The 70,952-nt window shown below is 49.7% G+C and overlaps 2 protein-coding genes across 5 annotated transcripts; one reads left to right on the plus strand and one right to left on the minus strand.

Annotated features, from left to right (window-relative positions):
- Positions 1–22,946: 22,946 nt before the first annotated feature.
- Positions 22,947–43,210, plus strand: GOSR2 (golgi SNAP receptor complex member 2; the record flags this gene model as incomplete). 4 transcript variants are annotated; one of them, XM_082860717.1, is made up of 6 exons in its annotated part: positions 22,947–23,026; positions 31,359–31,423; positions 33,037–33,145; positions 34,152–34,284; positions 36,778–36,918; positions 40,041–43,210. In XM_082860717.1, the coding sequence occupies 6 exons, from the start codon at positions 22,998–23,000 to the stop codon at positions 40,200–40,202; spliced, it is 639 nt and encodes a 212-aa protein (XP_082716843.1). In that variant the 3' UTR covers positions 40,203–43,210. The 4 variants fall into 4 exon arrangements, with proteins under 4 accessions (XP_082716843.1, XP_082716846.1, XP_082716845.1 ...); XM_082860720.1 differs by having other exon boundaries at positions 22,998–23,026; positions 31,363–31,423; positions 33,012–33,145; XM_082860719.1 differs by having other exon boundaries at positions 22,999–23,026; positions 31,363–31,423.
- Positions 43,211–67,021: 23,811 nt separating this feature from the next.
- On the minus strand, positions 67,022–67,387 carry RPRML (reprimo like; the record flags this gene model as incomplete). The annotated part of the gene is made up of 1 exon (XM_082860805.1): positions 67,022–67,387. One exon carries the CDS (start codon positions 67,385–67,387, stop codon positions 67,022–67,024), a length of 366 nt encoding a protein of 121 aa, XP_082716931.1.
- Between the last annotated feature and the right edge of the window lie 3,565 nt (positions 67,388–70,952).

The following is a 70,952-nucleotide window of genomic DNA, read 5'->3' on the forward strand; positions in this document are numbered from 1 at the left end:
CAGCTCCAGCCTGAAGCTTTAATGGGGTCTTGGCCAGGTGAGGAGTTTGAGAGCAGGGGGGATGCAGGTGTCAGCGGGAAGGTTACGGCATGGGGTGATACAAACAAACTTGCAGGGTCATCAGGAGCATTGGAGGGTGTCTCTAGAAAGCGACTGGCACGCAGGATGTGCTTCATGCGCGGTAGCCACTGCTGTTATTATTCCCCGGTTATAGTTGCTGCCGTTGGCCGGGGCTGGGGAGAGGGGGCCCTCATGCTGCCGCTGACTCTGACATATTCCTGGGCATCTAGGGGTCCCATGGTGGCAGGAACTCCTGGCACTGCTGCAGCATGTTACGGTTTACATGCACCCAGCCCTGGGGCAGGAAGGCAGAGAGAAGGCCTAAACTCAGGGCACATTGTGCAGGGGGAGGCCTTGGGTCTTCTGGAATCCGCCCCGCCTAAGACACAGCACCCAAACAAGCCCAGACTGTCTGACGCAGGGGACAGCTGCCCAGGTTGTTTCATTTCACGTCACAGACCAAGAAACCTCCCCAGGCTGGGAAGAGAAGGGACGAATCCCCTCCCAGCCTCAGGCTCAAGGCGGTACATAGCATAGCAAATGAGAACCAGTGCTATGAGCACGGATAACGCGCTGACAACCACCCTCCCAGGAGCGAGGTACTAAGATTACTACCCCCATTTTCCAGATAAGGACGCTGAGGCGTGCAAGGGTTAAGGAGCCTTCATGAGGTCACATGATCAGGCTTTGACCCCGCCCCCCCAGGCGGCCTCTTAGCCCCTTACAGACCCTGAAGCAGAGCTCCCGTATCTCAAATGTTCTCTGCTTGTCTGCTTAGCGCATCCCTGCAACAGGAGGAAGACCATTTCCTCCAACTCAGTGAGCCTACTAAGCATAACTGAAACCTTCTTTGTGTCCTGGATGTAGAACCCATGATGACACCAATAAAGTTGTGAACATCTGATTCCCAGGGAGGCCGGATGGTCAGGAGCTGACTCCATCTAGATGCAGGACGGCAGGGGTGGGGGGGTGGGGGGTGGTACACTGCTCACTTAGAGGTGTTCCCTTCAGAATCAGGCCCCGTGGGGCAGGACGGCCTCAGCCCAACAGGAAGTGCGTCCCTCAGGAGGGGGCTCAGCATGTCTCCCCCGGTGGCTGGGGGCCAGAGAGGAAGAGCCTTGACCCCAGGGAAGCCATGTTGGTGACCATGTCCCCTCTCTCCACGGTAGAAAGTGGGAGTCACATCTTGACCCACCGCTTCGACCTGGCCTTGTCAGAGTTCAGCCAGCCGTCACTGGTCATGGCCTCCAGCCCCTGGTTGGCTACATGGACCTCTGACCTCTGACTCCTAAGGGCTAACGAAGACCTCTGACCTCTGTGTTCCTGGTCCCTCCTCTCCCTGGCACTCACTTGGCCCGCATCATTCAGGCCTGGGTGGTGGTTATGAGCGCGTGTCCTTTCTTCTGTTCCAAACCCTGGACAGAAGGGTCCCACACAGCTAGCATCTCACTGACTCCTGAGCTCGGCCTTTGACGTTTGACCTTTAGACGGAAGAAGAAGGCCTCTGTGAGCAGCCAGACCCCAGCCTTGCGATCAGGATGGGTGTTCTTTATTGATGATGGACCTCTCTGTTCCATCATTTTTACACTGTCAAAACAGGGCAGTAATGCTAACACCTACATCGTGAGGATTACATTCGTGGATATGAGAGCGTGGAACGGAGTCTGGCTCATTGCAGCTCTAAAGAAGCAATAGCTGCTATTATTATTATATCATCGTCATCACCGTTGCTATTGCTAGAAGACTGTGCCCCAGTCTCCTGGGCAGCCCCTCTCACACCACCTCAGCCCCGCTGGAGTCTCCAGCCCTGAGGTCCTGCCTGTGTCTGCTGTCTGTCTTTTGTCCCCGTTCCTCCTCTCTCTCCCCTTCCCTCGCTGCTATCCCGCTGCTCCCGCAGCCCTTGGCTGGCTAATAACACTACTGTCAACTCAGATTAGAGCCCGTTACGTCCCTTCATCTCGGCTTAACATTCTTGTGGTTTCCCAGCTCTGCCTAAAGTGCTCCACGAGAGGTAAGGGCTGCCCAGCTGGAGGAAGCTTTGGGAGGAAGAATGCAGGTCTGTGAGTCGCCCAGGTGGGCTTTCCCGGATTCCTGCCGATCAGAGATGCGGCTGGAGTTGGCAGGGGTGGGGGGTGGGGGCCCAGGAGGAGCGACCCCTCTGTGGGCTGCGCTCAGGACACCAGGGAACTGGATGTCTTAGCATCTTGGCCCCATTGCCCTGGGGTAGACTCCCAGCCCAGTGTCCCGAGACAGATAGAACCACACTGAGGACTGTGTCTTGGTCACTCAGTCTGAGAAGTGTCCCAGAGTTGTGAAATTCTGCACCTGGGAAGTTCCCAGCAAAACCACTGGGCCCGGCCCTCACACTGGGGTCCAGCTCCTTCGGCCACTGGTGCGGCTTCTCTGCTCAGACCTTCTCAGACCTCACCACTGCCCTCCTCAGGCCCAAGCTCCGGGGATCTGACCGGCCACAGGGAACACTAGGGAGGCTCCCAGGAAGTGACAAAAGTGGGCGCGGAGGAATGGGAGGGGGCTGAGAACGATGAGGAGGATAAGAAGACAAACAACCACTCCGGTGAGTGCTTTCAGAGCCTGCAGTCTGGCCACGGCCCTTAATTCCCACAACCGCCCCCTGGGGTAGACACTCCTGTCAGGGCTGTACAGGTGAGGAAACCGAGGCACAGAGATAGGAAGGGCCTTGCCCAAGGTCACACAGCTAGAAGGGGAAAAGCAGAATGGGAACTCAGGTTGGTCGGTCTCCATTGCAGAGCACCTGACGACGAGAGACAGAAGGAGGGCCCCCAGTGGAGTCCGGGGCTCTCTCTGGCTAGGCCCAGCCCCTAGCAGATCTGGGTGCAGAGCCCTGACCTTCCAGGTCTGGGTTGTCCCTGCTCTGTGACTCAGGTGTGACATGTTCATGATCACAGCTGACTTTTTTTTTTTTTTTTGCGGTACGCGGGCCTCTCACTGTTGTGGCCTCTCCCGTTGCGGAGCACAGACTCCGGACGCGCAGGCTCAGTGGCCATGGCTCACGGGCCCAGACCGGAACACGAACCTGTGTCCCCTGCATCGGCAGGCGGACTCTCAACCACTGCGCCACCAGGGAAGCCCCACAGCTGGCTTTTGTGTAGGGCGTTCCCACTTACAAAGCATCTCCCATGGCTCTTCTTCCTTTGTTGACCCCGCCCCCCCCAACCGTAGTTCACAGGGTAGATAGAGACTTATCATCCCCTTTTGCAGATGAGGAAACCAAGGCTCAGAGAGGTGAAGACCACCTTGCCAAGGTCACAGGTGGAAGGTGACTGAACCAGAACTCAATCCAATGTGCAGAGTGGAGACACTGCGCTCTGATTTCCCCACCCTCTGCAGAGTTCCCAGCTGTGCTGCCCCAAGAGCTGAGAGGCTTCCCGTGGGTACCCGAGCAAGGGTGGGATCTCGTCTGGGGCCCTCAAACCTTCTCCTGTCCCAGTCCATCAGTTCAGTCCGGAGGACCTCAGCTTGCCTGTAGAGAACACGAGGGGAAAATTGCCAGGAAATATCTCCCATTCCACTCATCCCAACAGCCTTTCCACTGGAAACGTCCTCACAGGTGGCCCCGTCTCGCCCTGCCACCAGGTCCCAGTCCTTCTTTGTGCTCTGCTCCCGTGGGCCAGAGGGCCGCTCTCTGCAGGGGCTTCAGGGACCCCAGAGCTTTCTTGGCTCTAAATGAAATAGTCTCTGTTTTTAGTGAAGGTTCATTGCAGTCCTCGGGGTTACTTGGTAGGTGGACATTTCACACCCCTGCTTGAAAACCTTGGCTATTCATCTCCAGGCAAGCTCCTCAGCCCTTCCCCGCCCTCCCGCCCTCCCGGTCCAGGCCTCTGGGCGCTGCTCAAAGTGCCCCACGCTCCATTCAGCTGAGCCACTTCACGAACTCTCCCTGAATGTGGCCCATTTTCCCACCTCTGTGCCTTTGCCATCCAGTCCTGCTGAGAATGACTCTCCTCCCTGTGTCCACCTGACTCAGTCCTGCTCAGCCTTAAAGACTCAATTATAAACTTCCAACGCTCCCCAGAGTGAATCACTCTCTCCTCTTAGCCCCCCCCCCCCCACCATCAGACTGCTTTTTCTTTTCCATTTGCCCCAATCACCCTTCACTGTGGGCAACTGTGTGTCCACCTCTCTCTTTCTCTCCCCCACTGGACTGTGAGCTCCTTGTAAACAAGGCCTGACTCTCATCCATCTCAATTCCTGAAAAAGTTCTTCCCTTTCTTCCTCCCTTCTTCTCTCCCTCTCTCTTCCCCTCTGTCCTTCGATACATATTTTTCAGTCTTGCGATGTGCCAAGCCAGGTGCTGGGGGTTCAGAGGTGAACAAAAAGACACAGTCCTAGTAGTCATGGAGTTTACAGTTTAGTGGAGGCTGTAGATAGATAATCAAATACGCATACAATTAATCAAAAGATTGATTAGCACTGTGGTAAGTGGTCTGTTGAAGATGCATGCAGGGTTATACGGGCCAGGACTACCTGAGCTTTCTTAAGAAGCACCTGATGGTGAAGAGCAGGTTGCTACCTTCAAATCTTTCCTAGCACTCCAGCAACCTGTTGGTTTGACTCAGAACATCAGTGTGGCCGGTGTAGTTTCAGCTTGTGGTCCTTTATGAACCCCAGATCCTTTCTATTTATTCTTGCTCAGACTCATTCATTCCCCTCACCTGGCATTTCTAGGGGATCTACTAGCCCAGTCTAGACTAGGTCAGTGGGACAGTGTATGGGAAATGCTGGGAAGGCCAGGGCCTCTTTGACTTGGACCAGTCTTGACCTACACATCATTTGTGGGATTAGCTCACCATGCGTAGAGGTGAGAACAGCATCAAATTTGAAGTTGAGGTTAGAAGCCTGAAGAAATCAAACTGGAGATGCTCTGGCTTCTAGAGGCTGGGAAAAGAGAAAGAAGCCAGGAGCCTAATTCATGCTCCTGGGCAAGGGCATCTCCTCAGGGCCCAGTTGGCCAAACAGGGCTGTGGATCCCTAGTGGAGCCAGATAATGGACATCATGCTTCCAGGGTCTCCGTGGGGGCGGAGATGGCTTAGTGGACATCTTTGTCAAGACACACATAGTGAAGACTAGTCCAGCTGGATTGGCACAGCTGGCTGCCTCCACACCACCTGCCTATAGTCCGTCTGCCTGTGGCACTCAACAACCCGCTCCCCACTCGTGCCTTGGTTTGTCCTGGTGACTCCAGACCATGGTTCTCACCTACATCCATTCTTCATGGCCAGTGAATTGGCTCCGAAGATTTGCAGAATTCTCCAAATGATCATTATGCTTCTTAGGTGCAAACTTTTTATCATCCACACAAGCAACAAATGCTCATTGAACACCCATGGTGTTCGAAACACTGTTGGGTTCAGTGGCATAATGAAGTCACCCTGGCCTTGATTACTCTAAGCTAATAACCCCAGTTCCCTTAGCCCCAATACTTTAGGTATAAAGAGGAGAATTGAAGATGTAGCCCCCATCCTCAAGGGACTTACAACCCCATGGGACTAACCACACGGCTGCCTGATTGCTGAGTCCCTTTACTTCTCTGGGCCTTGGGTTCCTGCTCTGTAATAACGAGGAGGGTCGGACTCCCTGACCCTGAGTCCTTGCCAGGCTCATATAATCCCGATGTAGGTTCTACACTTAAGGTCACTGGGTGATGTGCAGGAATCATTTAAGTCCCCCTAAGACAGGGGCCAGGAAACCTACCAATTGGATAATTAGGCTTGCCCCGACCCCTCATCCCTTGAGGAAGCAGATGTGGACCTCAGCTGCACTCCCCGCAGGGGCGGAAGCGCCGGGCGCCGCGGGGGTCCCCTGGTGGAATGTGGCCATGGTGGGCGCTGGGACGGAGGGCTCGGCTGACAGATCTAAGGCTGCCGCCTGCCACCAGGTCTCCATAGGGCGGCCTCCCTCCTGTGGAATGACGAGCCCCACTCCCCCCTACCTGGCGTTTAATCTTTAATGCAGCCCCAGCTGCCCTGGGGCAGGACCCATCAACCCACCCGCTCTGATAAAAGCGATAATTAGCTCTTTTTCAAGGTTTCACTTCTCCCCCACCTTCCACTCTGATGTGTGAGCATTGGGAGAATTCCAGCTAATGGGCCTGCCCTCAGCCAATTCTCGGGCCCATGCAGGCCGGAATGCGCGGGGTCATTAGCCGGGCCTCCCGGGCAGGGGCCTGCGCTTGGACGTGCTTGCCTGCCCGCTCTGGGGCGTCCCAGCCACCCGGGAGAGGGCCCGGCCTCGGCAGAACAGACCTGCCCAGACCTGCTGGATCCCACCTTCCTCAGCAGCGGCCCCTTCCTGTACCTCGACAGAGCCCACTGGGAGGTAGCCTCAGGCTCCCACGGGGCCAGGCCGAGAGGACACGGGACCGTCCGTCCGCAGGCATTGCCCTGCTTCCAGGGCAGGGAGCCCAGCCTGGGTTCAGCTGCCGGTCAGTGCGGAGACTGCTGGTTGGGATCCCCCCGGCTCCGCCCCGTCAGTGGCTTATAATAACTAACTTGTGCGTGGGGCCTGTCCTTTACGAAGTGCTTCCAGATCGCTCAGCTCAGAAGCAGCCGCGGCCGGCCGAGGGCTTAACCATGCAGGCTCAGGAGCTGCACCCCAGGAGCATGGGGCAATTCTGGCCAAGCTCCTTTTCTCTTCTTCTCCAACCAGCCCAGGTTAATGCCCACAGACTCATTGGTCACCTAGTGCCAGAGGCTGCCAGCACCTAGAGCCATGGGGCCTCCATCACTAATGCCACAGGGTCACCAGCACCCAGATTGCCCATGGTTACCAACATCTAGAGCCACCACCTCCTAGGGTCATAAACAGGGCCACCGATGCCTAGAATCAGAGGTTACCATTAGCCAGGGCCACCTTCACCTAGAAACCCAGGGCTAACTTTGCCTGGTGCTGCTGACACCTGGAGCCACTTAGACCCACAGGACACAGGCACCTGGAGCCCCAGAAGGGCTCACCCAGGGCGGCCGTAAACTAGACCTTTCGAGTCATCACGTTGAGTCAGCAATGTGTCAGCATCCTTGGACACATACTGGACCGAGGAACTTCGTAGTAAACTCCCGATGGTGCTTAGTGAACGGTTTTCCTCAGACAGGCTCTGGGAATATTTCCCTTCACTGGCTCTGCTCGGCAATGAAATATCCCAGACACTCCTGGGCCACTTCTTCCACTGTCTGAACCGAAGGGCTCCTCGCCTACTTGGATCCTGGATTCTCACTGTGAAATTTCCAGAGGGAAAAAAAGAGGTGGCATGTGTCACATAGGTGGATCCTACACACCCAGTGTCCATCCCTGAGTGGGGCCTGTTCAGCAAGGGAGAGAGTGCATGGCCTCCTAACGTGGTCCCCTTTTTTTCCAGAAAGTTCTTTGGGGAGCAGGATCAAAGGACTTCCTGGAGGAGGCAGCATTAATGCCCCAGAGACAGAACAGAACATTATTGGGGACTGGTCACTGGGCCCAGGACCTCTCTAAATCATACCCTCTCCATCCCACCCACCCCAGGGCCAGCCCTTCTCCACACTTTTCAGCCCTGGACAGTGCTGTGACCTTGCTGAGATACCCCAGGGAAGATGTGGGAAAGGACTTTTCTCTTTCCACCTCCCCACCCACCCCCAGTCAACAAATACCCAGCTTCAAAATATCACAAATGTACACAGAAAAAGTTTCAAGCTCTTAGCTGAAATCTTAGTGATTTTGATTTTAATGTACATTTTAATCCCGCTCCTACGCATATATCCGGAGGAAACCATAATTCAAAAGGATGCATGCACCCCCAATGTTCATTGCATCACTATTCAGAACAGCCAGGCCACGGAAACAACCCAAATGTCCATCGACGGAGGAATGGATAAAGAAGATGTGGTCCATATATACAATGGAACATCACTCAGCCATAAAAAGGAATGAAATAATGCCATTGCAGAGACGTGGATGGACCTAGAGATTGTCATATAGAGTGAAGTAAGTCAGAAAGAGAAAAACAAATATCGTTTGTTTGTGGAATCTAGAAAAATGGTACAGGTGAACTTATTGGCAAAGCAAAAATAGAGACACAGATATAGAGAACAAACTTATGGTTACCAAGGTGGGGGGAGAGAGAGGTGGGATGAATTGGGGGATTGGGCTTGATGTATATACACGACTATGTATAAAATAGGTGACTAATGAGACCCTACCGTACAGCACAGGGAACTCTACTCAACGATCTGTGGTGACCTAAAAGGGAAGGAAATCTAAAAAAAGAGTGAATATATGTATACGTATAGCTGATTCACTTTGCTGTACAGCAGAAACTAACACAACATTTTAAAGCAACTAGAGTCCAATAAAAATTAATTTAAAATTATAAAAAATAAAATTGTACATTTGAAATAATTCCCATGTGGTGCCTTGGCCTGCTATCCCAAGTGTTTCCACTGCCAAGTTCAAGGGTTCCCCAGGAAGTGGGGTTCTCAGCTTTTCTCCTCCCACTCTGGCCATGGTCCGTGCCCATGGCTGTTCTCATGAAACTTGGCCTCATCTCTGGTCCACCAGGGCCTTCAGTCACCGCATGGTGTATGAGCAGGGCACAGGTGAGAACCGTGGGGAAAACAGGATTGGGGGAGAGTTAGCGATTAGGGCAAAGAGGAAAGTAAGAAGGCAGGTGGAGTGGAGAGACAACCAAACAAAAATAAAAGTCATGCTGGGGGTTCTTGCCTTGTAGAACCTCAAAATTCAGGAGGCTCTAGTCAACCATATATTTCAACAGTAATACAAGAGCACCTGGCATCCCTCATGCACTGTAACCCTCCTACACTGCTGGTGGGAACATAAAATGGTGCAGCTGCTTTGGAAAACACTCTGAATATTCCTCAAAATGTTAAACATAGGGTTATCATATGACTCAGCAATTACACTCCTGGGTGTTTCTGCAAGAGAACTGAAACATATGTCTATGCAGAAACTTACATAGGAATGTTCTAAGCAGCATTATTCATAAGAGTGGAAAGCTGGAAACAACTCAGAGTCCACCAACTGGTGAATGGATAAATGAATGTGGTCATTAGGCCATCAGAAAGAGAAGTACCAGGTGGTACTTCCCTGGTGGTGCAGTGGTAAAGAATCTGCCTGCCAATGCAGGGGACATGGGTTCAATCCTTAGTCCGGGAAGATCCCACGTGCTGCGGAGCAACTAAGCCCATGCGCCACAACTACTGAGCCTGCACTCTAGAGCCTGTGCTCTGCAACAAGAGAAGCCACAGTGAGAAGCCCGCGCGCTGCAACGAAGACCCAATGCAGTCAAAAATAAATTTACTAAAAAAAAAAATGTACCAATGCGTGCTATAACGTGGTGAGCCCTGAAAGTATCCTACTGAATAGAAGAAACCAATCCCAAAACACCATCTATTGAATGATTCCATTTATATGAAATGGATAGAACAGAAAAATCCATAGAGGCAGAAAATAGAGTAGTGGTTGCCTAGGACTAGGGAGAGGAGGGAATGGCAATGATTGCTAATGTACAACCTCAACTCCACCTTCTACTAGTTCAAGGACCTTGAACAAGCCTCTTGACTTTCATGAGCCTCAGAGTTCTCATCTGTAAAATGGGCACACTGATCTGTGTGTTACACAGCATAGTGCCTGGAGTGTGTAGGCATCATTATCATTAGAGATGCTTCCTTCACACCGTCCTCCCATCATTTTCTCTTTCTCAAGCCTCCTGAAGTGCAATCACCCTTAGAGGAGAAGGAGAAGCATTTACGAGAAAGTCTTCCACCTGCTTCTCTCTGTCAACTCACTCCTGCGTGATCAGCATTGCAGGGTAGGGAGACCATTGTTGTAGCTAATCTCTATCAGGCACTTTGGAAGGAGGTTTACATTTATTCTTTGTTGTTGTTGTTGTTGTTGTTTTTCATTTCATCCCAGAAAAGTGGACTGGGCTGGAACATCATTAATTAATTCATTGTTGACCACTATCTACAGGCCAGGCTCTGTGTTCCAGGATAGGGTTGGAACTAAGACAGTCCAGGGTCTGGCCCTCATAGGACTTCTATTCTAGTGGGGGTGGTGGTGGTAGATAATAAAGAAGTAAATCTATAAAGAACGTATCTTCTGATCAGCTATAATGCAATTAAAGTCAATCAAACAAAGGAGGAAGGGACTTCCTTATCTAGGTGTTCAAGGAAGGTTTCTCTGAAAAGCTGGCTTCTGAGCTAAGATAGGAGGAGGGCATTTGAGGGAGAGGGAACAAGCCTGGCACATTTAAAGAACAGCAAGAAGGCCAGGGTGGCTGTAGCTAAGGCAGCAAGTGGGAGTGAGCAAGGGGAGGTCCCGGAGTAGGCATAGGTCCTGCTACACACCGCAAGCAAGTCTGCATCAGGGACTTGATTTTTGTATTTAGTGTGCTGGGCTGCCACAGGAAGGTTCTCTTAGACTTGCTGTGACAGGGAACCGCAAGGGAGCAGTAGCCTCCCAAGGACTGTATCTAGCATGTTGTCTCTATGCTTACGGCAATGAGGTAAAGGTTGAGTCATTCACAACAAATCTTTGGGTTTTCCCCGCAATGTCCAGCTGCCATGCACTGTCTCTGGGCTGGATGGAGCAAAATATTTTACCACTGAGATTCCTTTCGGTGCTTGCTACGGACGCAACTGGATAAGCAGCCTCCCTCCCTGAATGCTGTCCCATAAGCATCTTCCTTCTGGATGGGCCCCATAGAGCACATGAGGTTAGAGGTCGTTTCTCCTTTGCATTAGATCAAGTCCAGTCTTTGGCTGTGAGTTGTTGATGAAGAAATGGAGGTTCAAAGATGCCGACTTGTGCAAACCTTGTCAGAAATGAATGGTGGTGTCTGTACTGGGGAGGGGGCAACGCACCAGAACAGGCATGTTCCTCATGTAGATGTAGGATTTAGAGTAATTCAGTGGACACCTAGATTGTGTGTGTGTGTGTGTGTGTGTGTGTGTGTGTGTGTGTGCGTGTGTGTGTTGTAAGACTGAGATGGGGAGAAAGAACACCATGGCAGGAAGTTTTCACATGGCCAAGTTTTAACAACAAACAAAGAGCAGTTTGTGGCCAAGCAGTCAATCTAGAGGGAAAAACAAACAGATCAGGGGGCTGAGAAAGGCAGGGATGGGTTTCCCAAGCTGTTCACGGGGTGGGGGAAGAAACACAAAACGCTGGGATTTTTCTTCTGGTTACCAACAGGTACTATGAGTAGCCAGCTTCTCCTTCTTCTCGGTAAAGAGAACCCCAGTTCTGGTGGGATAGCCATCCTCCCTAAGGAAGGGATCTCCACTTCAGGGGTAAACCCTGATTCACCTAAGCCTGGTGTGGTCAACCCTTTTCAGAGATTAACTTGAGTTTGGGCAGGTGATGAAATGCCAGCCGATGAGAGTTGAAGGCAATTTCTGCTGGGGTTTGTGGGAAAGGTCTCCTCTCTCTTAAAAAGGGATGCAAGAAGAAACTGTTCCTCTTACACTTCAGTAGTTTACAGTATTGGCATGCAGTACATGGATGTGTGACAGCCACTTTGACACCATGAGGTGAGCTGTCAGGCACTTGGAGGGTAGGCAGGTGGAAAATTTTTTAAAAATCTAAGTTCTCAGTGACACCATTGAGTCCCTAAATTGACCAATCACAGAGCCTCCTTCCTCTGGCCCTCTTGCCATGTGAGATAAGTTTTCCTTGTTGTTTGAGCCATTTCAGGCAGGGCTCCCAGGTACTTCTATCCTAATCAATGTTGTCTTCCTCACTGGAAAACAGTTTGAAAGTAAGGACCATGGCTTCCTCTCTTCTGGATCTCCAGCACCCATCACGAAGCCTGGCTTATCATGGGTGCTGAGCAGAGGGATGGGTGGGTAGACAGACGGATGGATAGAGCTCACCATCTCCCACAGCATCTTTGTTCTAGCATTTGCTCTTCTAGTTTGCATTTTATCCTTGATCAAGTTCAGAGGGCCCTGAAGAAGCATAAAGTCTCAAACTCGGGAGACCTGCATGAAGCCTCCACGTGAACACAGGGCTGAGCTGTGCCTGGGCCTGCCAGGAAAACCATGATCTTCCCAGCAAAGATCTCAGAAAGAGCCCCTTGCCCAGAACTGCCTCTCCCCTGGAGATAAGGCACTCATGTCTCCTTGGGGGTCCCCTCCCAGTGTGCAGAGCAGGAAATGCTCACCCCTACCACAAAGGAACCATCTCTGGAATCTTGGAGCTGGTCTCTATGTGTCCCAAAGCCACTGTTGCTACATTGGATAAAGGGGAACCACAGTGGTCCTAGTGAGATGACCTTCTTAGATAGCCTGCATCCCAGCATCCAAAGGTCCCCTGTGAAGATGATGCTTGGAATAGCCCACCCCCAGCCAGAGTGGGCAGCAGCAAGAAGACACAGTTTTCTCTTTCTGCTGAGTCATGAGCTGATCCCTTTTGGACATGTTACACATGTTTGATAGAGCAAGCTCTGGTGCAGGGTGACGTCTGTGACTATGGGAGAGAAGGAAATCCATGGTCCTATCTGAGGATTGACCCATGACCTTGACCTCTTGGGCAATGAACACTGACAGCTAAGCCATCACTCCCAACAGCCCATTTTGCATCCGGACAGTGGGGCCTTGCAGCCTGGGACAGCCCAGTGGAATGTCAAGCAGATGGCCAAGTCGACAACTGGTCGCTTCATCCCACAGCCCCGGGACTGTGTGTATGTGTGTGTGTGGCAAGTGGGGCATTGTGTGCCTGTGAGTGTGTGCCCAGCCCTGCAGACCAGGGTCCTCCAAGAGGCCTGCCCCAGTGTGAAGGAAAGACCCCGCCCAGCAATGACGAAGTGGCTAGGACATCTTTCCACAGCATCTGGGAGGAATGGGCAGGGCCGGATGTGGGCCACTGACCTTCTCCCTTCCTCCTAGAGAGGAAGCTCCTCCCGCAGCCACCTTTGTGCTGACCACTGGGCGGTCACCAGTGTGTCCCCTGCCTGACGGTCTCTTCCTGAGCCGTGAGAAGCAGTTTGTCTAGCCCAGCCCAGCCCCCACTCGCGAGAAAACCAGCGCAGGGAAGGAGCTGCAGGCCCTGGCTTCTGACCAGTGCTCGCGGGTGGGGTGGGAGGCAAGGACCAGTGACCAAGCCAAGGCGTTCACCCGGCCTCTTCTTGAGCTCAACTCCCTCCCCATCCTATAAGAAAACAGATATAGGGTCAGAAGGGACTTCCCTGAACAGGACAGTTTCTGCAAAAGGCCTGCACGGGGGCCAGCAGGTGGATGGTGAGCTTCTCTGGGCAGGGAAGGTGGTCAATAAATTTCATTTGACAAAACACTCCTGTAGCTTGTATCATGTGCCCTTTATAATTCTTACCTTATTTAAATCCCACAACAACCCTAGGAAGAAGGTGCCATCATTATGCCCATTTTACAAATGAGGAGGCTAAGGCACAGAGAAGTTAAGCAACTGGCCTGAGATTGCCCAGCTAGTAAGTGGCAGAGACCAGATTTGAACTCAGGCTGCAGAGTTATGCTCTAAACTGATATGCAACCCTACTTCCCAAAGGTATAAAAATAAGAGCACTGGGCTTCCCTGGTGGCGCAGTGGTTGAGAGTCCGCCTGCCGATGCAGGGGACACGGGTTCGTGCCCCGGTCCGGGAAGATCCCACATGCCGCGGAACGGCTGGGCCCGTGAGCCATGGCCGCTGAGCCTGCGCGTCCGGAGCCTGTGCTCCGCAACGGGAGAGGCCACAACAGTGAGAGGCCCACGTACTGCAAAAAAAAAAAATAATAAATAAAATAAAATAAGAGCACTACCTGAACACCATGTGTGTACCAGGCGCTCTCACGGGGTCCTGCCTGGAGCCCACCACTCAGGAGCCCAGCATATAACTATGCCACAGTTACACTGAAGTTAGGGCAATTAGTGTGATTGGAGCTATATTGTGACGGTATCTAGGGAAGTAGGAGGGCGGGAGACAGAAGCATGAATTCCACCTGATGGCAGCACCCACTATGTATTGTGCCAGGTACTTTCAAATACGTGATTTCATTGAATCCTTGCAAAAATCTCATAAGGAAATGGTCAGAGCAGTCAAGTGACTTATTCAAAGATGCATAGCTAGCCACTGACCCAAGCCACATCTCTCTGATAGCAAGGCCAGATGTCTTTCCACTCTACTAGGAGTATACTAGGAGCACACCAATTAAGGAAACGGACCTCAGAGAATTCAAGTAGCATGCCAAGGTCAAAGGGCAGCAAGGGGCTGAGTCAGGATTCAAACACAGGCCTTTCTGATGCCTCAATGAGCAACTCCCAAGGCTTGGGGCTCTTCTTGGCCCTGCTGTAGTCAGGACTGCAGTCCCCCAGTGGGGCTCCCTTGGGAGGGAAGGAGAGATGGGAAGTCCATGCTCTTGTCCTACCTGGCAGGGAGGGCCTGGCCGTGGACGTAAGCACTCAGCACATCTGAGGCCGGCTGACCCCTGGTGCTTCAGGAGGGCGAACCAGGTGCAGGTGTTAGACCGGGTGCGGAGGATAAGCGGCCCTCTGCTCTTATCTGAGGGACCCTTCCCACTCTCCAGCCCCACTCTCCAGCTCCAGCTCTTGGCCTAAACAAGCTTTTGGAGACCCCCCCAGTGCAAGCCAACTCTCCTGATTTTAGAAAAAGAAAAGATAGTCAAGATTGCCTCTCAATTCGTGTGCTATTTTCTTAAAAGCAGGAGCAGACAAAAAGGCCCCACCAATTTCTATTTTGCCCTGGGCCCCTAACCACAGCTCCAGCTGCTGGGTGGCGTATAGGAGATTTGTCCCTGCACCGTGAGTAAGCAGGACGGGGCGGGGCCGGGGGGGCGGCCCAGCCTGGGTTGCCAACCCCCTAATCCCCCACCAATGGAATGTGCTTGATTCCGGGAGGCTAAGGTTTGGGGGGTTGGGGGGTGCTGCAGAAGGCCCCTTTAAAAAGCCAAATGTTCAGGCAGGCCTGTGGCCCTACTGTTTGACGGTTCCTGATGGATGAGCCCACGACCCTCCTGTCGAGCCTCCTCGTCCCCCCTCCTCACGTGCCCCCCTCACTCTGTGAGGTCTGGCTTGTGCAAGGAAGCCTGTCAGTGTTGGGACACGTTGGCCGCATGGCCTGCAGCAGGACGGAGGCCTCTGAGAGATGCCTGCTGTCTGGCCCTCGCCTCAGAGGGCTCCTCTAGCCCCAGGCCTCGGGGTTTTGGGTGCTTCCCTTTCAAAGCTGCAAAATTATCGCCATTAATGCAGCTTGTCTCCTGGAGCGCCCTGAAAGTAGGGCGAGGAGGCCCTGGCTACTGAAGATCTGGGCTTGATCTGGCTCTTTGGGGCCGGCGTGGTGGCTGTTGGGTGGGGTTTTTGCCCATGCGAGGTGTGGGCTATTAGGACCACCCTGGGACGGCAGTGAGCTCAGCTGTGGACCTCTGGCGACGTGGCTCCTGCCCGGGCCCCACTGAAGGGACCGTATTGGAGCCTGACAGGGCTGGGAACAGGGCGGGCAGCAAGCAAAGCACCTGGGCTCAGCCCCTGCGCCACCCTGAGAGTGAGTTCCTTCTGAAATTTTGTGACCTGCGTACCTGGCTTGCCTCATCCCGCCCTGAAGCCCCCTTCGCCTCCAACAGGAAGCCTGCCTTGACTGCCTTCATACCCTAACTCTGAGACTCTTTGGATCTAAGTGGACCTCAGAGGAGCGCACATGGAGGGGCTCTTCAGTCTGGAGAACTGGGGCCACAATCTGTGCCTCAGCATGTGCCGGGCCTGGGATGTTTCCACTGCAGGGGATGCGGGTTTGATCCCTGGTCAGGGAACTAAGATCCCGCATGCTGCATGGTGTGGCGCAGCTAAAAAAAAAAAAAAAAAAAAAAGGAATAATATATTTTATTTAACCCAAGACATCCAAAAATGTATCGTTTCAACATGAATCAATGTAAAAAAGTATTGAGGTATTTGACGTTATTTTGTACTAAGCTTTTGAAAGCCGGTGGGTATCTTACACTTACAACACAAGCCGATTTGCACTGGCCACACTTCAAGTGCCCAATAGCCACATGTGGCTAACAGCTAGTGAGCGTATCGGACAGGGCAGCCCTAGACCAGGTGGCTTAGGCTATGGTGACAGCACCTTCATTTCAAGGGAAGAAAAATACAGGCTGCATCAAGTTATGGCAGGTTTAGGGGCTTTGGAGAGGGGTTTAGAGATTCCTTCTTGGAAACTTTTCAGTCTGGGTGGGCCTACTCCACCTCCTGGCAGATTAAAGGCTATTTCAATGGGGGAGGCTGGTTCCCAGGCCTGTACTTCCGGAATCCCTGCCTGCGGACCTTGACCTGTGTGTGTCAATCGAGAGATAGTGTGAGGTAGGGAGCTGAGCCCCGCACTGGAGTCAGGACATGCAGGTTCCAACCCCAGCTGGGCTTTGAACTCTGTGTGATATGGATAGGTCACACCCCTCTTGGGGCCTCCGTTTCTCTCTAGGTAGATGAGCAGGCTGAATGGTCATCAGTTCATTGGTTATGAAGGGCATGGGAGGAAAATTCCTCAATACTCCTGCTTGCCACCAGAATCCCTGAGGACTTATTGAATGGTGGAGATGAAAGGGGATGACACAGAGGCTCCTGTATGCTCAGGGCAAGCCCTATGGGCTGTAGAATAGAGGGCTTCTAGGTTGGTACTCTTGGCCGGGTCCCACAAAGTTGCCACCAGCCAAAAACAATCCCCGCCTCCGTATTGGCCTGCCATGGCTCACATCAACTCATGGATGTACAATGATCCCTCCAGTGAGCCGGATCCTCAAAGCAGCACTGCTCAAGGGGCTCACGTGGCAGGTTAACACTCTCTCCTGACTTGTAGATGGATGGAGTCCTGAGGACCTCCCCTTAAGCTCACTGCCTCTCTAGCCTAGATTTGTTGAGCAGATTCTTTGAAAGACGCAGACAGGTCTTTGTCTTCAAGAAGCTTATGATCTAATGTGAAGACTGGTTGTACATGGAAAGCCAGCATGCCTAGGAAGTGAAGGCTAAGAAACAGAGAATGATAAAGACAAGAGGGTGGAGAGGGTGCGACAGGATGGGTGGTAAGAAAGCCAGCTGGACGAGGGGTTGGGATCTGAGCCAACTTGGAAGAGGGGACAAATCTCTACAAGGAGCCAGCCCAGGCCCACAGGTATGAGAACACACAGTGTGTTTAGACACCTCAAGTAGGATCCGTGACTCAAGGCCATGGTCGGGCAGGGGAGCAGAGGCTCCAGCTTTGGGAGTAAGAAGTGAGCCAGTTCTGGAAAGGTGAGTTTCAGGCCAAGGAAGCAGTAGCAGGGAGACACTGATGGTTCCTGAGCAGGAGACATGCATAAGGTGGTATGTTATGCATGTGAATCTGAAGGCAGTATTCCTGGAGAGGCAGGTGGGTGAGGAGGTGAAAACTAGAGGCAAAAATTCACTCAGGAGGTCCCATGACAATCACTGTGAAATTAACACTCAAATCACTTGCAAATCCCTTCACATTTAATCCTCCTTCAACCTGGTGAAATACCGAGAGTGGATATTAGTGTCCCCATCTGACAGAAAAAGAAACTTAGGCTCAGAGGAACTGATTGATTTGGCCAAAGGGACCAAGTTGGAAAATCAAACTCAGGCCCCCTGTATCAAACTCTGAACTCTTTCTATCCCATGCTCAGGGGTCCAGGAAAACGGGGGCCCGAAAGGAGGAGACAGAGATGACCAAGGAAGGCTCCCTGGAGGGGTGAAGTATATTCAGAGAAAAGCTGAACTCACTTGATCTAAGCATCCCTGGGAAGTCTTCACACTTAAACGCTGATGTGGTGCATCTGGTCCAACTGACACTGAAGTGCCCAGACTGGGAGTCAGCAAGGCCTGAGTTCAGGTCTCAGCTGGTCACTCACCCACTGTTTACTGTGGACACTTAACCTCTCTGAACCTCAGTTTTGTCATCTATAGATTAAGACACCTGCCACACAGGGGGTTGTAAGGAATGAATGAGATCATTAGAGCCCAGAGAGACGGAGCTCCCGGTCAGTCCCTCAAGTCTAAACTAAGCCAACCCATGGCTCCATGTGCTGACACCCAAGCCTCCTTCTCCCCTCCAACTACCAGCCTCCTGCTACCTCTGCCTTCCTCAGACTACCTCTCTTTCCACAGATGCCTCCACATATGCCCTGCTCCAGGTGGCCCCAAAGAGCAGGGGCCTCAGAAGGCATTTCTCCAGCCTGGCAGAGGGCTTCCTAGAAACTGTGCTGAGCCCCACAAATGCCTAATGACCATGGAAATCACTTAGCAAGGGGGAAGGCAGACCTCTGCCCTGGCTCCGCTCACAGGTGATGGGGTTAATCGGGAATTCTCTTTCCCTCCCTCAGGGCTGCTGGTGGGGGTCCAGCTCCCCGATGACCTGGGGACACATTAGTCAGTGATAAGTGGGGCTTTCCAGCCCCTTTTATCCTGTTTACAATACACTGGCTCTCCTCGGACCAAACCCTGCTCCCCCGACCTTGCTCCTGGCTGTTATGGCTACATGAGACAATTTGCTGATGGACTCTCTGTGGAGGGCAGCTTCCCTGGAGACCTCTCCCCACCTCCCACAGCACCCGGGGCAACATCTCCTCCACCTGGTGGGTCCTGGAAGGGGCCCCAGATGCTTGTTGTGCTCAGCTCATTGCAGCCTCTGAATTCAGAAATGTCATCCTTTCTGTCTGCTCAGCTTTAATCGAAGGGGTTAGGGAGAAAACCCAGAGGCGGTGAGATTATGTTTCTCCGGCTTTGGGGGTGGGGGTGACTAGGGTTTTGTTGCTGTCCAAAGCAGAAACCATCAGAGGTGTTTTATTTATCTGTGCAAGGACCTCGGAGTCAAAAAGGCAGGATGACAGAGCAGCTACCTGGAGGGCGGTGTGTGACTGCAGCCTGGACCTTGTTCCCCTCACCCACAGTCAGCTTAGGCAAGCAAGTTAATCTCTGAAGCTCAGGATGCTTGTCTAGGAAACCAGGATGGTGATGCCTGTCCTGCCTCTGACCAGGTGGTTATGAGCACAGGATGAGAAACTGTTGTGAAATCGCTTAAAGAGGAGACATTTTGTTTAGCGCTCTGCACTGATTTCAAGTGACAAGGCTTTCAATAAGAATGGCTATTCTGATGCAGGCAGTTTTTTTTTTTTTTTTGCGGTACGCGGGCCTCTCACTGCTGTGGCCTCTCCCGTCGCGGAGCACAAGCTCCGGACGCGCAGGCTCAGCGGCCATGGCTCACGGGCCCAGCTGCTCCGCGGCATGTGGGTTCCTCCCGAACCAGGACACGAACCCGTGCCCCCTGCATCGGCAGGCAGACTCTCAACCACTGCGCCACCAGGGAAGCCCTGCAGGCAGTTTTTAATTGCCTAAAAGTCAACTTTCAAATAATTCTGGGCAGGCAGGTGGAATACTTAGGAGAGTGAGTTGATTAAATGGAGTCCATTTCAAGGCAACAAGATATTTAACAAGCACCTACCTTATACCAGTCACTGAGCTGGATGCTAGGAAGATACAGGGATGAAAGACACACCTCCTGCCCTTGGGTGGACAGAGAATTGGGATACTTGTGATAAGTGCTGAGAAGGGGCACCAGGTGCCAGAGGAGCACAGGGGAGGAGCTCAGATCCAGCCTCAGTGTCAGAGGCCCTCCCCAAGGGAGGTGAAACCAGACCTGAGACTTGAATGAGTTCATCAGGCTTGAGGCAGAGGGAAGGGTGTTTGAAGCACAGGGAACAGTGCATGCAAAGGCCAGAGGACACAAAGGCCCTTGAGAGAAGAACTCCAATTACTCTAGTTAGGATGGGGGAAGTGGCCAGAGATGTGGCCAGTAAGGAGAGCTCTGTCTGCCAAGATAAGAATTTGTTACCGTGTTCTTTAGGCACCAGGGAGCTATCAAAAGGCTCAACATTGAAGAGAATGATTGGAAAGGGGAGGGAGTGGTTGAGGAATGATGAGGGCCTCTCTCTCAGGTTTGGTAGGGGAAGGGGGACATATTCACAGCTGGCACCAATTGTGCAAGGTGCTGCACGAGCATTGACACAGGTGGGATAGACAATAGGGGGAGGGGGGCTTAGGAGGCAACAGAATCAGAAGGTGCACTGGGAGGGCAGTAGACACCAGGGCAGGGGCAGTATAGGGAGCAGTGATGGTTTGGTAGAAAGGATAACAGAATTGTTCTATTCCATCTGATTGAGTTGACCAGAGAGACACAACAGATTAATGGCTTCAGAGAGAAAAATTAAGTTCCTCAAAAATCAAAAATACTCTTCATCAAAAATCAAAAATACTCTTCAGGGGCTTCCCTGGTGGCGCAGTGGTTGAGAGTCCGCCTGCCGATTCAGGGGACACGGGTTCGTGACCCGGTGTGGGAAGATCCCACATGCCGCGGAGCGGCTGGGCCCGTGAGCCACGGCTACTGAGCCTGTGCTCTGGAGCCCGTGAGCCACAGCTGCTGAGCCCACATGCCACGGCTGCTGAAGCCTGCGTGCCTGGAGCCCATGCTCCGCAGCAGGAGAGGCCAACGCAATGAGAGGCCCGTGCACCGCAGTGAGGAGTAGTGCCCGCTCGCCACAACTAGAGAAAGCCTGTGTGCAGCAGCGAAGACCCAACGCAGCCAAAAATAAAAATAAATAAATTTTAAAAAATGCTCTTCAGAGTATTGAAGTTTATCATACCACAAAGGGAAGAAACAGGCAGAATATGGATTAGTTTACCAAATCCTGGAACAGTAGAACTTTGGGACACCTCTTAAAGTTCAGATAAAAGGAGAGGGCATAAAGTCATCATATTGATTTTCCTGAAATCAGTGGAAACTTGATTCCATTACCCAAGGCTCAAAGCCCTCCAGATGTTCCACAAGGTGGAGGCAAAGCATCTTTCCTGTTTGTGTATATTCCTCTACTGCAGAAACCCTCTGCTCTAGCCAAGAGGAACCACACAGACTGCCTGGGACTACCTACAGCTTCTGAAAATTTCTCTCTCTGCTTGCCAAGAACTCCCTGTGCCCTGCATCTCCATACATCTTAATCTTTCTTGTACTTCAAGGTTTAGCTGAAATCTCATCTCTTCTGGAAAGCCTTCCTTCATCACCAAATTGAAAGGGATCTCTTCCTTCCCTATGTTATGACAGAAACTAATTGTCTTTACTACTCATTACACATTCATACATTGTCTTGCACTGTTACCTTTTCATAATCCCTGTACCCTGTCTCTCTAACTAGCTGATAAGCTTTTTGAGGTCGGGTATCTATTGCTGCAAAATGAACTACCCCAAAATTTAGTGGCTTAAAATATCACCCACTTTACTGTATCTCCTGACTTCCTGGACAGGAATTCAGGCACAGGCTCAGTTGGGCAATTCTTTTGTTCCATGTGGAGTCTACAGAGGTCACTTGGTGGGAGTCAGCTGACGGACAGACTAGTATTGAGGGTACAAGATGGCTTCACTTACAAGTCTGGTGCCTTGGCTGGAAGAGTGGGCTCAGCTAGGCATGTTGACTAGAACACATATAGACATGGCTTTTCCAGCATGATGGCTTCAAGGTAGTCAAACTTCTTCCAAGGTGACTCAGGATCACCAGAGTGAGTGCTCCTTTAGAGGGCTGAGTAGAAGCTGCAAGGCTTCTTATGACTTGGCCTTGGAAACCCTAATATTTCACTCTTGCTACATTCCGTTGCTCAAGCAATCACTAAGGCCAGCTCAGATTAAAAAAGAATGGAATTAGTCTCCACCTTTTAATCGGAACAGTAGCAAAGAATACAAATCCATCTTTATTCTACCACACAAGATTGTCCTAAGACCTAGGCAAGCCAAGTCCCTGGCTCAGGTCCCGGGCCTCAGGGTGTCCCACGCTTTGGAGTGCTATTTTAAATTTTTTCTAAGTCCTCCTTAAGTGGCTGGGATCATTCTAGTCTGTTTCTCTAGGGCTGTATCTTACTTCTATTCCTCCCCGCCCCCCGGGTATCTGTGCCTGGTAATAGCAGGTACTCATTAATAAATATTAGAATAAGTGAAAAAATAATGTTAGGGAAAGAAGGTACATGGGTGGACAGTCCCTTGGGGCACAAAACTGGGTGGGATCCAGGATACAGGAAAATAGAAGCATCAACTTGTCAAAGGAAGAGGAACATCTCCTCCCTTGGGAGGAATGGTAGATAAGCCTGGGAGGATGGAAACGGATTAGGTCTACGTGGAGAGCCAAGTGTCCAAATCCTTCAAGTCCTAACTCAAAAGCCACCTCCTACATTGTCTTTCCTGAATCTCTCACTGGAGCCGACTCCAGCTCACTCAACCTCTTCAGACTTTCTACCTTGTAGATGTTTATTTGTACACACATCTTATTTCCTTTCCTATACCAAGACCTCTTTGAGGGCAAGAAGAACCGGTTTCCTCCACAGAACATGTGATACATGGTAACCACTCATTCACTCTGGGTTTATTAGACGGATAAATGGGGTGGGGGACGAGACAGGAGATGCTTGCACCAGAGACTCCAGCGAAGAGTGAAATCTTCAGACCCACAACAAACAGTTTGAAGCGAAGCCAAGCAGGAATCTTCCCACACTTCCTCCCGCAAATATGAACTGCTGTCCTCTGGTCTCCAAACTTGCTCTGAGGACCCCACGTCGGTACCTTACGACTGCCCTTACCAATGCCTGACTCAATGCTGGAGACGGCCTCCGGCCAAAACATAGGCTTCCTCGTCCCCCATCTGAGGCAGAACCTCTGACTACACTTAGCCTTCTTCTCCAGGCCCCTTTACTCGTTTCCCTTCCCCTTTCTCGCAGTCACCACCAGTAGGGCGCGCGTTGGGGCAGCCCTAGCCGGCAGGGAAGGGAGGGTCCTGAGACCGGAAGCCGGAAGCCGGAAGTGGGGCTGTGAGTACGTGTTCTGTGGAAGCCAGCGCGGTACCCGGTGGGGCCGGCAACATGGAGCCGCTGTACCAGCAAACGCACAAGTGAGGGACGAGTCGGGCACGGGCTGGGGCAAAGCCAGGCTGGGCGAGGCCCGCCCCCTGGCTGGGGCCTCGGGCGTCCGCCGGTATGGAGGCCGAGTCCTTCCGTCCGGGCGCTGCAGGGGGGAGCAGCTCGGAAGTGCTCAGTCTTTGGCGGGATGCCCAGGTAGCGGAGGCCGGAGGGTCCGACCTGGTGCCCGAGGACATTGGGCCGAATGCCTCCGGGGACCTTGGAGGCCATGACTGCCCGCTGGGTAGACTAGGTGAAGGGGAAGTCGCACTTTGTCCAGCACCTACCAACTCTATGGTCCGATTTGGTAGAGCTGGTGCGGACTCAGGGCCCCGGCACAGAGGAGTTTACTAGTTGGAGAGTCAGGACGTGTGCGAAAAAAGGTCTAATGTGTGGCACAATGAGGTGGAAGGTAAATGAGCAGTACCAGCAGGATCTCCTTAAGTAATTTAGAAGGATCCATCACTGGGATAAGGTCGTCAGAAAAAGTTTAATTAATAGCTCACAGCTCCTAAGTGATGTTAGTCCCTACTCTTTATTGACTCAAAACTTGTTGCTTCTACACTGTGATTTTTTTTCTTTTATTCTGATTTTGGTTTATACTAAAGGCTGTATTTTTATAATACAAAGAAATTGCTCAGATAGCATTCAGTATTATACGGTACTTGTTATTCATATCTGGTTACAGGTTACCTTTAAGGAAGTTGAATTTTGGTTTAGCTTCTCATAACTTAAATTCCTTGGTAGTGTCCTTTATTCATATTGGCCTGCATTTTTGGAACTTGCTGAAATGTGTAATAAAATAAGATCATACCTATCGTATTTGGGGGGATGATTTATCTTTCATTGTGGTCAGACATGCATTAACGTAAAAATTTACCATTTTAAAGTTAACCATTTAATTTTTAATTGTTACCAGTATCATTTAGTTTGCCATTTAAAATTATAATCATTTCTTTTTTTATATTTTATTTATGTATGTATGTATGGCTGCATTGGGTCCTCGTTGCTGCACACGGGCTTTCTCTAGTTGTGGTGAGTGGGGGCTACTCTTCGTTGTGGTGTGCGGGCTTCTCCTTGCGGTGGCTTCTTTTTGTTGCGGAGCTCGGGCTTTAGGCGTGCGGGCTTCAGTAGTTGTGGCACACGGGCTCAGTAGTTGTGGCACATGGGCTTAGTTGTTCTGCAGCATGTGGGATCTTCCCCAACCAAGGCTCAAACCCGTGTCCCCTGCATTGGCAGGCGGATTCTTAACCACTGCGCCACCAGGGAAGTCCCTATAATCATTTCTAAGTGTACAGTTCAGTGACATCAAGTACATTCACAGTGTCTTGTAACCATCAACATTATCCATTTCAAGAACTTTTTCATTATCCCAATCAGAAACTCATGTACCCATTAAGCAGTACCTCCCCATTCTTCCCCAAGCCCCTGGTAACCTGTTCTGCTTTCTGTTTCTGAATTTGCCAATTCTATATATCTCATATAAGTTGAATAATATAATATTTGGCTTATTTTACTTAGCATAATGTTTCCAAGGTTCACGTATGTCATAGCATGTATTAGAACATCGTTCCTTTTTATGGCTGAATAATATTCTTTTGTGGATACACACATGCACACACACACACACACACACACACACCACGTTTCATTATCCATTCATCTATTGATGGACACTTGGGTTGTTTCCACCTTCTGGCTGTTGTGAATAATACTGCTGAGAACATTGGTGTACAAATATCTGTTTGAGTCTCTGTTTTCCATTTTTTTGGAGTGTATGCCTATACCTATCCTATTCTAACAACTTTCAAATATATGCTGTAGTTTTGTGCTGATGAAAACACTTAAAATCGCACCTCCAGGGCCTGGGAAAGAAAGAAAATGGGGACCCACCTCTTTAATGAATTCACAACAAAAGCAATACTTTGGAGCATTAGAATAAGAGGAAGATGATCCAGTTATTGTTTCATTTTCTAAGTTTATGTTTCATTAAGTTACTGTTTCATTTTCTACTTTTCTTTCTTTTTACTTGATTAAGTGTTTGGTTTGGGTGGGTGAAAAGGTAGAGCCTACTTTGTAATAGTATTGAAATGACAGAATTGGTCTTACACTTTTATTCTCATATAAAAATTATAGGAAGGAATTTTAAAAACTAGATCTGAGAGTCAGTTGGAAAAGGAATGAAACAGGAAATTATGCTCATGTTACTAAGAAAGGGCAGATCTTTTACAATAATAAGGCTCAATGGACTGAGGTGCTTTGAAGTTGATCTGTGATGTACAGTCTCATCTGGTTAGTTAATTTGGTTAAAGGATGTTGCTAAGGAGGCCGCGACCCAGTTTATTTTTAAGAATAATTTTGTTCACAGAGTCTCAGACTACCTGTTATCATTGCAGCAGGTAGCTGATCACATAGTAAACTAGGAAGCTCAATTCTATGTAAACTTAGAGGAGCAATACTCAACGGTGTCCCAAACAAGATTTGTGGAGTGTAGCTGAACTACTTACCTCTGCAGGCCTCCAGTGATTTACCCTCAAACTCTGGAGACCCTTAGAGTCTATAGCAGAGCTTGCCAACTTTTTCTGTCAAGAGCCAGATAGTAAATATTTCAGGCCTTACAGACCGTACGGCCTCTGTAGCAGCTGTTCAACGCTGCTATTATAGTGGGCAAGCAGCTGTAAGACAATATGTAAACAAATGGATGTGACTGTATTCCAATAAAACTTTATTACAAAAACAGACAAGGGGCAAGATCTGGCCAACCACTGCTAGGCCTTCTACTATGCAGTCGTTCATGCATTCATTTATTTAGCACCTGCTTTGTGTCAGGCACCATTCCCAGTGCTAACTGTACAGCCCTGCCCTTAGGGAGTTTACCTTGTTTCACGCTGCAGTATATTCTGATCTGCCTTCTTTCCCCTCAAGGACTGAACCAGGACTGGGGATTCTGGTTCTAGACCTCTTCACCTTGTTTTCCTCATCTGTAAAATGAAGGTTTTGGGCTGATTAAACTGTAAGGCTCCTTTCAGCTCCATAATACTGGTGATTGAGTGTCTTTAAAAGGAAACACACAGAATCCTGTGCGCATCAGCAGTTAACTTTTGCAGTTGCAGAAATTAGTGATTGCAGCTGAATTGACACAACAGTAACTGAAAGTATTAATTTTACTGGAACTTTGAACCCAATATATAGTTATCTCTTGCCACGTCCCTGAAAGTACATTGAAATTAGATCAACATTTTAAAGTGTGTATCTTGAAAACTCCTGAACTACCTGAACAATGAATGAAAAGAAAAAAGATGAAAAACAGGTTAAACATTTTGCACTTAAATAATACTGTGTTAGGATGAACTTTATAGAGGAGCTAATAGCCAGACTTCTATTTTTGAGATCCCAGTGCTTGGAAAGGTGCCCATATTTGTCCAGGATCATTCAGTGCCCTGGACCTTATTATCACTAGAGATTCTGATTCAATAGGTTTGGAGCACAAGAAGCTCTATTTTTAACAAGCTCTCCAGGTGATTTTGATGAACAGCTGGGTTTAAAGACTGCTACCTTATCTCAAAAACAGCTTTTCCTTTTTTTGATTTTCCCTTCTGATGAGAGGCTAAATATAGTAGAGGCAAAGTGGGTGAGTGAAAATGCCCAGATGGTTCCCACTACTTTTAAGCAAAGCTGAGTAAAAACAACAAACTTCTGTATGGTGCTGTATGGGTTACACAGCAGCTCCATATTGCATTTGGATCTACGCTTTAAATAATTATGATTATCAGTACCCCGTTTTACAGTTGAGAACACCGAGGCACGAAGGAATTAAATGACTTGTTCAGTGTCCCTCAGCTACTGCACAGTGGCACTAGAACGTCAGCTCAGATCTTTTTACTCCAAAAGCCTGTTTCCTGCTCAAGTTGGTCAGAGGCAGCATGGGTGCAAAGTGGGTGTATATGATGGGGGTGGGGTAGTTCCATGGACCTTTAAAAAACAATTCTGTTTTTAAATTCTTCCTAGATCTTCTACAGACTTTTTTTGTTTTTTTGTTTTTTTTTAAATCAGCAACAGTGACCCTTGCTTATTTGCTACTAGGTCTCTGCTTGGTTATGTTTTCACCCATGCCCACCATGGACCCCATGCTAGGCAGGGCTAGGACTTCTGATTTCTAGTGTCCACACTCCCAAGTCATGCTTGTGTAGCAGCTGTTTCGTATTGGCTTCAAATGTGTGTCCGAATTCCCAGTTCAGTATAAAACAGATCTGCCGCTCGGCACGGCAGTTCCCACCATGCCATTCATGCTTACTTTGTTGTTTTGCATTTATTTCCTCTCGGGCATGACATGTAGAGATTGTATCGCTTTATTGGCTCTAACTTTTTCAGTTCATTCAAAGCAAATAGAGATTGGATGGAAAAAGTCAGTAACGTTTCCCTGCAATTTAAAGTTTATCCATTGTAGCTTAGAAAACAGTAAAAGCCAGCTGAAGAGTGGTTATAGGGTTTTGTGGGTATGGGCATCATCTCCTGCTGTCATCGTAGAATTTCGGAATTGAAAGTGACTGGCAAGATCTTCCATTCCAACTCACTTTGGTCGGGAAGACCCTTTATACAACTCAAGGTAGTTCATGTATTCTGTGTTTAAACATGCCGGAGCTCTTTTTTTTTCCCTCTTCTTGAAGAGAGAGTTTGTAATTGTTCTCATTTTTCCCAGGGTTGAGCTGAAATCTGTCATCTTGAAATTTGTACCTTTTGGTTCTGGGTCTCCCTTAAGGAGCAGCAACAGAGAACAAGCCCACTCCTCTTTCTGTATGTCATCTCCAGATACTTGAAGAGCCCCAGCTGCCCCATTTTAGTTTAGTTTTTTCTTTTCTTTTCTCAGACGATCATTATCACTAGCTCTTTTGACCATTTCTCTTCATAACTTGACTTCTAAACTCTTTTCCAGCCGTCCTGTTCATCTTCCATTGGGAGAAACCTTTAATTGGTAGGGTTCCTTTAGCAGATGGCTCCCAAGGTTGAATGCCAGTCTATATTGTGCATTTGACTTTTTTTTTTAACCTCAAGTCAAAATGTGTGGGTTTTTTTCTTTAACATCTTTATTGGAGTATAATTGCTTTACAGTGATGTGTTAGTTTCTGCTTTATAATAAAGTGAATCAGCTATACATATACATATATCCCCATATCTCCTCCCTCTTGCATCTCCCTCCCACCCTCCCTATCCCACCCCTCTAGGTGGTCACAAAGCACCGAGCTGATCTCCCTGTGCTATGTGGCTGCTTCCCACTAGCTATCTGTTTTACACAAAATGTGTTTTATCCCTGACAAATTCATCTTACTACTTTAGCCTAAATGAAAAATGTTAATATTTATTTTGTGGTACAATATCCTAAGCACTCACTAGAGCACAGAATCATGTGCAAATTTCATAATCAAACATTGATTTTTAAAAATTAATTAATTACTTATTTTTGGCTGTGTTGGGTCTTCGTTTCTGTGCGAGGGCTTTCTCTAGTTGCGGCGTGCAGGGGCCACTCTTCATCGTGGTGCGTGGGCCTCTCACTGTCATGGCCTCTCCCGTTGCGGAGCACAGGCTCCAGACGCGCAGGCTCAGTAGCTGTGGCTCACGGGCCCAGCTGCTCTGCGGCATGTGGGATCCTCCCAGACCAGGGCCCGAACCCGTGTCCCCTGCATTGGCAGGCAGACTCTCAACTACTGTGCCACCAGGGAAGCCCTCAAACGTTGATTTTTAAAAAACACTGAGCAAAACACAGCGCCAAAGGCAGTCCTTTGGTGGAACCTGGAAGTCTTCCCAGGATCCCTTGGGGACCATGGTTTTGCCTGCTATGAGTCCCTCATCCTTAAAGTTTAAAATATTTGTCAATCTAATGGGAGAAATATGATGTCATTGTTTATTATTTTTTAAAATAAATTTATTTATTTTGTTTATTTTTGATGGTGTTGGGTCTTTGTTGCCACGCGTGGGTTTTTCTCTAGTTGCGCGAGAGCTACTCTTCGTTGCCGTGCACGGGTTTCTCATTGCAGTGGCTTTTCTTGTTGCAGAGCGCGGGCTTCAGTAGTTGTGGCACACGGGCTTAGTTGCTCTGTGGCATGTGGGATCTTCCTGGACCAGGGCTCGAACCCGTGTCCCCCGCATTGACAGGCGGATTCTTAACCACTGCACCACCATGATGTCATTGTTTTTAATTTGCATTTTCCTGATTACTAGAAGAGAGTCTCTTCATATATTTATTGGCCATTTGGGTTTCCTTTTCTGTCAGTTGCCCTTTGCCCATTTTAAAAATTGCTTTGTTTGACTTTTCCTATTGATTTGTAGCAGTTCCTTATACATTCTGAATACTATTCCCTTGTTACCTGCTGCAGGTATCTTCCAGTCTCTGCCTGTCTTTTTTTTTGTAAATTGTGCCTTTGGTGTAAAAAGGGTTTTGTTTTAATGTAGCCAGATCTATCAGTCTTTTCTTTTGTGGTTTGTGGGGTTTTGGGGGTAGTTTTGGTTTTTGTCTTGTTTAAGAAATCCTTCAGAAATCCTTCTGAAGTCATAATATGCACGCCTATATTTTCTTCGGAAAGTTCTAAAGCCTCACTTTTTACATTTAGGCTTTAAACCATCTTGAGTTTATCTTTGTGTACTATTACATGAGGTGTCTTTTTTCCATGTGGATAACGAGCTGAGCCATCAGCACTTATTGTAGTCCATTCTTTTCCCACTGCCATTAGAAGTTTACCTCACTGCCCACATCCAGGCCTTCAGGGAAGTCCTAGTTCTCTTTTCCATCTCAGCATTGCCATCCAGTCCTCTCTGGCTGTTTTCACGGTTGCCCTGATCCAGATGTTGGTTTCTTCAAGCTGCCTTTCTACATCTGCCTCCATATCTCCACGTACCTCCATTCTGAAGCATCCAGACTTGCCTTCCTGAAGTAGCAGGTTCTAAGAGTGATTTCCTGGTGCCTCTCAGGACCATGGGTCTTGCCCAGGAGCGCTCTGAGAGTCGTTAGAGAGCTGCTCTTGCTTCTGGGGCCATGGGTCATGTTTAGAGGCCACAGGGACACCCTGGAAAAGACTAGAGGCAAGTTCAAATGAAATTTGGGCTCCTGGCTCACATTGGTAAATTTGGGGTCACAGTTTGTGGTGCTCACGGTGGAGGATGGTTGCTGACCTTTCCCTCAAGGGTTGGTGATGATGGAAGAGTTCACAGGTCCCTCTCATGTGGCTCTCACGTGGAGAGACCAGAGGCACCAGGAGGCGGTTGTTAGAGTAGGATAAACAGTATCCCCAGGACTGATCACAGAGGACAGCTTGGAAGGGCTCAGCGGGTAGGTGACCTTGCCCAGTCCCCGGGGAGCCTCCAGAAGATGCTCTGGGGCCTGATGTCCGGGACCCTGCCAGAGGTTCTGGGTGCAGTGTTGGCGTTTCCAAGTGAGATGACAGTCTCCTCATATTGCCAGGGAAAGATGTTGACCAAACAGGAGATCCGTATCTTTCAGGGCCTTCCTCTAATGGTTTCCTCCAGCTAATCCCTCATCCCCTTCTTCCCTCTGACCCCAACCCTCAGGCAGGCCAGCCTGCTGGTAACGCATGTGATGTGCCTTGCAGGCCTTTTTGCATGTCATTTTCTCCACATCTTCCTTCACCAAATTACGTCTGTCTTCTTCAAATGATGTTGAGAACTCCCTTCACCCCCAGAGCTTCCCCAGCTCACTCTTCTGTTCCTTGCCTTTGCTTAGCACTGCTGCGCCTAGCTCCTCAGCTTTCTTTTTGTTTACACTTCTATGTGTTAGTGTTCTCTTAAATCTTCTTGGGACTTTACATGTCTATCTGGCCTGTCCTTCCTAATTACACTGTTTCTCAAGGACAAGGATTATATCTCTCTTGCCCTTTGACTCTCCCTAGTACAGACCAGTGCTCAGCACATTGGGTCAAAGAACAGAGAGTGGGATTGGCTGGGTCCAGATCGAGGTTTATCACTTGGTGTGTGACCTTGAACAAGTTACATAACCTTTCTGGGCTTCGGTTGTCTTATTTACAAAATGAGGATGATAATAGTACTTTCCTCATAGGGTTATTGACTTTGCAGAATGTCTCAGATGCGGTAAGCACTCACTAAATGCTGCCTGTCAGTATCATTATTAATATTAATGTTAAAACATTAGAAACCGTGCCAGAACATGTGACCTGAAGCGCCACATACAAATTTTACAGTTCAGCGATACTGTCAATTTAAATCAGTTAGATGTTGGCATTAGAAAATTTGTCTTTCCTGACCGAAGCGCTGTTGATTACTCCTGCCTCACTCATTTCCTCCCTCTTCCTTTGATAGGCAGGTCCACGAGATCCAGTCTCACATGGGACGCCTGGAGACGGCCGACAAGCAGTCTCTGCACTGTGAGTAATTAACTATGGAGACCAGAGTCCTTTCTCTGATGACACGGTGCTAATGGGCTGGGTTTCCTGACTGCGTTTCTGCCTCAGGGGCTTAATGATTCAGCCTGGAATGAGTTCTGTTGTTAGGGTGGACAGAAAAACCCTATGGCAAAGTCACTGATTTTCCTGATTGTGCCCTTTGGAATCCCACAAGTCTTATCCCCCATTACCCCTCCACTCAACCTGACATGGCCCTATGGGAATGGAAGTCCTTTCCTCCATCTGTCTTAATCTCATTACCTAGTCTGTAGAGGAATGTGGTCCATAAAAATTCAGAGATGTTTAACTGGAATTGGCCATTTCTTCTGAGCTGAGAACTGTGGCTTTTTAGGCGGATTATTCAGAAACGATGAGCAGTATTAATTGGTTTAGTTCCCACACCGTGATTTCCTTTTAGAAGAGTGCTGCTTTCTGTGTTTTCGTTTCTTCTCTGTTGTAAGAAAAGGTCATTTTTCTGAGTCGGTCACACAGGCATTGCTGATCCCCCACCCATTGCAGATGCTGTCCCCTCCTCTCACTCCTCGGCTGGCGCCGTGCCCATTTCTCCTGTTTTCTCACGTCCACTTTCTGCAGCTCCAAAAGCACCTGGTCTCTTGGTCCTGTGCCGCACCTTGTTCTGAGCCATGCTCGTTAGCTGTGGGCTCCCCTAGGAAGGTGACATTTCTGTCTCTGCTGTCGTTTCTGTTTCGGGCAGGAGGCAGTCTGGACGCCTTCTTCTGCGCAGTTCAGCTGCTTCTGTCCGTTCACTTTGTTTGCCTTCCCAGCAATCTCGTTGGTACATGATTAGAAATGGAAAAGTGGTCATTTTGACTGTTTATCGAAAGGGATAAGGTAAATGACTGTATTTATCATATCGTTACCTCTGTGGATTCTTTCCTGTTGATATTCGGTCTATTCTGGGGACTCCAACATCAGTCTGCCCATTCTTAAGGGAACTCTTCTCTATGTTTCACATACTAAATCTTTCCCTTTGCGCTTTTTTTTTTTTAACCTCATTATGTTCTGTGGGGAGTTCAGTTGGCAGTCTTTCTACGAGATATTTATAACCCATATCTGAAAATAATCTCAAATGAAAAGAGGCCTCACTTTGTATCAGAAAATATTACATTTTGCTTAAAATATTTATTTGGACAATCTTTAAATGTTCATTTTATTTTCTAAAGGCAGGAAATTTATTTCTACAGATGTATCTTCAGCTTTTTAAAAAATTGGCGTTGTTATGGCGTTAACAGCTATATATATATATTTTTTTTTTGAAACATTTACAGTCACTTACTATAATTTGAATTTTTCCCCATCATCATTAGTGTATGCATTTTTCTCCTTTTGAAATACATATTTTTGAGTTCATTTGATATAGAAAAAAGATACGTTTGATTTCTTCCAATTTAAGTTCACTGTTATTATTATTCTTCCAGCAGTTATTCTTTGACTCTGTTTGCCTTCCCAGCAATCTCCTTGGTACATGATTAGAAATGGAAAAGAGGTCATTTTGACTGTTTATCGAAAGGGATAAGGTAAATGACTGTATTTATTATTTTTCCAGTAATTATTCTTTTTTCTCTTTTGTGCAGTAGTAGAAAACGAAATCCAAGCAAGCATAGACCAGGTATTCAGCCATCTAGAGCGTCTGGAGATCTTGTCCAGCAAGGAACCTCCTAACAAAAGACAGAATGCCAAACTGTGAGTACTCTGACACCCCAGGCCTATCACAGCAGGCCTTTCTCCCAGGGGAGGCCATCACATATTCTGAAAATCCCATTTATACATTGAAAAACTGAGACTATGAAAAGATAAAGTCCCATAAAGAGCACAATTCTGTTTGAGTGGAACCCCCTCGGAGTAAAAAGCCTGTGTTGTATAACACGGGGAGTAGAGCCAATGTTTTATGATAACTGTGAATGGAGTATAACCTTTAAAAGTTGTGAATCACCATATTGTATACCTGTAACTTATATCATATTGTATATCAACTATACTTCAATTTAAAAAAAAAAAAGGAATAAAAAGCCTGTCAGGTTAGTGGCTCAGAAGCCTCATGTCTCCTTTTCTCGTTGGTGTCATTTAGAAATTTTGCCCCCAGTACTGTTTTTCTGACCAGACCCATGGCCACTTGAAACCTAATGCTACCGGGGAGTTTCAGTCTGCTCTTTGGTTCCCACTACATTCTTGGGTGGAAATATCTTGCTCTTAATCACTCCAGTCGGTGTATTTATAATGAAATACTGATCTAATGTTTGATACACCCCCATGAAATTAAAATGAAATCACCCTCACCATCTCTACCCCAGCCCCTGCTCCCAAAAGTTTTATGAAACTTCATTGATGCTTTACTCCAAAGATGCCCTTGGGCTTCTTCCAGGAGAGTGATATAACCCCTAGAAGGTCAGGAAGAGGTCATCAAACCTGCTTCCTGTCACCTGTTCCCTGTCATGCATCCAGAATCAGAGACCAGCAGATATTTAAGTATAGCTGCTGGAATCTCATGTGCTACCACCCTGCTCTAACCACAAGCTCCTTCTTTACTTTCAACATCATTGATCAAAATCAGATTATTTGTGGGGGATGGATGGCATGGAGTGGTGTAGGGGGAAGTGAGGAAATGTCTTTTTTCCTGAAGACAAAGCCTGGCTACCTCCAATCATTGCTGCTCTGGACTCCTGGAATTTAATCTCTCTGTCAATTCTAGTCGTGTCGACCAGTTAAAGTATGATGTCCAGCACCTGCGGACTGCTCTCCGAAACTTCCAGCATCAGCGATACGCAAAGGAGCAGCAGGAAAGACAGCGAGAAGAGCTTCTGTCCCGCACCTTCACCACTAATGTAAGCCAGGCTCCTGGGTGGGATCTGCGGGAACTCGACAGCTTGTGGGAGCTGCAGCTCAGGGCTCTGAGCGGCGGTCTTTTAGGGGGTGTCTGAAGCAGACTGATCGGACAGGAGGAGAGCAACCGGAAGTGATGGCAGACTTTGTGCATTGCCACAGAGACTAGACCTAAGCAGGGAATCTCTTTCTCTGTCACAAAAACCTGAAGAGGAAGCAGTTAAATTGAGGGAACGAGCAAAGGTGAAAATTACCTGGTTTGACTGGTCCGATGCAGAGAGGTGGACATTCACATGGTGGAAATGTTTTCCTGATCAGATCGAGACAGATGATTAGAACTTAGGCTGTTTGCAGTGAGGGCAGCGTTTCAAAGCTGCCTTCAGGCAGTTGCCATTGCGGGGGCGGGGGGGGGGGGGGTTGTGGTGTGTGTGTGGTTCCAGTGTCAGATGCATTAAAATGTTTTTGCCCCTAGTCTGAGCGGCAGTTTGGAGGGATTTGTTAACAGATATTTCATTTTAGCGGGATTGCTTGACTCGAGCCTGTTTGAAAGTGGCCTCTTGGTTTGCACGTTGGATTTCTTAGGACACCCTTGTCCGTGTCCTTTGGTCTCAAGAGGATCATTTCCCACACATGGCTGTAGAACATACTGGCCTTTGTCGTGTCCTGCATAGTGTATTCCACCAAATTAGGTGGGTCTTGGTGTGTGGCGGGGGGGGGGGGGGGGGGGGGGGGTGGGGGGGGTGTGTGGAGTTGCTTGTTTGTTTTTACAGAGAGTTTCATTTTCTAAAGAGATCTTAGCTTTCTAAGCCTATCATCAGAATTCAGATCAGCTCCCACTTTGCAGATGTTTAACTCTCTTTGTTGTGTCCACACTTGGAATAATGTCCCCAGGTGCTTCAGAATGTGCCTATGTAGTTTGGTTTCTCTAGCGCAAGCAGTCAGGTAACCGTGATTAACACTTCAGAAGTTCAATGAACATGTGTTGGTGGTATAATGGTAAGCAGAGCTGCCTTTCAAAAGAGTAGAGAACTGTACAACACACGAAAAGGTGGTGGCATTGGTTATTCCAGCCTTTTTAGGCCATGGATGATGGCTCAGAATTATTTTGTTTGTTACCAGCCTAGTGTGATGCTGTGCATACACTGGGCCCTTAATAAAAACTGATTGGCCGAATGAACTTCTTCCTGGTCTTTCTACGATCGGGAGGTATAATACATTTTTCTGAGAGATAACAGCCCATCAGCTATACCTTTTCAGATGGGAGGGTAAGAAAGATTTGTATATAAAAGGCATTCAATAAATACTTGTCAGATAAATGAAAAGAAGTCTCTAATTGATTCAAACACTGGAGTCTTGACCCACAGAGCATCAGCTTATGCAGAATGCTATTTAAGGTACCGAGAGTAAAGCGTGTGTAAATTAAAAACCGTGACTCCTACCTCTGAGAAACTCCCGTGTTAGGGTGGGGGGACGTATACCTGAATGAAAAATGATTGTGAACTTGAGCAGCCAAGAAAAGGTGCTTTAACCTCTTCATGATGATGGAAAGTGGTAAAAGTGGCACCGCTTGGCCGAAGAGTTTGTAATGGTCAGGAGGCGGGAGAGAAGACAGTGCTGTCGCTGGTCGTGCCCTGCTTCTGTGTCCTTCCCACTTGCCGTGTAAAAGTGGAGCCCTGGGATTGGTCTTGCTTTTCTCCCTACAGGATGGTTAAGAGGGCAGGCTCTGCACCCAGCACTGGGATTCGTGCCCCGCTGGACGTCTTACCAGCTCTGCGTACTCTTGAACAAGTCATTCCACCTCTCTGGGTTTCCGTTTCTTCATCTAAAACAGGGATAATATCATAACTACTGCGTAAGGGTAGAGTGAGGATTAAGTGAGCTTAGGGTAAAGAGCATGCAGAGTGGAAAGCACTTGATCAGTATTAGTTTTTTCTCCCTTCGTTTCTTTATAGACTTTTCTTCCCTGCTCAGGTGGATAGACCCATCCTCAACACTGTTAGGCCTTTAATAGAAAACAGTCTCTTCTCTCCTTAGTCAGTCTGTCTAATTGGAGGGATAAGCTGTAGATAAAATAGCCGGAAGACAAAAGCAAACCTTTAACACTGCACTGAGGGAAAGCCAAGTAAAGGAACATTTGGAATAAGCTAGTTAGCAAGGAGTCAGAGAAAGCCTTTAGGAGAAGCCCAGCAAGGTCTTAGAAGAATAGAGTTTTTCCTAAGTTGGGGGAATGATATGGAGGCAGGGATGAACAAGACTTGTGTGGTGGAACCCACTTGCAGAGTGATAGGTCTGAGAATTCCTTTTCCTCTCAGTGAACAGAGGCCACCCCAGATCTTTGCTTTTTCTTCTCTGTTAAGTTCCTCTGATTCTTGCACCATTCCCTCTGGCTGTTTTTCCGGCGTGACCTTGGCCAGGAGGCAGAGCGGTCAGATGTGGTGGGGCCCCTGGAGCTGACCAGCAAGCAGAGTAACCAAGCGCCTGCGTTTCTTTCACAGGACTCCGACACCACCATACCAATGGATGAATCACTGCAGTTCAACTCCTCCCTCCAGAAAATTCACCACGGCATGGATGACCTCATTGGAGGCGGGCACAGTATTCTGGAGGGACTGAGGGCCCAGAGAGTGACCATGAAGGTGGGGGCCCTCTTGGGGGACAGGGAGAAGGCCTTTTGTTTTGGCTTTATCCAAAAGTGTGGGACCTGCGTTTACCTTTTGATCGCATACCCCTAAATTGTGATACTGTGATAGTGAGACAGAGCCTTTGAGTTTGGGTTCCTTTCTGTTGGAATTGAATTATTATGAGTCCAAAAGGAGCCAGATTCCCTTTGCCAGTAGGTGTTTCTGGTGTTTGCAGTGAACCATAATGTGGCATCTCTTGGTATCCAGGTCTTTTTCCATTTCCTGAACTTAATGTAAAGTGACTGCTGCTATGAGAGGAAGCAGTGATGGACTGGGAAATTCTGTTACAGAATCCGCTCTCTCAAGAAGGAAGACGCAGCTGTACTTGGCCTCTCGCTCTCTTTCGGTTTTCCTGTATGGCGCCCCCCACCCACCCCGCGCCCACCGGTGGACGGCCTTATAGCCGAGACCTCTGTACTGCAGCAGCTGAAGGGGGTCTTAGGGCTGCCTTGGTTGACTAGCAGCGGGTGCCTTCTAGAGCACAGGCTGGTGATCCCCAGTGACTCTTCACTCTCTCTTTAGCAACAGGTATTCCTAGAAGCCCTGCCCCATTGGCTGAGACTCAAAACCCCTGGGAGTGGTTTACAGAAACATTACACAGCCTCTGATGTCAGTCATGATGTTTCAGCCTCAGCCCTTTTCCTGTGTCAACCCTGATGGATAATAGGGTGTGGGCTGTGTCTGTTATCAGGGTGTGGTCCCCAGTGGACGAAGCCCTCCCAGCCACTGAGCTGTGAGAAGCAGTCACTCGGAAGCATGAGCTTTATCTTAGTTTTTGTTGGACCGTGTTGAGCCTGTCAGCTCCATGGGACTTCTGTACATTTCTGAGCAGCGCCTGCCACCTTTACCCAGGAGAAGGTCAGGCGAGCTGCGAGTGACACTTATCTCTTGCTGATGGCCGCAGCGCTTCAAATGGTCTGGAAGCGTGGTCTCTGACAGCTCCATGGGTGCCCCCCTTTCAGAACAGCCACCTGCAGTAATCTAAACTGATACATGATGGTTAATCCTCCCTTTCTTTAGAAAACTGCTGGCCTCCTTCCCATATCTCAGAAAAACAGTAAAAGCCTTTTAGGACGAGACTCACCATGTCACACTCAAGTTGACCCGCTGGGGGTCAGAGCTTATTGTTAAAGCACATGTCAGCTTCTTCCCGAAGTCTGGTGTCACTGAGGAGTCCAAGCAACTTCTGCCCCGACACTGCCCCCAGAGGTGAAGCGCCTGGAAGTCTGGTGGGCAGTCAGGGGCTGGAATGAGAGGTTTCTCATTCCGTTTCCTCTGCACGCCTACTATACCTGTCTTTTGCCTTTTGGTTCCCTCCACCTGCCTCCTACCCACTTCTGTCAGGGAAGTTTCTGCCCAAACCATTTGAAAGGAACATAGGAGGGAGCGTGAAGGAACCGGGCCTTGATTTGGGGTGGAAAATGAATAACATTTTTGAAATTTATGTTAATTTTCAAGTGATTTTCGAAGCTTGGTACTTGAACTTCACAGAGTGATGAAATAATCTGCTCTTCCAGAGCTAAGCGGAGTCTTTAGTGACAGTCTAGTTTATACCATCATTGTTATGGGAAAAACATGTCTCTGGTCTCTGGCAGAGATACAGTTTGACCTGAGAGATCTCTCTCCGTGAGGCTTGTATATCATTGTCTGGGCAGAGCGTGGGTCTTGAACTCCTGTCCGTGATGCCTGTGTTCTCACCTCTCTTGCATCTTCTCTCAGTTGCTCGTTACTGTGTTCACTTAAAAAATGGTTGCAGGACATTAGGTTAGATGCCGTCATACAGATGCAGTTGGTGATGTGTGTAAGTTAAGTTGGGGTCTGCCCAGCTTTCATTTATATTTGTTACTTCATACGAAATTGAATGTGCTTAAAAATGAAAATTAGAAAGCAGAGAGGAAGGGTGGCCTGGGTGGTTTGCGCTGTTGGTTTAGGAATAAAATACCCTTTTGTTTTGGGTGGTGGGTGGTGACATTCATATAAGGAGTTGTAGGTCCTTGGGTTGGTGTCTGCCAGTTGTGTTTCTGTGGTTCCATCTTGCCCCCTTCAAACTCTCTTATAAACGTGGACACAGACCCATACGTTGTACTCAGCAGAATCCCTGCGGTTACTGCTCTACAGAGTACACAGGCTGAGCGCAAGCATTTTAGAGCCAGGGAGCAGAGAGAAGTCTTTTGATGTTGCCTTTTTTTCAATATAAAATATTCTAATTTAAAACTTTTTTTATGGAGGTATAATGTGCATACGGTGAGGTATACAGATCTTATTTGTACAGATCATTGAATTTTGACAAATACATCCATCCGTCTTTGTAACTCACACTGCTGTCAAGGCAGAGACCGTTTTCACCACCCCTGAAAGATCCCTTGTGCCCTTTCCCAGTCAATCTACCCCTGTTCCCTCCGCCTGCCCCAGGCAACCACTGTTCTAATTGATTTCACCATTTATTAGTTTTGACTGTTGTTGAACTTAATGTAAATGTATTCACATTACGATTTTGTGTGTGACTTCTTCCTCTCAGGAACGTTTTCCAGGCTCATTCATATTGTTACATGGTGTAATCAGGTTCTTTTTATTGCCCAGCAGTATCCCGTTGTGCACAGAACACACATTGTTAATCCATCCTCTGGTTGATATATACCTGGATTGTTTCCAGTCTGGGGACATTCTTCTCTTTTCTTCTAGAAGCTTTATTATAGTTTTAGCGTTTTTGTTTAATTCTACGAACGAATTAATTTTTGTGTATAATATGAATCAAAGGTCTTTTTAACACTAATATATTATATACAGACATATATGTACGTGTGTGTATGATACATACATGTGATACTCATTATACACCATTTGTTCCAGCACATTTGTGGAAGACTTTCCTTTCCCCCTTGCTTTGCTCTACAACCTTGACCAAAAGTCATTTGGCGATAGGAGCGTGATCTGTTTCTGGTGGCTGCTGCTGCTTGTATGCTTTAGGCATGACCAGGAGACTGTCTGTTGGTAAAGCCCCGTCTCATGATGGCATTCACCCATCCTTAGTAGAAGGAGTTGATCTTTGTTTTTCTTCCTCTTCTCGTCTGTCCCAGGGGACCCAGAAGAAGATCCTCGACATTGCCAATATGCTCGGCTTGTCCAACACAGTGATGCGGCTCATCGAGAAGCGAGCTTTCCAGGACAAGTACTTCATGATCGGTGGGATGCTGCTCACCTGTGTGGTCATGTTCCTTGTGGTGCAGTACCTGACCTGAGCCAGCCAGGCCCCGTGGCTGAACAACGGTCCCACGGCGTGAGAGTGTGTGTGTGTGTGAGTGTGCAAAGAGAGGGAGGCCCGGAGGCTGCCTTCTGAAATGTGTGCCCATCTTAACTGTGAAGACCACTCAGAAGTAATTGTGACCTGCAACCTGGTGGGAGTTTCAAACCTCTGTTTTTTGTGACATCTTGGAGGGGAAACTCATGCTACCAAGATGTGGTGCTTAGGAAATGAACGAAGTGTCTGTTCTCTCTCATGCTCACTGTCACTCTCACTGGGGGAGGAAGTGATGCAAGGGTAAGGGAGGACCAGGGAGAGGGGAGGAAGAGAATGGCCTTGGTGGCTTTTGTCCTCATAGCTGATGTGCACCCAGGAAGGCTTTCACAGTGAGCTTGCAGACAGGACTGTCCACTCTTTACCATCCACTGGCCTTTCTGGCTCCTAGTAGATAGTCTAGAGCAGAAGCAAAGAGAGGAGGGGAAAGAGGCCTTCTTTTCCTGCACCCACTACAGTAGGTGGGTTCACATGCTCTTGCTACTAGCCACCTTCCCCCACACCCCTCCAAAAAATAATGACATGCCAATGACTGACTGCTAATACTCGTCGTCCTTCCCCGGAAGCAGCTACCTAGAGGAAACAGAGGCATTGGCGCTGTTGCTGATAGCAAGATTTTCCACATCACGGATGTTGGGTGTTTCTCCTTTCTAAAGTAAGGCCACTGTTAACTCCCTGGGAATGGTCAGTCTTGAAACTGAAGACCCTAGTCACCGATATTTTTCCCAGTAGTTAATGGTTGGCTTTTAAGACTGCAGCCTGGCACCCGTGCCCAGGCTTTGGTGGGTGTTTGCCCCTTACCAGGTAGCTGTGAGCAAAGGTTAGTGGTTTGTCTTTTACAGTCTCATCTCTAGTTTTAGTGTCTCTAATTAATAATTGGCTCTCTTCCCTTCCTTGAAATATATTAGCAACTGCCAGCCAAGCCTCCATTCTGCCCAGCCAGTGTGGGCACATGCCTCCCTGGAGACGTCTCTGGTGTGTATGTCCTTGTAAGACTCTGTTTTCAGGGACCAGGACCTTTTTCCTTCTCGGACCAACCCTAGATTAAGGCTGTACCGGTACCCGGCGTATTGTGGAATTTATTGTAAAGCCAGTCTGTTCAAGGAGACTAATCACTGAAAGTACCAGAAAGACCTGGTTAGCCTATTTTTTCATCTGTCACAGGCCCTACCAGCCCTAGGCTCAGTATGGCAAGACATAAATAACACTCACAGTTTCCCAGAGGAACTGTAAACCTGGTCAGTATTAACACCACCTTTGACTGTCTTGCCCTACCTACTTCCCGTCTTTGTTTCTTGTCATTTGGACTATCTTCTGTCATCTTTCTCTTTTCTGTGTGTTTTCTCTTCCACCTTCCTTCTTTACCACCCCCCCCCCACCTGTTTCTGTAGCAGTATTGATCTTTGTAGGTACATCTGTGGCATAGATCCCTTTTGGGGGAATGATTCTTAATTGTCACAGGTTTTGTTTTTTTGGGTTTTTTTTGCTGTACGCGGGCCTCTCACTGCTGTGGCCTCTCCCGTTGCGGAGCACAGGCTCCGGACGCGCAGGCTCAGCGGCCATGGCTCACGGGCCCAGCCGTTCCGTGGCATGTGGGATCCTCCCGGACCGGGGCACGAACCCATGTCCCCGGCATCGGCAGGAGGACTCTCAACCACTGCGCCACCAGGGAAGCCCTGTCACAGATTTTTAACATGAGTTTCCTGGGTACTGATTTCACACTTTTGGTAGGATCTCTGTTGCTCTTACTTGTCTGGGCTAAACAGGGGCCCTGGGTTTCCAAGGAAAGGGGAATCTTTGATCCCTTCATAAAAGGATTGAAGGCTCTGCCAGAGTGAAAACATTGGCCTGGTGGATGGACAGAGGGGTGGAAGCATCTTCAGACCTAGCTCTGACTTTGGGGAGGCCCAGTTGGAAATTTCCATCATACCCAGCACCCCTGCCATCCCAGGGACCCAGCACAGGTCTCCTAGCAGTGCATGAAATGGGTTTTTAAACTGCACAGACTTGGCTCTGAGCCTGGGCACCTGAGGATCCTGCCAGACAGTGCACTTTGGAAGAAGATGTACAAGGAGCAGCTAAGCCATTTGGACTTGAACTCTGGGGAGGCAGAAACTCCCCCCACCCTCTGCCCTCTGTTGGCTGATGTGACACCTATTTGTAATGTACACCAGTCTGTTTCCACACTTGCCTTTCTAGTGATTGTTGGCCTCGATGAACCAGAAGTAAGGCCCTCCTTCGTGCTGCACCTTCAGAGCCATTCTCCCTACTTTGTAATAAAAATAGAGGGGGCAGTTCGTGGGTCTTCACCACCCGGAGCTAAGGAACAGCAGCCACAGTATGTCTGGAGACCCTGGGGCACCTCGTGTCATCGTGTGCTTGCCCTTCCCTGTCACACATTGGCTTTCAATGCTCTGTGAGCAACACACTTTTTTGTCTCCACAGCCCTCAAGAGTGTAGGGCAGGGTCTCCAGGCCAGGGAAGGAGCACCCTCTAGTGGAGTTGGGGTGAATTCTCAGGTGCAAGAATCTCCAGGAGCCGCCTCTGCGACCTTGTACAGGATTTTGGTGTACCTATTGGGGTTTAAGACAGGTGGGTTGTCAAGGAACTTGGAGAGTCTTCATTCCGTGGATGTGTACTCCAGGTGTGATAACCTTAAGAAAAGCCGAACTCCACGACCAAGTAAGTAGGAGAGTCTTCATTTTATAGAAAGCTTAGCTGCTGGGATTTTTCCTGTCCTTTGCCCTGATGAGTTTAAATGGGTTTGATTTGCAAATTTGGCTTTACACTCATTGTTTTTGAAACACATCAGTTGAATAAAGTTGCTGTTTATTTTATTTAGAAAATTACATTTTGTAAAGGAATTTTGACATTCATCGTCATAACCAATGACCCTTTTTTTCTCTCAGGCCAGAGATTCTGAAACACTGTTCCGAGATGAGGGGTGGGTTGGCTGCCTCAGCAGTAGCTGGGAAACTTTTTAAAAATTATGGAATCCTCCGGCCTACCCCAGACCTTCTGCATTAGAATATTTTTTAAGTCTCTAAGGTAATTCTGATGTGTGTCTTTTATTTATTTTCCACATTTATTTAGGTATTTTATATTTGGCTGTGTTGGGTCTTTGTTGCTGCACGCGGGCTTTCTCTAGTTGCGGCGAGCGAGGGCTACTCTGTTGCGGTGCACGGGCTTCTCATTGCAGTGGCTTCTCGTTGCGGAGCACGGGCTCCAGGTGCGTGGGCTTCAGTAGTTGCGGCACGAGGGTTCTATAGTTGTTGCTTGCGGGCTCTAGAGCACAGGCTTACTAGTTGTAGCATGCGGGCTTAGTTGCTCTGCAGCATGTGGGATCTTCCTGGACCAGGGCTCGAACCCTTGTCCTCTGCATTGGCAGGCAGATTCTTAACCACTGCGCCACCAGGGAAGCGGTAGACAGAGGCTTTTGTTTTTTTGCTTTTTTGGTTTTTTTGCGGTACGCGGGCCTCTCACTATTGTGGCCTCTCCCGTTGCGGAGCACAGGCTCCAGACGTGCAGGCTCAGCGGCCATGGCTCACGGGCCTAGCCACTCCGCGGTGTGTGGGATCTTCCCAGACCAGGGCACGAACCCGTGTCCCCTGCATCGGCAGGCGGACTCCCAACCACTGCGCCACCAGGGAAGCCCCAGAGGCTTTTGTTTTAATCAAAGACTATAGCATTTGAAAACATGCGAACTAAGCATATATGAGTGAAGAGCAAAACTTATCAAGTCCAAAATAAAGTCTTAATTTGTTTATAACTTATTCCAGGAAAGATTTGAGGAGACTTAGAGGAAATAACTAAGACAGTGAAATATAAAGAAGTGAGAACCAAGAACAAGTCAGTAGAATGTCAGTGCCAAGAAAAAGACACATGCAAGTCATGAAGCCCCACAAAAACACTCTGGGGAATCCCTGATTAGGCCTGGAGCCAAAGCAAAGAGAGAAGCATGATCTGTTACTGTCTGTTGAAGGGTAGGATGTCATATTTGCTCAGAGGAGAGCCCAGACCTTGACTACTGCTAGCTTGCCTGTGGCCCTTACTGGAAGTCAGGCATGGTTAGTTTCCCGGGTCTTCCCTCTAATTGTCACAAAGCCTCTGAGTTAGGCTATGTGTCATTTCCTTTGTGCAGATGAAGGGATGGAGCTTTAGTGACTTTTCTCAAGGCCCCACAGGGAGTCCTGGAGGAACCAACCCCTCCTCTGTCCGGCTTCATAGCCCAGGCTGATAAACACTGCACCCGTGCTCGGGACGAGTTGCAGGAGACCAAGGCAGGTTTCTGGGATTGGGTAAAGGGCTGTAACGCATTTGGTGCGCCTTACATGGCAGGTTCTCTGCTCTGAAGTATTTTCCTTATTTGAAGGGGGGGAGAGAATTTGAGGAGGAGCTTCTGGAGTGGAGAATGGAAGGTGTACTCAGATCTTGCCACTAGGGGGCGACATAACCCTTTCTGGCTGGTCTGCCCAGAACTCGGCTCTGCCTTAGGGCTGGTGTACTTGGAAGAGGAGGAAACACCTGCAGATTTAGTTTGCTTCAGATCCAGAAATTCCCTGCCGAGTAGCGGCTTCGGGCTCCCTTCGAGCTCCCTGGAGCTCTCAGGGTATGGCCCCAAATGCCTTCTGAAATCCTAGTTCATTGTGGTTTCTAGGGCTCCCCTCCCCTTTCAGTCTTTCCCTCAGCACACGGGCATATTGCAAATAACGGTGGAAAGTGTTCCCCGGTGTGATGTCAGTTCCTTCTCCCCTTTTTGTGTCCTTTCGTGCCATGTGACACATGGGAGAGGAGGGAAGTGGCATGGCGGTGAGGGGACTCTGCAGGTCCTTGGCCCGCTCAGGTGCGGTTGGCAAGCCCCCCCCACCATAGAACCTCCTTGATGAGCAGGCCCCCCCTCATCCCCACGTCCCGCTAGCAGAGGGCTCCCAACCTTGGCTCCACATCGGGATTCCCTCCAGAGCTTTTAAAGATACCTGTGTGTGGGTCTTACCCTGATCCACTCTGATATAATTGGCTTGTGGTGCAGCCTAGATATGGGGAGTCTTAAGGGTTGCCCAGGCATTTGTAATGTGTAGACAAGGGTGAGAGAGACTGGTCTAGCACAGGAGGGTTCTACCCAAGGCAAGGCGGGGGACCACTTCCCCAGACCAGCTGGGGATGGGGTAGAAGCTTACTTTTCCCATGTGGTTTGGGAAGGGGCCAGATCCTTCCTGGCCTGTGGACCCCCTCATTGACTGATGCCTCTGTGTCTGCTGAGGACAGTACCTTAGTGTGACAGGCCAGCCTGTCACTGCCCCCTCCAGTGCACCTCCTGGCCCTCCCTACCAGCCCTGCCCGGTTCTCCATCCTCCCTGGACTGCTTGGCCTTCTGGGAACATGCCATGCCCTTTTGTACATCTGCATCTTTGTTTCCACCCCCAGCATACCTCTAGCACCACATAGTCCCTGGGGAGTGGTAGTTGTTGAGGTGTCCTCACTGCAGGGACCTTTCTTGTGCATCCTGTGTACACAGTAGGCGCCCCACAGGTATTGGGTCAGGGCCTGTAGGAGGGCACTGGAGCCCGGCCCAGGCAGCTGACAGACTTCTGAGAATGGAGGCCACGGACCAGCTGCGTTGCTGTGGCTAGGCCAGGAGGAAGCCGGAAGGGTGAAGGCCACTGGTGGCACTGGCCTTGTGCTTGTAGGCCCTCAACCGCAGCGATGGTCACTGTGAAAGCAGGCGAGGCACGGGAGGGAAAATGCCAACCAGCACTGTTTGGGGAGAGACGAGGGGGCAGCTAATTCGTTCTGGCTCTAAAGCTGAAAGTCCTGAATCTGGTGGCCTCCTCAGGCTGGAGTAAACCAGGGTGGTTGGTCATCCTGTGGACAGTAGACTGTGACTGATTCAGGGCACCCAGGAAGAGGGGACTGTGGCTGTGGAGGCTGTCTCCCTGGCCTAGCAGTTGTGTTGGTGGCGTCTCCCCAGCCCCTCCTCCTGGAGAGCTGACGTAGACTTGCCCAGGCCCAGCAGGGAAGCCTTCCACCTCCTCAGCCTTGGGTACCCAGCTACCAGAGCCCTGGCATATGCCCAGCACCGTGTTAGCTGTTTCAGGGCAGACAGAGGGGTTGGGAGCAGCCTCTGCCCTCTGCAGCTAGCAGTAATTAAAGAGGCACGACGCAGCAGTAAAAGCCCTGAATCTAGGATGCGGACGCCTGGTCTCAAGCCGCAGCCCTGCTGGCAGCAGCCGCATGGCAGGCACCTCTCTGAACCTAAGCTCGCTCCTCTTAGAATGGGAGTAACACCTGTCTTTGTCCCTTCCCAGGGTGGACATGGGGTCCAAATAACCTAGTGTTTGTAGCAGACTCCAGAGGTCTGAAGAAGTGCTTCTCAGCCTAGGCCACTTACGGGGGAGCTTTAAAAAGCCTTGATTGTGGATCTTGCCCCCAGAGGATCTGAGCTACTGATCAGGGGTTTGGCCTGGATTTCAGGATTTTTTTTTTTTAACCTTCCAAGAAATTCTCACGTGCAGCCAAGGTTGAGAACCTCTGCTCTAAATGCCTTCCAGGTGTGATAGGTTATTCCTGTTTAACTGGAAAGGCAAGAACTAGTCATGAACCGAGCAGAGGACAGAGTAGCATGCAGAATCTCCCAGGGTGGAGGGACAGCAGTTTAGAGTGGCTGTCTCAGTGGGGCATTAGCTAGGATGGGCTTTCTGGGAGAGAGCGCGGTGATGGCTGCGGGATGCTTGAAGGAGAGGAAGAGTCGTGGGAGAAGTTGAAGGGGAGGTGGCTGGCATGGGGGAGTTAACAAGCTCTAATCAGCCTCTAAGTGTCAGAGGCGGTGAGGGAGAGCCGCTGGGAGGGCTGACTGCCATCGTCTGCTTGGCTCACAGCCCATCGGAGAAATGGTTGATGCTCAGAGTCTCAAGAAGCCTGAAATGGAGCTGAAGCCTTGGTGGGCTGTCGCTCATCAGGGGCGAGCAGGTGTGGGCTGTGCAGGAGACGGTTCCACTCCCCCTTCCCCTTTCCAGCCTGGGCCACGACCCCCCCCCTTCTTTCAACCAAGACATCTGGGGCAAGGCCTAGCCTCTGGCTCTGCTCACCTCCTGGCACCTGTCGGCATGCTCTGCTAAGAGTTCCTCATGCTAGGGCCTGTGCAGGGACAGGGGCAAGGGGTCGGAGAGCTGGGACCTCTGTAGGAGCAGAGAATAATCATCGCTGTCCCCTGGACCTCTCCATGTTGTTGTGAATATCAAAAGATAAAATTCTGAACGCTCCTGGGTGTCGTGTGAGTTCTTGCTGCATGCACGTGTGGGTGCAAAAGTCAGTGTCCAGGAAACCATTTCTTTCTTCTCCCTCCTTCACCGCTGTGGCAGGGAGCAGCTTCTCTTACCGCGGCCCACAGGCCTTAGGAGACCCTTGGCAGGCAGCCCCCGGGGCAGAATTCCAGTTTGGGAACCTTGGTCACCTCCTCGAATGAGAAAGCATCTTGAAACAAATTTTCTGAGATCATCCATTTGGAGGGAACAGCGCTCAATTAAAGATGTAGAAGGGCTGGGATATTCACTTAAGGAAAAAAAAAGCTCACCCCTAGTATTGTACCCTTTTAACATAAGAAGTCGATTTAATAATTACAGGAGGTGTCACAGGGCAGGGTAGATACCCCAAGACGAGAGCTTATCGAGATGGGGGCGGAGTGGTGTTGGAGTGCTTCCTGGAGGAGGGAGGACAGGGGCCGGGTGGAGAATAGGTCAGTGGCCGAGGATGGTACTGACTGACGTCCTCGCAGGACATCCCTCCCTGGGGAGGGGTGCTGCTTTGAAGGGGAGGAGTGTGAGCTCAGTTCTCAGCTGGCCGGGTTTCAGAGTGGCCTGTGGAAAGAGTGGGAAAGTATTGGGTAGGAAGCTGGAGCTGGGGGTGGAGGAAAGCCCTGCTGTGAACGCAGATGTAAGGATCCTTAGTTGTTGTCCTGAAACCGGAGCAGTGGGAAGGATCCCTGCGCACGCCCTGAGCTCTGTGGACTCAGGAAGGAGGAGGGGGGACGCTCCTAAGCCAGCCTCGCCATGAGGGTCTGGGTTAGAGCCTGCCCTCTGGTGTAAGTGTACAGGAGGGAGGGTTTACTGGGGCTCCGGGTAGCCAGTCTTTCGCAGGAGCACCTGGGTCTGAACTCCTCAGACATGGAGCTATCACCAAACGGGCACAGGTTGTGGAGGCAGCGGCTGGCACTGCCACATGCCCTGAGAGCTCACCACAGCTCAGTTGGGACATGCTGATGAGACTTGGTGGAGAAGCTGTTAGTCTAACGTGGGGTGTGGACAAGTTCAGCTCTCCTGGGAGGACTGGGCCACCAAGGACCTTGACGTGATCTTGTGAGATGCAGCTAGCACGACGAGGGTGGTGGGATGGCATTTGTGACGGGGTTGGCAGACATGGCTTAGCCACTTCTTAGCAAGATAACCTTGGGCTTAATTGTCCAAACCTGTTTCCTCATCTGTGTGATGGGAATAATACTAGCTACCTCATAAGGGTGGCTTATGTGCCCATATTTGAGGTCTTGGCAGTCAATGGAAGTGATCTGTTAAGAGGCAGAAAAGTTTTAAGTGGTTGGAATCAAGCAGGCCTGGGTATGCAGCCCATCTCTTGTCATGATTGTGTTACCTCAAGCAAGTCATATCACCTATCCCAAGACTCTGCTCTCTTATAGGGATAAATTATGCCCATCCCAATGGGAGGCTGGGAGCCAGTGAACACTGCAGTGTATATAAAGTGCTTCTGCACAGCCTGGGACATAAGAAGATGGTAGCCGAAGGTTTTTTTTTAATTGTTAATTAGCCTTGTATAAGACCTAGGTCTGGTCCATTCTCGTTCAGCTGACGTGGCTGTTAGTCAAGGACCCGATATCCCTAAAGAAAGTACAGCAGACATTCACAGTTAGACTTTATTTGTGAACAGGTATGATGTCGTGGATATAATATTGCATTTGGCATCGGAAGATCTGAATTCAAATCCCTGCTTTATTACTTATTATCACTTGCTTACTGTCTCTTTCTCTCAACCTCAGTGTCCTCAGGTATGAAATGGGGATGGTGATAATGATCTACTTCACAGAACTGTGGTGAGGACAAAACGATCAATTGTGTGGACCAGTGAGGATGCTCTGGGCTGCAAACACAGGCAACTCCAAGTAGCTTAAAGAACTGATGGAGCTGAAGTAGGCTGCAGGGTTGGTTGATTCAGGGCTCAGTGATGTCATCCAGGGCAGGCTTAGGACTGCCTAGGTTCCCTGAGAGCAGGGGAACTCTGGGGAGAGGATGTAGGAGAGGTGAGAGTGATGATTGGAAGGTTAGACTAGAATTGTCACCTGCTGAAGTTCATTCATTCAGTCATTCAGTAAATACTAATTGGGCACCCACTGTGTATCATCATGGGGCTGGGCCTTGTAGTACAAACGTGATTCACGAGGTCCCACCTGCATTACGTTTGCATAACATGTCACCACAAAACATAGGGGCTTAAGATAGCAGTACTCCACTGTTATATCTCACCGTTTCTAAAGATCTGGAACTAGGACAGGGCTGGGACAGCTCATCTCTGCTCCATAACGTCTGGAGCTTCAGCTGGAAGATTCCAGGGCTGGGGATGGGAATCATCTGAAGGTTCACTCACAGAGGTGCTTGGATGTCCGCTGAGCTCCTTGGCTGGACCTTTCCACTAGGACACCTGCACGAGGCATCTCCATGCAGCCAGGGCTTCCCCACAGCATGATGGCGAGGTTCCAAGAGTGAGCACCCCAAGGGTAAGAGCCTGGGGGGAGCTGTATCCTATTTATGACCAAGCCTCAGAAGTCACACGGCATCAGTTCTGCCATACTCCTTGGTCTATGGCAGTCACAAGCCCCCCACTCCCTTTCGGAGGGAAGAATGTCAGTCACGGGAGCATGCGGGGGGCAGCTGGGAGCTTCAGGAGCGTCTGTCTGCGTGCTCAGACATCCCCAAGCTCAGGAGCAAGATGGCCCCGAGCAGCGAAGGCCAGCGGGATTGGGGGCTGCCGCAGCATCTTACCTGTCTCAGAACCTGCTCAGCAGCCTGAGAAGAGCCAGAACTGGTCTCTGTGGGGGACACCCTGTGCCGTGGTGGGGTAGTGCAGTGGGCTGAGACGTGGGGCTGATGAGATCACAACTGTCAGGTTCCAGATCCCAGAAGAGAGGAAAAGTGGAGCTGGAAGGGTCTTAGGGACCTTCTGGGAGAGTGACTTGCTAGGGATCACTCAGTCAGTTGTAATAACAGATCTGAAGTCAGAATGGAGGTCCCCTACTCCCAGTGCAGTGCTTCTGCCATTTCACCCCTGCCATGGGCATTCTCACCTTGCCAGCTTGTCCTAATCCTAGCCTGTGGCCCTCGCCCGAGCTACAGTCCCATTGCCTGGCACTGTACCATACTCTTGCCAGGCACAGCTAACTCAGGGTGGCAGGAGCCATGCCAAGTCTTCTCTGATTAGGGGGTATCTCCCCAGGCCCCTCAGATATTGACGTGATCTGGCACGCACATTGCCAGATTGTGATGTCCCTAAGAGAATGCAGACAGAGGTGGACAGAGCCCACGAACATGGCTGAAACGGCGCTTCCAGAGGTGCCCGCTTGCCGCCCACAGTGAAAGCCTGGTGGTGGGTGGCATTCTCCCCTCGGGTTACCCATTGGACCATTTTTCATCCTCCCAGAGTCAGTTTCCATGGAAACAGCAAGTTCCTTTCCCATCATTTTCATCCTTAAAGATTCCCACCAGAGCTGTCTGTGCCTGGGCTCCTCGCCCAGCTGCCGCATCAGCCGGCACCAGATCCCAGGTTTAATGGTGAATTGTCACGCTGCCAGGTAGAGCTGCCTGGGATGTGTCTGATAACTGGCATAGCCCTTACTGGGTTAGGAACTTGCTCTCAGTGGCTCCCTCTTGCTCCCGTGTCAGAGCCACCTCCCTCCTCTCCCCTGCAATTTGGCATTGGAGGTCTTCCCCGTACCCCTCTGCCCCACCTCCCAGGCCAAGATAATTTTTTTTTTTAATTTATTTTTGGCTGCGTTAGACCTTCGTTGCTGCGTGCGGGCGTTCTCTAGTTGCGGCGAGCGGGAGCTACTCTTCGTTGCGGTGCCCGGGCTTTTCATTGCGGTGGCTTCTCTTGTTGCAGAGCACGGGCTGTAGGTGCGCGGGCTTCAGTAGTTGTGGCACACGGGCCCTAGAGCACACGGCTTCAGTAGTTGGGGCACGTGAGCTCAGTAGTTGTAGCGCGCAGGCTTCAGTAGTTGTGGCTCGCGGCCTCTAGAGCGCAGGCTTAATAGTTGTGGCGCACGGGCTTAGTTGCTCCGCGGCATGTGGGATCTTCCTGGACCAGGGATCAAACCCGTGTCCCCTGCATTGGCAGGCGGATTCTCAACCACTGCTGCACCAAAGCCAGACAGTGACCCAGGTCGGAAAGGGAAGCCTCCAGTTTTCTGGGGACCAGGTACACTCAGGGAGGACCCCACCCTCACAGCCTCAGGGTGGGCTGTCCACTCCTCCTCCCCTCTCTTTCCCAGCCAGCCCTGTTCCTGGCCTCTGTGTGGCGCTTCTCCCTCTGGGCTTTTGCCTCCCTGCTCCTCCTCTCTAGCCATCACCTCCTTCACACCCCAGCTCCAAGTTCACTCCCACCAGGATGTCTTCCTTTCTAAACCATTTTTCTCAGTGCAGCTCTATTTGGTTCCTGCAGTATAACTTTGTATATATTGTATCAGGGAGAGGAGGAGATTCCTGAAGCTATTTTTCTTTTTAAAGCTTTTTTTTTTTTCCGGTATATTTTCTTTCTGTACTGGAGAATTCTTGTGGGCGTATGTTGTTTATCTGCCCAGCATCTCCTCTTTGGACTACAAGCCGTTATCCCCTTCTGCTGGTAACATAATCTCTCCTTCCTATGGAAAAATCTGTTCCATGGGATTCAGCTAGGGCTGCCTTCTTCAACAGGGGGAAGCCCCTGAAGCAAGCCTGGCCAATCAGAGGACTCTATCAGTAGGCCCTAGTGGTTGGTTCAGGGATGACCACATGACCATGCAGAGCCAATAAGAATCTTCCTTGGTATTCCTATAGACAGTGCTGGCTGCCCCACCAATGTCCTTTCTCCCTTTGGTTCTCGATAACAAAACCCTAATTTTATTGGAAGCCCAGTTGAAAATACTTGCCTCTGCAGGCTTTCTTGCAGTGGGAGAAGTTATGTCACCCAGTTCTGGTCAACAGGATGTGGGGAGGAGTTGCTGGAAGGGACTTACGGGCAAGTTTCAAAAGAAACAGACTCAGACTGGCATGGCCCCTTTAGTACTAATTCTAACTGATCACTGCCTCCGTGAGAGCAAGACATCTTAACCTGGAGCTTTTGTTCCAGCCATGTGGAGAGGCTGCCTGAGAATGAAGCCCTCCAAGAGGAAAGCACAGCCAAGAGATGGAGAGAGCGGGAGGGAGAGAGAGAGGAGAAAAGAGCGGGGGGAGGGAGGGAGAGAGAGAGGAGAAGAGAGAGGGGGGAGGGAGGGGGAGAGAGAGGAGAAGAGAGAGGGGGGAGGGAGGGGGAGAGAGAGGAGAAAAGAGCGGGGGTGGAGGGGGGAGAGAGGGAGAGAGAGAGGGAACAGTGTCAGGTAAGCCCCTGGATTGAGCCGTGCCCTCAGAACTTACCGATTTAGGGAGCCAGTAAATCCCTTTCCTACTTAAGCTGGGTTTCTGTGTCTTTCATTGAAGGCTCAGAAGGAAACCCTCTACAAGACCAAAGCCATGCATTTGTCTGTCTCTGTTCTCTCCTCCCAAGTTATTTACATTATAAGATGCTAGATGCAAAGCTGGCACACAGTAAATATTAACTCAAATAGACCTTGAGCCCCCCCAATTTTTGTCTTGACAGGAGTCAAAGTAGAGCTTGGAAGGACTTGATTTCTGAACCAGACTCATTAAGGAACGCACTCATCAATTCTCTGTGGACGTCTCAGGCCAAGCACACCTCCCATGCAGTGCATGGCTTAGAATCCCTTCTCTTCACCAAAGCATTCCTTCAGCGCTCACCTCCTCCAGGTAGCCTTCCAAACCAGGTCTTAACTTCATCACCATTCCTCGCTTTGTGATTCCTTGCTTTTGCTAACACTTTGGTCCAGCTGTACTTGGTCAGATGTGTTATTTGAGCGTAGCTGTGTGTGTGTCATCCCTCTCACCTCACCCCTGGCCAACTGACTAAAGAGCTTTTTAGAACAGGGGCAGTGTCTCCACCATCAGTCTAGGAACCTTCTGGGGGCGGGGACTCTAACTCTCCTATTAGATCGGGGATCCAGATGCTGCCTCTCCTCACATCAGACTAGGCACTGCGCAATCTAGAATCATCTCTCCATGCCTCGTGAAGCCTCATCAGCAAGGCAAGAAAATACGGTCTGACCTACAGCCCTGTAGGAATGGAGAGTGGGAGGAAGAGGGGTAAGAGTGGCCCTCCTCACTCACAGGAGGGTCCATCTTAACCTTCAGGGGAAAACTGATGAAGAGCCCATAAGGTTAGTCCTGGATCAGAATGCTATTCAGCAACTCCAGAAATATTCTAACTCAGCTCCTGTTCCCTCCTGTGTAGCAGCGTAAACAGAAACCTCCCCACACGAGGCCAGAATTCTGCCTTATAAGCCTTCTTGCTTCCCTTGTTCCTTGTCTGTTGGGTAACAATGAATCCTTTATTGGGAAGCTTGTCAAATCCACGTAGACACCGAGGGGGTGGCCATATGTTTTCTGTCTCGTGGCTCCTGTTGGATGGCAGCCCTGGAGTAGCCTGTGTAGCTGACAGTGCTGGTGGGACACAATACCACCCTCCCGCTCTCTTCAACACGCTACCCTGTCTTTGTACCTCCTGCCCCCATTCCAACACTCAAGCCTTTTCAGCAGCAGCTGTGCAGTGAGCCATTGTGGAGGAAGGATGCTAACGTAAGTTCTCGGAGAAGGTGATGGATTCCCAACAAGGGTCAGAGAAAGTCATTCGGGGAGGACAGAGCCTGAGTAAAGCCAGTCTGAGCACGGTGGGTGAGGCTGCTCTTGGAGAGCTGACCTGGAAGTACAGAGGGCAGGGAGCCAAGGTGAGGAGGGGCAAGGTGGAGAGGGCATGAAGGGCTGGCTTGTTTGGTGGGAGAGGAAGGAATTGCTGAAAGCCCTTGAATGCAAGTTGAGTCTGTATCTGGTAGAAAAAGCAGTGGGGAGATGAGGACAGATCTTGGATAGGAAAGAGACGTGATAAAAATAGTGCGAGTGATCCAGTCATCTGCATGTGGGAGGCTGAGTGCTCGGGGAAACGGAGGCGAGGTGCTAAGCCTGGATTCTGCGGCAGGATTGGTGTGCCTGTTGATGATTATGGAAGTGGGTTGGAGCTGGGGTCTAGGTGAGTGAGTCCTCATCTTTTAGACAGGCTTCATCTCTTGGAGGAAGGTGCTGGGAGCTCTGGCTTAATTCCCCAAGGGGATGATGGTTCCAGGAATGGGGGCTGCTGCTTTGGGGATCTGTTGCTGCCAAAAGTCAGTGGATCTGGGTGATCCCGTTCAACCCATGGAGAGCAGGTCTCCTTGTCCTCAGCTGCACCTGGCTGAGCTCTGCCAGAGGTGTGTGTAACCTTAGAAGTCACGAAGCATCCTGAAAGTGTTTCCATTCCCACGAGGGATAAACACATAGAACAAGAGGAATCATTCTTACTGAAGCCACTGAAGTATGTACTTAAGGATCAATAAGACTACTCTTGCGGATCTATGCTTATTCAACATTCATGCAAGAAGTAGTGATTAAGCGTCTGTTATATACAGGCACATTGCTAAATACTGTATAGGTAGCTATGAGTAAGACTGACATGGGCCCTCCCCTGTCAGGCATTTTGTAATTTATAGAAATAGGTGTCTCTGAACTTGTCCAGGACTTTCTTTCCATTGGCAGCAACTGGCCAGAGACCTTGATGAAGACAGGAATGGGGTGCAGGCTACCAAGAAGCTCGGGCCCAGGTAAACCAACTTGTATGGCAAGGGCGCGCCTTCAGCCTCCCCATTTTACCCACATTCATATCACACACCAAATAAGGAGAAAGATGGGACACATTTGCACAATAGTTCAAGACAGGGTCTCCATGGCAACAATTACCCAAAAATCTACTCCTGACAGCCGCAACAGCAGGAGCTAGCAAAGAAGACTCTGGGGGTGGGAGATGCGCGTGGGGGCTCAGAGGATGGCTTCCTTTTATTCTTAAACTGAAGGAAGTGCTGATGGCAGGAGCCAAGGCGTCTCAGAGCCTGACTAAGCCAAGAACCATGGGAAGGGGGAGCTGGAAGGAGACTTAAAGATGAGCTACTCTGAGGCCTAGCTGCAGAACACTCCAGGAGGATGTGCCAGCTCAGGGGTGAGGACTGGGCCATCAGGGCATCGTCCCTCCCACCACCCACTTCCGGTGCACAGGAGTTCTCCCTGCCTCCAGAGGTCGTGGGATGGGGACAAGGGGTGGACCCAACTTCCTGGGAAGTCAGGGGCTCTGGGGAGTTTGAGTCTGCCTGAAGACTGAGTCCAGTCCATGAAAACCCCCCACATGGATGCGGGTTGAGAGAACATGGGCTCTAGCCCACTCCATCCCCCAACTTGCTGTATGACCCCTCAGTTTCCCCAACAGTGAAATGTACAACCTACCTTGAAGAACCTAGTACAAGGCTGAATGAGTAGTGTGAGATGGGAAATGCTTTACCAAAGTAAATTCCAGTGGAAAGACAAGAGGTCTCCATGTGTCCAGGCAGGACAGCTTGACAAAATTAGGTGTGCCCAAGGCTCTCCTCCACAGGCAGAGCATCCTAGGACAAGTGAGTCAGTGTCAGGAATGCAAGGGGAGACCTAAGTGTGGCCAGAGAGCAGTACCAGGGAGCTGGTGGGAAGGTGGGGGCAGAGGGTGCCTTAGCAGCAGAAGCATCATCTGCTTCCTACCAGCAGACAGATGGACAGACTGACTGAGAGCAGTCAGCAAAGTGCATGACCTCCAGTCTTTAAATTTTTCAGAAGAGGTTTGGCTCAAAAGGAAAAGTATTCTGCTTTCTTTTTTGGAAAAGCCTAAATCTGCCACTACCCCACCCCGACTTCTAAGTTTACTCCTCTTGGTCTGGTAGTGCTCAAGAACCGCTGACTGTTTTTCAGATCCTGTAGATCACGACCACACTTAGGTCCCCCATTGCATTCCTGACACTGCATTCAAAACCCTGGAGAAAGGAGAAGTTCTCCATCTTTCTTTGGGGAACTAAGAAAACAGGCAAGTTGACTCTATCTCTAGAGCAAAGAAGGCTCTGCTGCATTTGGAAATAAAACTTCTCTACCAACCCCCACAGATAGCAATCCCTTTACACTGAATTATGGTGAGAAGGGATTAAGCTAGAGTATTTCCTGAACACTTTTTTTTGTTCCAGGCTCTCTCCTTTGCCCTCCCACTCTCCACCCCCAAAACTTTTCTCCTCCCTTTTTATCTCTCTAACCACGGAAAGTCCTTCCATCCCTGAGGGTCCCCAGAAGCCAATCCTCCCACCCTGGAGCTGACTTCCCTCCCTCACCTTCTGGACTGAGCAGGGAGGAGAGAGATGCAAGAGAGGTGCCATCTGAGGAAGACTGGCTGGGCCCTCAGGCAGGACCTCACAGGGCGGACTTCAGAGTGACCATCATGGTCCAGGCTTCAGGAGGGTCCAGACGGTGGGCCAGGACCCTCAACAGTGGCCACAGCCTCTCTGGACTGACCAGACTCAGTGATGAGCAACCAGAGCACCACTTCCTAAACTCAGGATGGAAGGGATGGAGGCTGCCTTTTCAGTCACTGGACTCCCCATGCTCACTATTCTGGGGACTCCTTTCCTGGAGTCAGGAGACCAGGGAAGCCAAAATAAAGATCAGAAAGCCACTTGGAGAACAGAGAGCCAGCGCAAGAAGGCAATAGACCTGAGTGATGCAAAGCCCAGACCAGAGTGAGTCACCTCTTCATTCACTATTATATCATCCACTCAACAGACATCTGTGGCGTCCCTGCCATGCAGGTGCTAGCTAGGTACTGGGGACACAGTAGCGGTGGTGGGGGTGGCAGTGGTTGGGGGAGGTATGGAACTCTGTGAGAGACTCTGTTAAGACAATGAAAAGACAAGGCACAGGCTGGGAAAAAATATTCACGAATCACAATCGGCCAAAAGACTGTATCCAAACTATACAGAAGTCAACAATCAGAAACTAACAACCCAACTTTAAAACTGAGCAAAAGACACTTCACTCAAGAAGACATGCAGATGACAGATGAGCCCATGAAAAGATTTTCAACACCACCATTCATTAGAAAATAGAAATTTAACTCAGTGAGATATCGCTACACACATACTAGAAAGACACATGTACAAATAAACAAAATACAAAAATTATAATAACCCTGACATTACCAAGTGCTGGTGAGGATGCAGAGCAACTAAAGCGTTTGCACGTTGCTGATGGGAATGCAAAGTGTGACGTCCACCGTGGAGACACTTCGGCAGTTTCTTGTAGAGTTAAGTATATACTTTCTATATGATGCAACAGTCCCCCTTCTAGGTATTTACCCAAGAGAAATGAAAAATTTTTGTACACATACATACAAAACTGTACATGACTGTGATGGATTTTTCATAATCACCAAAAACTGATACAACCCAAATGTCCTTCAACTGGAGATAGATAAAAATCAAAAGTTAATTTAAAAAATCTGTGATGCATTCATATGATGGAATACTACTCAACGATAAAAAAGAACGAACTATTGGTACGTGCAGCAATGTGGATGCATTAAGCTAAGTGTAAGAAGCCAAACTGGAAAGGCTATATATCTTATGGTTCCATTGATTTGACATTCTGGAAAAGAAAAACCATAAGGACAGAGAACAAGTCAGTGATTGTCAGGGGTTAAAGGAAGGAGGGAGGGTTTGACTACAAAGTGGCAGCATGAGGAACTGTGTTTGTCTGGTAGAATTGTTCTGTATCTTGATTGTGTTGGCGATTACACAACTCGAAGCATTTGTCAAAACACCTAGTATCATACACCAGAAAAAAATGAATTTCACTGTATGTAATTTTAAAAATAAAAAGACATTTATAATGACTATTTTGGGGAGAGTTTAAAAAAAAAAAGGTGGAAATAAAATACCAGACAAGAGGGCTTCCCTGGTGGCGCAGTGGTTGAGAGTCTGCCTGCCGATGCTGGGGACACGAGTTCGTGCCTCAGTCCGGGAAGATCCCACATGCCGCGGAGCGGCTGGGCCCGTGAGCCATGGCCGCTGAGCCTGCGCGTCCGGAGCCTGTGCTCCGCAACGGGAGAGGCCACAGCAGTGAGAGGCCCGCATACCGCAAAAAATAAAAAAAATTTAAAAAAAGAGGTATGTGTCATTAACCCCCATTTTACAAACGAAGAAACTGAAGCATGTGTTATAGCTGATAAGGAGCAGAAGCAGGACTTGAATCAAGGGCCCTTCTTTTTTTTTTTTTTTTGCGGTATGTGGGCCTCTCACTGTTGTGGCCTCTCCCGTTGCGGAGCACAGGCTCCGGACGCGCAGGCTCAGCGGCCATGGCTCACGGGCCCAGCCGCTCCGCGGCATGTGGGATCTTCCCGGACCGGGGCACGAACCCGTGTCCCCTGCATCGGCAAGCAGACTCTCAACCACTGCGCCACCAGGGAAGCCCAAGGGGCCCTTCTTGATTATGGACTCCACACTCCCAAACATCCCATTATGTCAACAAATGGGGGAGTTGAAGGGTGAAAAACATGTTTCAGAGCGAATTGTGGTGTCTGTGTCCCTCCTAGTGTGAACTCCCTTTGAGCTTTCCTTTCTTTGTCTTTTTCATCCTGTGATACTGAGGAGTGAAGCAGATTCTGGAAAGATAATCAGATAAGTAGGCGGATGATATAAGTTGGAGATTTTATTATAGTTTTGACACATTTCATGACAAGCAGTAATCATCCTCAGTGTTCAGTTGTCACTTGAGAAAATGTAAATGCTACATCTGCTCACGGCCTGCCTTTTCTTCCAGACAAAAGAACATATGTTCCTAACAAGGGAGTGTGCTTTGTTCATCATCGTCGGTCCTACTAGAGAAGCCTGAGCCTTGGGACAGGTGGGGATTGGCTGAATGTGTATGGGCTCTCCTGTCCCGTAGCCCAGGCAAGCTTCCCAGGACTATTCTGGCCCATCGGGCGTTAGGGATCATCTTAGTCCCCATCTTAGTCTCATTGATGAGAAAACAAAGGTCCACAGGGAAAGTGTGGCTTCATCAAAAACCCATTGACGGGCTTCCCTGGTGGCGCAGTGGTTGAGAGTCCGCCTGCCGATGCAGGGGACGCGGGTTCGTGCCCCGGTCCGGGAGGATCCCACATGCCGCGGAGCGGCTGGGCCGGTGAGCCATGGCCGCTGGGCCTGCGCGTCCGGAGCCTGTGCTCTGCAGCGGGAGAGGCCACGACAGTGAGAGGCCCGCGTACCACAAAAAAAAAAAAAAAAAAAAAAAAACCATTGACAGCAAATGTCAGAGTCAGGCTGGGACCACACCTCTAGATTCCTCCTCCAGTGCTCTCTGAACTCCAAGACCCTCTGGAGTCTCCTCTCCAGCTGCAAGCAGGTCCCTAGGCTCCTGATGGAGGCGGCCTGAGTCCGCCAGTCTCTGGGAGTGCTGAGAATAGCCATGATCTATTGAGAAAAGGATGTGGCCCAGGAGCTCAACAGACAGATGTTCAGCACCACAGACAGCTCCGCTGGCCTAATTTACTTGAGAGGCTGGTTGCCCCTCGAGGCAGTGTCATGGGAGAGAGAAAAGTACTGGAATGATCTTAGAGACCACCTAGTCCAGCTCCTTGCTTTGTATGGGAGGAAACCCAGGAACAGATAGAATGACTTGTCCAAGGTCACACGGCAGGTCAATACAGAGCCAGAGAGGAGGGCCAGTAGCCCTCTTCCTCACACCTCTTCAGGGCCCTCAGATACCTGATTCCCATGACTTATTAATGGCACAGCCAGAGCTTGAATCAAAGTCTTCAAAATTTAAATCCCTTGCCTTTGGGGATGGCAAGAAAAGAAAAGAAAAAAAGAAGTAAAAAGAAACTGAAAGAGCACCCGGCCCTGATGGGAAGGTCTGTGATTTGGCCTCTAACTTCAAGTGTTTTTGGTGTTTTTTTTTGCGGTACGCAGGCCTCTCACTGTTGTGGCCTCTCCCATTGCGGAGCACAGGCTCCGGACGCACAGGCTCAGCGGCCATGGCTCACAGGCCTAGCCGCTCCGTGGCACGTGGGATCTTCCCGGACCGGGGCACGAACTCGTGTCCCCTGCATCGGCAGGCGGACTGTCAACCACTGTGCCACCAGGGAAGACCTAGCTTCAAGTCTTTGACAGGAGCTTCCTACTTCCCCAAGGTGATGTGGCATTTTAGAAACAGTTTTGTTTCCATGGCAACCTCATTCCAGGTTTCATCTCCATGGCAATTCATTGGAGTTTTTCACCCTTTTGGTAAGTACACATGTGACTGCCGATACATACATTGCAGAAAAGTTAATATAAAGCCACATTTTTAGAAGTGGAGCATCTCATTATCTAAGTCTGCAGTCCGGAGCATAAAAAGGCAGGTTCCAGGGGAGACAGGGCCCATGGCATCAAGGACCCAGAGCAGTCTTTGGGGCAGGTATGCCCTCTGACTGCCATTGTAAACCTCTTCTAATCTTTACGGATCAGTGTATCTTAAGGTCACCATGGCCATAAATAATTTCTCCTTTTCTGTATCATCCCTCGTGCCCTGCTCATGACAAAGCCTCAGAGTTGCCTCTGATGGCAAGAAGTGCTGGGACAAGGAGAGAGGAAGCTGATTCTTCTGACTACAACCTCTGCAGTACCCCGGGAGTGACTCCACCTGCTTCCCTTGCCCATGCACCCCAGTTTGGCGCACGCTGAAACAGTTCCCACCTTTTGTGGCAGACCTTGCTTTCCTGATCTGTGAGCTGTGAGTACCCCTTCCGACCTGACCTAATCTGACACCTATTTTCCAGGATATCTTCATGGTTTCTAGTCCACTGAGGGCACCCCTTATGTTTTCCTGCAATGCTATAGATTTTCTTTAGTATCTGTCCCAGTGTTTATAATGACTCAGGGCTGGATGGAGTGAGTATATAGTCAACCATCTCGACATAACCCTCTCTTTCCCTCTCTACTTCTAGTGTTTTGGGTAACTTTTCTTGTCAACTTATAGTCTGTTTAATGATGGTGGTGAGTCGTTAATTTCTCTGCATCATCACCAACATCTTCATCATCAGTAGTGGTACTATTTCATGACTAAGGAGTCACCATCACATTCTGCAACAAAGAAAAGTGAGAAGTTCTCCCCAAAATATCCCCACATCCTGAACAATGAAACAGAAAAATCAAGGCATGGTGTAATTTCAAAATTTCAATCAAAATCATAAAATGTGCCAGCTCTTCACTTTCCAAATATCTTTTGAACTCAGGTAGACTTGAATGTGGACTCTGGTTCCATTGATCCTTAACTGTGGTTTCAGAGGAATGACCTAACAGTCTGAGCCTTGTTCTCTTCAGTGGAGATGAGAACAGTCTCTGCCTTGCAGGAATTATTAGATCTGGGTTATGAAAAAAATAGAAAGGATTATGAGATAAAATATGAAAAGTGCTTCACACCATTCCTGGCATGTGGAAGATCTTCTCTAAATGGCGATATTAGCACCTAAAAAGGGAGTCATTACCATGGAATTGTATTTGCATCTGACTGAAGTGAACACTTACCCTCCTTGTGTTTTGTTTATTTCATGACACGTCTTTGATCCCTATGATGCATGACGCCCTTTGAAAGCAGAGGCTGTGTCTTCAATTCAACCAAGTTTTGTGATGTTCCTAAACAGAATAAAGCGTCATGCTCGGCACCACAGAAAATACACACACAGAGGAGACAGTTCTGGTCCTCGAGGGTAGTGTAGTGATGGAGCTCTGTCACACCGTAGAGCTGCAGGGGTAAGCGATGCTGCCTCAGGGTAGGGACCCCACACCCCCGCCCCAGCTGCCATCTCAGAGACCTGGACACTTGCCTGGTTTGGCCTGCCCTGAGCTGGGTTCGGGGATCTGGACATCCTACGTACCTGGTAAGATCTTGATTGGCAAGAGAGGATCGTGGGCGGCACTCAAGGAATGCTACTCAGAGATCCCACCAAATTCCCTGGTATAAAATGTGTGACCCAGGGCTTCCCTGGTGGCACAGTGGTTGAGAGTCCACCTGCCGATGCAGGGGACATGGGTTCGTGCCCCAGTCCAGGAGGATCCCACATGCCGCGGAGCGGTTGGGCCCGTGAGCCATGGCCGCTGAGCCTGCGCGTCCGGAGCCTGTGAGAGGCCACAACAGTGAGAGGCCCACGTACCGCCAAAAAAAAAGTGTGACACACACATACCCACCCCCCCACCCTCCCACACACACACCCTTCCCCCAACATTGGAATGCTGGATGTGGCCATTTTTTGTCTGTGCCCACCACTTGTCAGGCTTCACTGTCCCTTCTAAACCTCCCCTAACACTCCAGGCTGCTCTTGGTCTGCTGCTGAGTTGGGGTCTAGGGAGAGTTTGGGCAGAGCGACTCCCAGAAGCCAGACCAGCATGGCTCTGTGTGAACTGGATTCAGACAAACAAGTGGGAAAGTAAGTGGATGTTGTGATGTAAGCCCTTCCTAGTGTCCCCCATTCCAGAGGACCTCTTGCTAGTGAGAGCACAACTGACCCCAGATATTCCATCCCTGACTCAGAGGAAGGGAAGCAGAGGGTTTGACCTAGTCCCTGAGACCCTCAATACCCGAAGGCTAGTGGTCCTGAGGAGCAGTGCAAGTACCCGGGGCTGCAGGCCGGGCTAGACTCCAGTTCTGCTATCGCCTTGCTCACCCCAGTGCCTGCACGGTACCTGGCCCACAGGAGATTCGCAGTAGACACTCATTGAAAGGATGAACAGGGGCAAGTCCGTTAAATGGAAACTTAGTTTCCTCTCCTATAAACAGGCTCATGGGAGAGTGTGTGCTCTTACTCACCGAGCTGTTGTGGACAGCAAACAAGAGCATATGGAGGGAAGGCTGGAGTCACAGGCAGGGCTGAATCCTAGCTCTGCCCCTTCCTGGCTGGGTGACCTCAGACAACCTCTTAGAGCCTCAGTTACCTCACCTGTAAAATGGGAGCAGTAATGAAACCTTCCTCAGCAAGGTGGGAGCTCAGTGCTCCGCTCATTAGACACACAATACATTATTTTTGTCCTGATTATGAGAGTGCTTTGAAACCTACAAAATGCTTTGCAAATACGAGTTACTATTTTTCTGTCCAAGATCCCTTTTCAGAGAACCAAATATATCTTGCTGGGGAAGAGTTCACACCTTAAACAAAAATAATGATAATCATAATCATTGTCATTATTGGCTGTTTATCACATGCCAGGCACTGTGTCAGCTACTTTATACTCATCGTCTCATGGGAGCTATGGCTACTATGGCTTCCATTCTATAGATGAGGAAACTAAGGCTCAGAGAGATTGAGTTACTTCCCCAGAGTCACAGAGCCAGGAAGCAGGGCGGCTAGGATTTCAAAGACCAGCGTCCAGGACTTCTCTTCTGAACCCAGGACCTCCAGAGATTTGGCCCCTGAATCTTGGGCAGCCCTTGTTGGAAGATCTCTCCCTGCACAGGGGTGGGGAGTGAGGAGAGGGCATTGGAGAACCAGGCTCTTTCTTGGTCCAGTGCCCGATGCCCCAGGCTCAGGACTCTGATCTAGTCCTGCCTTTCCCCTGAAGCACTATGCTTCGTGCGCTCGCTCTTTGGTAACTAAGGGTGCCCACCCCTGAGGTTTATATAAGAGAGCTCTGTAAACACATTGCAGGACATCAGGGCTTCAAAAGAACTAAGATGGACTGCAGAAGAGATGTCACCCTCCACCCTTCCCTGGACCCCACTCACACTTGCTAGTTTCCTGTTTGGGGCTTGAGCCTGGCTTTGTGTGCACCTGCCTGTGTGTGCATACTTGTCCACATGGGTGTGCCAGTCATGGGATGGGGTGCACAAACACACATGTTAGTACATGTCTTCATTGTCCTTTTTCTTCTTTACAGTGAGAAAATCCTGCAAAGCTTCCCCATTAAGCCTTTTCCTTTTTCAGCAAATTCAGGAAACTTAACTCTTGAATCCCCTTCTCTTGCCCCAGTTGCAGATCCATTTTATTAGAGGGAAGTTCTCGTAGTGTTTGCTCCAACTTGGTCAGCCAGAAAACAGTGTCTAAGCTGTGTCCCTGCCAAAACTCCCATTTTTCCTGTCATTTGGGTTTTACGTGAACACCTGCGGCTCTCTGACCTCCATTCTTCAGGCCATCGGGTCAGCCGGGCTCCAGACAGCTGTGCTACACAGAGCCAGATCCCCAGGTTGCCCCAGTTGTTCAAGGCTGCTCTCACCAGATCAAGCTGGGCTACTTACCCAAACCATCAACAGAGCATTCTTCACATTGTGGGTTTAACTCTGCAGTAGTTTCTGGCCCCTATCCTTTACTGGACTGGCCTAACTGGATGAACTCTCCCAGGTCTGAGATTGGGGTGGTGGGGTGGGTGTGGGTGGGAAGATGACACATCCTAATGATGATGATTCTTTTTTTTTTTTAATATTTATTTATTAATTTATTTGGTTCCACCGGGTCTCAGTTGCCGCACGCGGGCTCTTTTAGTTGCGGCATGCATGTGGGATCTAGTTCCCCGACCAGGGATGGAACCCGGGCCCCCCCTGCATTGGCAGCACGGAGTCTTAACCACTGGATCACCAGGGAAGTCCCTAATGATGATGATCCTGGTTACACAGGAGGGCTCAGGAGCCAGGAGGATTCTGAATCCTTCATAATCAGTGACCATCATGGGCTTCCCTGGTGGCGCAGTGGTTGAGAGTCCACCTGCCGATGCAGGGGACACAGGTTCGTGCCCCGGTCCGGGAAGATCCCACAGGCCGCGGAGTGGCTGGGCCCGTGAGCCATGGCCGCTGAGCCTGCACGTCTGGAGCCTGTGCTCCACAACGGGAGAGGCCACAACAGTGAGAGGCCCGCGTATCGCAAAAACAAAAACAAAAACATAGTCAGTGACCATCTATGCTTTTGTTGAGATGCTGTGCACCCCCTCGCAAACCTCGTAGGGAACTAGTGTTGGAGACATGAGATGGCGCTCATACAAGAGAAGTATACTTCTCTTCCCAAAGCCAAGTAAGGCTTCAGCCACCTTCCTTCTCATTCACCTTCACTTCCACCCATGGCAAAAGAGAAAAGAGGGGGAGAAATCCACTAGAGCCCTCCCCCCAAATCTTCCAAGCACCAGGGTGCCTGAGTGGGGTTGGCACTAGGGCTAAGGGGGATATACACAAGCTACAAAGACCAGCTTTCTCTCCTCCTGTCCCCCACCCCCCAGTTTCAGTTCTTCCCCAGACCAGACACTTGCAGAGAGCAGAGCCACTCACACTCCCCCTTGGCTGTGAGTGCCAAGGTTCTAACTGCTTAACACGGCTTTAAGGAAATTCTGCACCTATAAGAGGTGCCAGGGTTCTGGGAAGCAGGGGGCATCTCATAATGGGAGCTTCCAAATTCCCTGAACACAGCTACATTGGAGGTCATTTGCTCCATTTTAAACATCCTGGGTCCTTCAAACCACAAAGCCCTCTCCCAAGCATACATTCCACCCACCCAAACTCTCCTCCCCATGCTGCAAGGGCACATCTTCAGAATCTGCTCACCTACCCTCTACAAGGGTAGCGTCAAGCAAGCCCTTACATGGGGCTTTGGGCCCTATAATTAAAATTTCCCTCGATCTAGACTGCTGCCCACACATTAATTGAATTTTATTTGCCCACTGTCCTGATGTATTATTTTTGCTATTTTCTCCGTTTTGGACTCAAGTAACTGATTTTTTTTTTTCCATCTCACGGAATAGATTCAAATTTTCCAGGGATTTAATTGATCTCACCAGCTATCCCGCCAGCCTGCAGGACCTGCCTCCCTGGCTGTCCGCGTAGAAAACAGGACCTTTTTTCCTCCCCGGCTGCAGCTTCCGAGTGGGTCTCAGGAGCCCGCGACCAGCCCCGACAGCTGCCCAGTCCTGAGGCCTGGCGTCCTGTGACCTGCCTAAAGTACTTGCTAGTAGGCTACACACGGGCCACCCCCGCCCACCCCCACCCCCACCATACACACACATCCCACAGGAGTGCGGGCGGAAGCCGCGGGGAGCCCGACGGCTGTAGCTTTATTGCAAGATTTCTTCTCAAATGCGAAATCAAGCCAACAAGCTCAGTGACTCGGATTCGTCAACAGCGGCGCCCCCCCGCACGCTGCTCGGAACTCGCGCCCACTCCACCCCACCTACGTACACACAAAGTTCCCACGCCGGTGACCTCAGCCCCAAGTGCATCCCACAACCTCTCCCACCCTGCCCAGAACTTCCTTTCAAAGTAACAGTTAAGAACCCCCATCCTCTACCCTCCCACCCCCCAACGCTGGACCGCACGCAGGACCGAGTCGGGTGTGGAAGTCCCTTCCCGCGCCGCCGCCTAAGGTCCCGCAGTGGCCCGGGCCCGGGCGCCCGGAGGCACGTCGCTGCCCCTCGCGCTGCCCGCCGAGAGGCGGCGGCAGAGCCCGGGGAGGGGGAACCAGGGTCCTGGGCTCCCTTCTCCGTCTTCTTCCAGCCAAGCTGCCGAGGGCGGGCCGAGGCGGCGCTCAGTACAGCCCCAGAATGGCAGCGCCCACGTCCTTGGAAGGCCGGCGCTCCTGCATCAGAAAGTTAATCATGCTCTCCGACTTGATGAGCAGGTTGCAGCCCAGGAAGAAAACGCCGAAGACCACGGTGAGCGACAACACGCAGAGCACGGCAATCTGCGCCACGCGCGACACCCACAGGCTGCGCTCATCCGGCGCCAGCCCCGCGGGGACCCCGTCACTGGCGGACAGCGGCGCGCCCCCGGGGCAGCAGCCCAGCCACGTGCCCAGCCCGTGGCTGCGATTTCCCACGGCGGCCCCGCCGCCGCCGCCGCCCAAGCCACCCGCCGCTTCCAGGCCGCTGTGGTTCAGGAAGGTCGCGTTCATCGCCGCTCGGCGCCCGGGGTCTTGGCGCGCGGTCCGGGGCACACCGGGAGGCTCTCCGGCGTCCGCGCTCTCGGAGACGCTCGGGTCCACCTGTGTGCGTGGAGAGCAAGAGGGCGGGGGGCTGCCCGCGCGCCGCACCCCTCGGGCCGCCGGCCCCTGGGCACCTGGCGGGAAGCGGCGGCCGGGAGAAGGCAGCAACAGGCTTTGCGGGAGCTGGAGCGGCAGAGCCGAGCGCGCCTCGCGGCACCGACTGCGCTCCTCGCACTCCCCGCCGCCCCTCCCCTAGCAACGGCCCCGCCCCCTCCTTCCTTCCCCATCCCCCCCCCCGCCCCAGGCCCTGCAGCGTCCTTGGGGGGCGGGAATCCCGCAGCGATCGCAGCTCCCCTAGTGTCCCAAGGCTGGAAGGGGTCGGGAGATCAGGGCAGCCCCGCCCTCGGTCGGCGAAGCTCGACACCCTCGGGGCAGCCTTGGTTCCAGCCGGGAAAAATCTCCCAAGGAACCTCTTCTGGGATTTGGTGCTCTTAGCAGTTAAGTTCTTCTTGAAGTCTGCCCTAAGTCTCTTCTCCGCTCTTTACTGAAGTCGCAGCAAGCCTTCCCAGATGTCAGAGGTGTTGCAGAGACCCCTCCCCTCGCCCCAGCGTTGCCTTCCCTCTCCTCTCTCCCCTCGTCACTGGGCAATGGCCCTGGGTGGCCGGCCGTGCCCCGCCGCTCCCACCCAGGTCCTCCCAGCCTCGCTCCCACCATCAAGGTGAGGAGTACTCTCTGCCTCCTTCCCACCTCGCCCCCAGCCCTCCCCGTTTGACATTTTCTTAATTTAAAATTGTTATTGCATTTTTCCCTTCTCCATTCCTTTTCACAAATACACGTCATTGTAAACTTGTTAGAAATTACCGATTAGCAAAACACAAAAAAATCTAAAAGCTCGTAATCCTACCACCCAGAGAGTGTCCATGTCACCGCCTTGGTACAAAATCTTCCTGTCCTTTTTCTATGTGTGTCTTTATATATGTATTCAGAATAGGGACGCACTGTTCATACATGCTGTTTTGTACATGCTGTTTTGTAACCCTTTGTCATTTAACAGTTTATCCTTTGGTAATGATAAATATTCACCTACAACAGTGGTTCTGAATTGCCCAGGGGGCTTGTTAAAACCCAGATTCCCGGGCTCAGCCCAGAGTTTCTGAATCAGTAAGCCTGTGCATTTCAAATAAATGCTCTTGCTGCGCCTCCTAGATGCACTTTGAGAATTACTGGTCTGCAGCATCATTTTTAGCGAAGGAATTGTATATTGTAGTCAAAGTACAGACTGTTACAATTTATTTAACCAAATTCTCTATTTTTGGATATTTGACTTTTTTCTCTCTCTCCCTCTCTTTCTCTTTCTCCCTCCCTTCCTTCCTTCCATTCCTTCCCTTCTTTCTTTCTTTTCTTCCTTCCTTCCTTCCTTCCTTCCTTCCTTCCTTTCTTTCTTTCTTTCTTTCTTTCTTTCTTTCTTTCTTTCTTTCTTTCTTTCTTTCTTTCTTTCTTTCTTTTTGTCAGAAACAAGATTGCCATAAAGAACCTTGTAATGAAATCTTGGTACAGAAACTGTAATTTTATTTATTTATTTATTTATTTGCGGTACACGGGCGTCTCACTGTTGTGGCCTCTCCCGTTGCGGAGCACAGGCTCCGTCCAGACGCGCAGGCTCAGCGACCATGGCTCACGGGCCCAGCCGCTCCGCGGCACATGGGATCTTCCCGGACCGGGTCACGAACCCGCGTCCCCTGCATTGGCAGGCGGACTCTCAACCACTGCGCCACCAGGGAAGCCCAGAAACTGTCATTTTTTATTTCTATTATATTTTGCAAAATGGACCTGCAGAATCAGTAAATCACATCTAACCAAATTGCCCTCGAGAAATGTACCAGTTTACACACCAGCCCTGTGGAGAAAGAGCATACTGCCCCCAGTCCTGTTTATTGTCAATATTTAAAAAATCATCGTGTGAATTTAGGGGCTAGTGGATGGCTTCTCACCCTTGTATTCTTTGATTGTTGAATCAAAGGAAAGAAGGAAAGCATTCAGGACTTTTTGCAATAGTCCAGGCAAAAGATGGCTGGCTGGAGACTTGGATTCCAGTGGTGGCAGTGGAAGGAGAGATAAGTGGATGGAAAGAAAGGGCTTGGCAAATTGGAGGAAGGGGATTCAGGATGCCTCCAGCACATGAGCATCCCAAAGCCACCCCCTCACTATTAGTAGAACACTAATTTGTGTGTGTGTGTGTGTGTCCTGTGAAGCTATTAAATTTCTCATTTTAAAGATGAAGAAACTAACATGTATGCGCACACACACACACACACACACACACACACAGGAGAGATTAGGGAAAGACCCAGCTCACCTCCTCAGTCTTAAGAAAGCAGCCTGGCACAAGGGCACTCAGAGTTTTCTGGGCAGGAGTCTCCCTTTCCTGACCACCCCTCAGAGCCATGATAGAACAGGATGAGAACAGGTATCTGGCCTAGACATTTTGTCCTCTGCTTTTGACCAGCTGGGTTTCTTTAGAGAAATGCTTTTATGTCTTTTGTCCATCTTTTTCCTGAGACCAACCCCTGACCTTTGATATACCCTGGACTTGGAGCCCATGGCTTTGACCCCATCCAGCTGAGGTCAGTCAAGCTGTCTGCTGCACAGAAAGGTTGGGGAGGGGTGAGTAAAGGTGGGGTACAGGGGCCTGCCTACTCCAGCAAGAGGCTGTGAGGAGGCTCATGGTTGGCCTTTCCTTTATTAAGCACCTATTATATGCTCAGTGCATTAAATATATTACCTCACTGAATTCTTACAGTGGATGTCCCCTTGACATGAGGAAACAGAGACTCAGAGTGGTTATTTGACTTACTTAAGACCACACAGCTAGTTAAGCATCAGAGCCAGAATTTGAGCCGAGATCTGTCCTGTTCCAAAGCTACACTCTTTTTAAAAAAAATTTATTGAAATATGGTGGATTTACAATGTTGTGTTAATTTCTGCTGTACTGCAAAGTGACTCAGTTATACATATATATTTTTTCATATTCTTTTCCATTATAGTTTGTCACAGAATATTGAATGTAGTTCCCTGTGCTATACGGTAGGACCTTGTTGTTTATCCATCCTGTATATAATAGTTTACATCTGCTAATCCCACACTCCCAGTCCTTCCCTCCCCTACCAACCCCTCCCTTGGCAACCACAATTCTGGTCTCTATGTCTGTGAGTCTGTTTTTGTTTTGTAGATATGTTGGTTTGTATCGTATTTTAGATTCCACATATAAGTGATATCACGAGGTATTTTTCTTTCTCTTTCTGACTTACTTTGCTTAGTATGGTAATCTCTAGGTCCATCCATGTTGCTGCTAGTGTCATTATTTTATTCTTTTTGATGGCTGGGTAATATTCCAGTGTGTGTGTGTGTGTGTGTGTGTGTGTGTGTATAGAGATAGATATAGATATATCAATACTACGTCCAAAGCTACACTCTTAATTATAACTGTCCCCTTTCTTCCATCATCCCTGAGCAGCTTTCTCTGGTTACGTGGCAG

The sequence above is a fragment of the Leucopleurus acutus genome (assembly GCF_964270905.1).
Source record: "Leucopleurus acutus genome assembly, chromosome: 19".
Lineage (NCBI taxonomy): Eukaryota > Metazoa > Chordata > Mammalia > Artiodactyla > Delphinidae > Leucopleurus > Leucopleurus acutus.